The 57092-nt window shown below is 33.3% G+C and overlaps 3 protein-coding genes across 4 annotated transcripts; all 3 read right to left on the bottom strand.

Moving 5' to 3' along the window:
- Nucleotides 1-7991: 7991 nt before the first annotated feature.
- On the bottom strand, nucleotides 7992-14036 carry LOC25493974 (DNA replication licensing factor MCM5). The gene is made up of 18 exons (XM_013602682.3): nucleotides 13677-14036; nucleotides 13439-13582; nucleotides 12937-13116; nucleotides 12728-12826; nucleotides 12507-12643; nucleotides 12286-12391; nucleotides 11820-11954; nucleotides 11646-11723; nucleotides 11211-11315; nucleotides 10980-11071; nucleotides 10764-10896; nucleotides 10573-10668; nucleotides 10221-10318; nucleotides 10046-10136; nucleotides 9726-9835; nucleotides 8877-9006; nucleotides 8695-8796; nucleotides 7992-8307 (listed from the first exon to the last, which is right to left on the bottom strand). The coding sequence occupies exons 1-18, from the start codon at nucleotides 13956-13958 to the stop codon at nucleotides 8224-8226; spliced, it is 2202 nt and encodes a 733-aa protein (XP_013458136.1). The 5' UTR covers nucleotides 13959-14036; the 3' UTR covers nucleotides 7992-8223.
- Nucleotides 14037-16202: 2166 nt separating this feature from the next.
- On the bottom strand, nucleotides 16203-31705 carry LOC25493973 (dicer-like protein 4). Of its 2 annotated transcripts, none has more exons than XM_039833116.1 (25): nucleotides 31333-31705; nucleotides 30875-31052; nucleotides 30460-30570; nucleotides 30092-30232; nucleotides 29894-29966; nucleotides 28537-28601; nucleotides 27992-28120; nucleotides 27779-27907; nucleotides 26926-27064; nucleotides 25156-25252; nucleotides 24829-25021; nucleotides 23628-23788; nucleotides 23315-23521; nucleotides 22931-23193; nucleotides 22143-22414; nucleotides 21634-22064; nucleotides 21300-21403; nucleotides 20101-20306; nucleotides 19777-19986; nucleotides 19135-19596; nucleotides 18730-19002; nucleotides 18201-18530; nucleotides 17243-17555; nucleotides 17044-17137; nucleotides 16203-16663 (listed from the first exon to the last, which is right to left on the bottom strand). In XM_039833116.1, the coding sequence occupies exons 1-25, from the start codon at nucleotides 31461-31463 to the stop codon at nucleotides 16504-16506; spliced, it is 4872 nt and encodes a 1623-aa protein (XP_039689050.1). In that variant the 5' UTR covers nucleotides 31464-31705; the 3' UTR covers nucleotides 16203-16503. The 2 variants fall into 2 exon arrangements, with proteins under 2 accessions (XP_039689050.1, XP_013458135.1); XM_013602681.3 differs by having other exon boundaries at nucleotides 20101-20312; nucleotides 31333-31704.
- Nucleotides 31706-37765: 6060 nt separating this feature from the next.
- LOC25493972 (protein ENHANCED DISEASE RESISTANCE 2) lies at nucleotides 37766-53449 on the bottom strand. Its single transcript, XM_013602680.3, has 23 exons — nucleotides 53445-53449; nucleotides 53068-53134; nucleotides 52416-52490; nucleotides 52165-52218; nucleotides 51008-51073; nucleotides 50716-50774; nucleotides 50194-50270; nucleotides 49777-49893; nucleotides 49062-49096; nucleotides 48208-48308; nucleotides 47751-47846; nucleotides 47264-47328; nucleotides 46119-46190; nucleotides 45759-45929; nucleotides 45026-45225; nucleotides 44823-44889; nucleotides 43184-43359; nucleotides 42721-42822; nucleotides 40397-40444; nucleotides 39650-39793; nucleotides 39468-39563; nucleotides 38345-38446; nucleotides 37766-38017 (listed from the first exon to the last, which is right to left on the bottom strand). The coding sequence occupies exons 1-23, from the start codon at nucleotides 53447-53449 to the stop codon at nucleotides 37925-37927; spliced, it is 2088 nt and encodes a 695-aa protein (XP_013458134.2). The 3' UTR covers nucleotides 37766-37924.
- Nucleotides 53450-57092: the final 3643 nt, after the last annotated feature.

Genomic DNA, 57092 nt, shown 5'->3' with positions numbered 1-57092 from the left:
TTGTTGGTTTAATTGTACTTTCCCCCCTATAATTTGCCAATTGTGCGATTTTGCACCCTATAGTTTTAAACGAGCGATTTTGCCCCCTATAGTTTTTCCCCTTTCTGATTTTATGGTCCCCATGACATTTAATGCTTATGTGTCTGTTTTTTATCAATTAATGTGTGCCACGTGTATAATTTTATTTTTTAAAAAAATAAAAAAATTGTATTTTTCAGATTTTGAGAGAAGGAGGCACGTGACCAACAATAGAATTTAGTGCTGAAAATCTGAAAAATACCATTTTTTTATTTTTTAAAAAATGGAATTACACACGTGGCACACATTAATTGATAAAAAAACAGACACATCATCACTAAATGTCATGGGGACCATAAAGTCAGAAAGGGGGAAAATTATAGGGGGCAAAATCGCTCGTTTAAAACTATGGGGTGCAAAATTGCATAATTGGCAAACTATAGGGGGAAAAGTGCAATTAAGCCTTAATTGTTTTACTCCATAAAGAATTGTTCAAAAAAGTAACATACAATTTTCAAAAATATTTTAATTGATTTATTTCAATTGTATTATCTAATTAATAGTATGTGCACCACTTTCAATTTATTATTTTATACTACTTTGCTTGAAAATACACCAACAATTAATAAAAATAATTTAGTAATATATATATATATATATATGGTTAAATAGAACAGTTCTTCAGTGATGGGGAGAGTAACAAAATTAGGTCATGTTACCTAGTGAGAGAGGGAGAGAGGGATGGTTATGTTTTAGCTTAACAAGATTGATGGTGTGGAATTCATGGGTTTCAATTCAATCCGTAACATAAATAGCATAAAGAGTCCCACATCGGGGAGATTGACCAAAACAGTGATGGAGATGGTTATAAATTCAAAGTATACAAACCCTGTGTTGTAAACACATTAGAACTTAAGTATTGCAATGAAGTTTGGTTCTTTGTTTTGTTTTAGCTTGCTTGGAACAACGAGCTTCAAATATAAAACCACACTTCTATGTGATGTTAAAGCCTAATTTGAAAAGTTAACCAATTTTTTTACTAAAACCCTATATGAGCTAAGAGATGATATAAAAAAGTATGTAATGGATTCTACCATTAAGTGGGTTTCATCATTGTTAATTACTTTTAAACTTCTTTGTATCTTTATTTCTTCAAATGAGAGAAATGAAGAAACTAATAAATAGAGAGGACCTCAACGTTTTCACTAAACAATACTAGTTAACTTTAATTTCGAACATATATATTCGAAATAATCCCAACAAAATCTATTATCTATTATTGATAGAGAACATGGTCAAGGAAACTAACAATAAGACAACCACTGGTGGGGGGTCATTTGCTTCCCCTTGCCCACCCAAGAAAATCCTTAAACAAAAAAAAAAAAACAAGATTAGAAAGAAAAAAAAAAAAAAAAAACTATTTTTAGTTGTATCAAATGTCCCTACATCTAATTTTCACCAATGTGTTTCTACTATATATATGTCCTTATCTTGGGAAGTTATATATCATTATTTTTTTTGCTTCTTTTTGTAATCTTTATCTCTATGTTACTTCTCTTCTTAGCTTATACTATATTAAGGAGAAAATAATGCATCAATTCATGGAAAATTATCCACGGTAAATATTGGAAGACATTTTTCACATATAAAGAAGAAGCTAGTACCAGTATTGATCTTGCAAGATATCTAGTCATGATCAATATAAGATGTATGAGTCATGATACCCAAGTTGACTCAGCCATTTCAATAATAGGATGATCGATGAGAGTTGTGTGGTTAAAATCATAGCATAAAAGTTGAATTGTGCTCATCTTCAAAGTCTCATATTCGATTCTCTATAACCTCAATTTGAGAGGATTAGTTTAACTTCTTCAAACAAATCATAGCATAAAAGTTCTCATATATTTAAGCTAGTATAGAGAGACGGGATGAGTTCCTCTAGGGGCACTCAAGCATGATATTGAATGACAAGGTACCACCACTATTCCCATGGGGTTTATGCGACAAAGTGGATAGGTGTCGGTTACCTAAGTGGATGAAATGTGTGTTTTTAGAGGTGTCACCTAAGAATATAATTGACATGGCGAAAATTATATTACATAACATATAATCGATTGAGTGTTAGCAAAATAGTTTGAGAGTCTAACTTAATAAAATATAATAGTAGTTTTAAAAAATGAAAATAGAGTCCATGAGCTTAGCTCATTTGATAAGAGATAATGTATAATATGTGTAGGTGTCGGGGTTCGAACCCCGGACACCTCACTTATTCATCTTTAAGGTGAATTTCTTTAGCCACTAGGCTACTTGACAAAAAAAAAAAAAAAATAGAAAATATTTTCATAAATAAACTTTGTTATTCTAAAAGTATGGAAATAATAATCTTCCTCCTTTGACAAAGTAAACGTTGGTAAGACCATGTGCAATGGTTACAAATTTTCAATACCCTTCAACATTCACTTTTTCAATTTCCAACACTCCACATCATTTTCTCTCTCATAATTCAACACTCATTCAATTTTTACCTCTCCAATGATTTTTTCCATTCAACACCCTACCCCGCCACCTTTTATTTCTTATTCTTATTTAATTTTATATTTTTGTTTTTATAATTACATAAAATTATCGATTATAATTAAATTAAAATAATACAATTGACTATTTATTTTTTATTATTTTTGGAAAAACAAAATTTTTGGATAAATGGGTAATCAGAAGAATTTTGGATGTTGAATTGATTATTATTGGGATCCATTTTACTAAACAGAGACTAAAACTTCAAAAGAAATACTAATAATAAAATTAAGAGAGTGTAAAATTTGTTTTTTTTTGTGTCCAAATCAAATGATTCAAGTCTCTATTTATAAAGAGAAAAAAAATCACGAATTTTGGTAAAAAAATAAAAAATTATTTGCTATGAAATAATTGAGTCCAAATTATTAAGAAGATAAAAATCCAAGCAGCCAATCGTAACAAGCCACGTGTCACAACTTTATCCACAATTTTTTCTCTCTCCGCATCCCCCTGCCAGCGACGCGCCTTGTCGGCGCGTGTCCCACACGCGCCCAGCTTGGCGAACGGCGTCGCGCCACGTGTCCCCTGCGTCAGACTTTCAACATACTTAATCCTTTCATCACCTCTCTTCTCTTCCCTCATTTTCAATACCCTTCTCCAATCATTTCAACATATTGAAAATTGCTTTCAACAAGCCATTAGAGATGGTCTAACACGTTTATTAGAAAGAATGGCACTTCAATTTTATCTCAAAGTGTAAACTTCAGATCTCATGCTGGTGTATGTTGTGTAAAAATTTGAATGGCTTGTTTTTTGTAAATTACAATGCTGCATGAAGGTGTGGGAATTGGAAAATGGTGTTTGTTGCACGTGACTTGTTTTCCTCCCATGCATGTGTGGAATAGTGTTGTGGTCGAGCTATTATATAAGGAGGAAGGGTGAGATTATTGATATAGGGACTCAATTGTGATGAAGTGTTCTTACAACGTGCTCATCGAATTGTTGTTGAAGATTAACAAGATTGATGGTGTGCTGGTTATGGGATTCATGGATTTAAATTCAATACGTAACATATAGCAATAGCATATATACTACATAGCATAAAGAGTCCTACATTGGGGAGATTGACAGAAACAGAGGAGGAGATGGTTATAAATTGAAAGTAGACATACCTTTTGATTTTAAGGCTTGAAATGAAGGCGGCGTTTACGGTAGGAGAGGGCAATAGGTTCCCTATCGTAGGAGATCATATAAAAGGATTTTTTTTTTTTTTTACAATTAAATTGACATGTGTTTGTTGGTGGTTGGCACAATAGATACTGGTGTTGCATTTTTTATTTTTTTTAGAAATGATGCATCCTCCGGCCACTATTATAAGCAAAAATCTATATTTTAGATTCATTCATTAAATGATGTATGCGGTTTATAATACAGACTACATACATCATTTAATGAATGTATCTAAAACGTTGATTTTTGCTTATAATAGTGACCAGATGGTGTATTTGTACAACCACTTTATGATAACTTTTTGACAACCTTCTCTCTCATACTCACGTTATACTCTTATTCTCACTCTTTCTTTTTCTCTCTCCATTATTTTTACTAATGAAAAGAGAGAGAAAAGAAGTTGTTTGTCTCAAATGGATGTTCAAATATCACTATTTTTTTTTAGGGAGTTACCTGCATGTTAGTTGTATTTAAGTAATGAGAAATAATATTTAAACAATTATTTTTTGATAATTATTGTGACAATTTTCTCTCTCATGTTTACATTAATTTTTTATTTTCTCTCTCTATTGTTTTTGTGTTAATATCTCATTTTCTTTATAAAATTTTGGTTGTCTCAAAAGTTGTCATATAAATGGATGTTCAAATAACACAACTCTTAAATAATTCTAGAGTCAATTTTGTGATTTCCTTCTTAAATAAAATAATATTTTTCCACCTAGAGTATATAGACAATATTTTCCAACTCGTTAAACAATAAGACATTAATATAATGACTTTATATAATGAGTGGTAGTTGAAAATATATTAACGTTTTTACTGTAGATTGAATGTGGGTTTTTTTTTTAAATGATTGAATATTATTAGGTTTTTTAACAATAAATTATATTAGCAATGACAGGGTAATCTCCTTAGCACAAAGTGTATAAAGGAAACCACATATAATTACAAGCTGTCAATCCAGGAATACACAAAAAGGTTAATCGATATCCAAGCATCTAAACGGGTTCAACCACGAGCCATAAACAAAATTGACCTTATTAACTTTAAGCCACAATAACAATAAATACTTTACTTTTTCTAATAACTGTGGAATGATATTTTCTAAATTTGTAAACAATATTTTTTTTCTAATAACAATAAGTATACCATTGTGTTCGTTCCACACAATCCAAATATTATTAGTTGAATGATCAATAGAGAGGAAGGTTGAATAAGTTTTTAGTCCCAATAAATATACCGAATATTGTTTTTGGTTCTTAGAAGAAGAAAAAAAATTGACATGTTGGGTCATATAATTTTTCCAACAATGTCAAAAACACCCTTTATTAAATGTGATTCCAAAATCAATTGAATTTTTTAAATCATTCTATATGTTTAAAAAATAGAATTCTAGTGAATCACATTACCTGAAATCTCAGCCATTCAAAAACTTCATCCTATATTCAATGATTGATATCTATTTAAAAAAATAAAAAAAAAACAAGTCTCCTACGGTAGGAGACCTAAGGAGGTCACCTACCGTAGCCTTGGCCTGAAATGAATTGGTTTCCAAGTTATGTTGAGATGCAGCTTGTTTTTGTGTTGTGATATAGCTTTTCAGATACAAGCTATAAACAAAAAATCACCTGCTTCTTTACAATACTTAAAAGCCTAATGTGGAGGAGATGGTTATAAAAATCAAGGGTTTTGTTAAACCGTATCATCAAAACAATCGTTAAAGAAACTATAAATAAAAAATAAAATAATGATTAAGGAAAACTATAAATAAAAAATTTGTTTTGAAAATATAAATTTTAACATTTAATTAAGTAATAACTACAGCCTGATTCAAAAAAAAATCAATTAATAGCTATAAATAGTAGTATAATATAGAAAATAGCAAAAAGTAATCATTATGCATAATACAAATTTTTGAAGGAAAAACTTGCACTCCAAAAAAAAATGTTCAAAAATAATTGAGTCATTTCACTTTTCAATACAATATTAATTACTTTTTCCTTTTACGACTCTAATTAATATCACTTTCACAACTCTCAATTCAATATATTCTACTTTACATTTATGATAAAGAAGAATACATCAATACTTGATAAAAGCATTAAAAATCATTTTTCTCTCTCTTTCATTTATACATTTTTCTTAATCTGTGTGAAATGAGAAAATGACTCAATTAAACTAGGACGGAGGGAGTATTATGCATAATGATTACTTTTTATTAAATATGCAAGGTTCATTGCTGTAAAAGACGGATTAAAATACTTTGATCAAGCTTGACCAAAAAAAAAAATAATACGTTGATCAAATTCTAGACAAGTGACCTCTCTTATTACACTTAGAAGTGGTGTTTTGATAAAAGTCTACAAAAAATGCATTGATTAATTTCTTGATAAGTGACCTCTTAGGAGGTATGGTACCTAGAAACTCACATCATAATAATTGATTTGATTAAAATAGATGAAACAATATTGTCTTATATTTTACACAGCTTATTTTCTTAATAAAGTGTCATTTAGTCAAACAAACTCTAAAAAAACCAACATATATAAATCACCACTTCGCTTCTAAAACCTCATTTAGTTAACATTAATATACTTTTTTTAGTAAAAGAATACATTAATATACTTTTTTTTTTATGGAATGGTCTATTTATTTCGCTAATATTGACCTATGCTGACCATATTTTACTTTTAACAGGTAGGTCATGTTAGATTCAATGTGATGAGGTTAAAAAGTAAGTTAACTTTTATTTCAAGACTCAACTCATAAATTCGATTGAATTAAGTAAAATCATCATTGTTATTTTTTTTTTATATGTTAAATGGTCAAATAGAACGGTTTATTTTGGGATGGAGAGTTTAAAATATGTGTTCATTTTGATTTGTTGGTAAGGTATAAAACTTTTGAAACGAAACATTGTGATAAAGAAAAGATGAATTTTTTAGGGTTAAAATATGTTTTAATCTTTTTAAATATATTGACTTTCAGTTTTAGCCTCTTTAAAAAGTTTTTCGATATTTGGTCCTATAAATTTTCTGATTTCAATTTTGGTCTCTTCTTTTCTTTTCCTTTTATATAAAAGTTCATGTTTCGTGTTTGAAACGACTTTTTTTATGACATAACATATAAGACTTTAAAATATCATTAGTTAAATAATTTAACCATAATTTCAAATAAAAGATCAAAATGGTAAAACTTGAGGTTACAAGTCGATTCCATCTAGGCAAAATAAGTTGAGGTAAAAACTCAAATTTGATTGCTTGGAGGTAGTCTCCAAGTGTAGCTTGTGTTAGGCAACTTCACAATAAAAGTCAACACATATTTTGCGATTGTTCTTTTGCTCAATTGTAGTAGTCTTGATTAACTTCAAGTCCAAGTATTCATCCTCGTTTAGCCCAATTTTGCCATTTGTGACATGAAATGGTCCTCTCCGGTTAAGGATGTGCTATCTTGTTGATCCTGAGATTGTAAGTGGCATGTAAAGGGATTGGTGATTGGCGTTCCGGTGGCTTTTTACTGTTTGTCACCATATCATGTCTTCGTGTTGCATATATATAGAGATTAAAGGGAATGTTAAGAGCAAAGACAGGCTGATAGTGTTATTTGTTCTTTTTGACTAGGTAATGATATTAGCTGAAGATGAGCCTGGTTCTTCTTTTCCACCTGCTCATAAACGGTCAATTCATGGGTTAGATGCTCCTTCACGTGTGCCAGCCTCACAAGTAGGAAGTTTAATCTGGAAACAAGGAGGAACCATAAAATCTATCCAAGCATCAAATTTGTTGAGTTCTTGCAGCAGGTCCTACTAACCATGTAGTGCATCAGAAGTTATCGTCCAAGAATATCGAGAGCATCTAAACACAACTTCAGATAAATATGTACAAGGGCATTTGTAAAATTTTGGAGAGCTTGTGAGCATTTTCTAACAAAGTTATGTTTAACTTGTGTAATTCAATCTATGTATGCGAGTATTTTTTTTTTTTTTTTGGAATATCTTCAAGTGGTGATTTGATTGAAACATATCTAAATTAAAAACTAACTTAATTTTGTAAATTCTCGCTTAGAGAATTAATGAGAAACGTTAAAATTTATTGAAAAACAATCAGAAAATCAATAGGAATGTAAAATAAAAGATGAAAAACAATGTCCTAAAAAATAAGAATGCTAAAGTTGGTGTAGTTTAAAATAAAATTGTTCTGTAAAAAGAAAATAAAAATTTGAAGCTGATATAACATCAGATTTTACCCCACAATAAGATTGACATTAGATTTTTTTCCATGGTTTTGGAGTACATGGTTGATATACACAGTTCTTGCATATTATAAAAGCAAAAAGCTAACATCGAACCCTACAAAGGAAAAAAACTAAACCTTAAAATAACTCGAAGAACCCAATCGACTGCCCTTAAATGAAACTCAGCATTCTTCTACATGATACCTAATGGGTGGGAAAACAGACAAGTTAGGCTTTCCGAAATACAACACGCCTTTCTCGCTTGTACTCTACTTCGTCTCTCTGGTGCATGATTAGAAGGGCTCTTCTTACCTGAAATGATATTATATATGAATGAATATGACAATAAAAATATATACATGTAAGCTTTTGGTGAGAAGATTGATAACATGCTTGAGTATAATTCAAGAGAAGAAAAAAAGGAACACACAATGGCTTTAAGTTGCAACAGTTATGAACAGTGTTATGGTTCATTCAATCCCCTTTGCAGCTGCAACAATGTGATTTATTGTTCGGTAGTCTAAATATTTTTGGTGTTTGTGTGCTTATGATGGGCAAAACACCAGCTAATTTCTGAATGTCCCAACATAACCCCGTTTAAAATGTGTATCTTTTAAAAGTTTGAACCAAATGGCATCATCAAACTCTGGTTTATAAGCTATGACTTTCTTCTCAGCTAAGTGGCTAAGCAGTACTTACAATAGATTCATTCATCCCCATTCTGCCGAGATCATCAATCAGTCTTCTTTCTGATATGTGGTTCCCAATCCCGATTCTTCTCTTTATCTGAACTTCTGCTTGCTGCTCAGAGCAAACAAACAACTAATCAGCATATGAAACCTATATGGAAAAAAGAGAAATGAACGCATCACACGACAAACCTGTATCTCACGGGCCATTTCAGGTGAGAGATTTATCTGTTGGTTTATTCCCGACTTAGCTGCATCCATTGTAGACACGGTGAAAAGCCTTATGGCTTCTTGCACATTGTCCTCCGTAGCATGATTAGATCTGGTAAGAGTTAATTAACGAGGTGCATTATATCAGAAAAAATTATATGGACCAACAAAAGAACGGAAAAAGGCACTCCAAAAAAGAAAATCAAAACGATGATTAATGTAATAGAATTTAGTGATTTTCGTTAAGCAATGCATATTAAGGATTTTACATGCAATGGTAGAATTATGTAACCCAAAAACATAAGCTTGTAAGGCTTATTTATGTCCACAACTATTGAATTATTGAACCAATTGATATAGATATACAAAAAGACATTTTTTTCGATTGTCTGTTGAACCATGAATATAAGACATTTTTTCAGATTTGTTTGTCCCTTTTTACACGTCATTTTTTAAATTGTCTATTACATTAATATTTTTCTTTACAAAAATATCTTCACACATGAAAAAGATAAAACTTCTTTTCTCTTGTGAAGATTGGTTGACTGAGTACAAAAAGTAAGACATTGAAATTAGGATGACAATAATTACGAGGGCAATCTTGGAAACTAATACAAATTGTTGACAAACAAATTAACCACCTTTGCGGACAAATTTGGATGACCCAATACATTATGAGCCTTATCATATAATGAAACTATTTAACACCATATTAATCAGACTATGTGACATCCTATAATCTATATCAGTACTGTGTTTTGAAATTTTAATGAAAATGCACCAGGAGGTATGGACAAAAGGTACCCAGAAAAGAATAACAGCGATACTTACAGTTTCATCTTTGCAAGTGACTCACTCAACCTAACAATAGCTTCCAGCTGTCTTACAGTAATTGGTATTGCAGCCGCTTCTCCAGTTTCATTTGCTTGCCGCCTCATATCCTACATTTTTTTCATAATAAGAGAAAGTGAATTCTATTTTTAGAAGCATGTTCATGTTATTAGATCAGTATTTAGAGGAGACATATAGTTATAAATGAAATCCAACGGAAAAAAAAGGCTCCGACATCATCATCAACTACTAAAAACCATATTGAGACTACAGGCTAACATTGCATTTCTACATTAATTTGATAGCATATTGATGAATACCTGTCTGATATTCACATAATTATTTTGCAGCCTTGTTGCTGCAGCTTCCGATAGACGAGGGTGGCATTCAGTTCGACAATATTGCAAGTACCTATTTACATAACAGCTCAAAGCTCATTCTCTCAAATAAATGAAATTAATGAAAAGTTTGATCAAGTTGTTAGATATGGCATACCTCTTCAGCCAATTTTCTTCCTTGGAAACGGGAGTCCTATTCTCACCCCTCGTTGCACTAGCTGATGAATGAACCTTTATGATATGACTAGCTATTATCTGTAAACCAAAATAAATCAACCACCGACTTGAGAACTATTGAAAACCATTGAACATGTAAAGTATATTTATGCAAGGTCTGCAAAACTAGTTCTTTAATGCAAGACACACAAATCAAGAGGCAAGCTGCATTTTGCTAAATATTAACCAGATAATTTTTTCAAAAAAGTTACTGCTGCATTCAAAGGAAGCAAAAAAAAAAAAAGAATCACATGCTGAAGGCTGAGAACAGAGTAAAAAACAGTTGAAGTTACCTTATCTTGTTCGTACATTCTGATGTCTTTCACTATGAAGATTAAATCAAACCTAGAAAGAATAGTTGTCTGTAAATCAATATTGTCCTGTGCAGTCTGGAGAAACAATTATGAATCTTGTTAGTCTCTTATAATGATGATATGCTTTTAAAGAAACAAAAAAAGAAGAGGGGGGTTATATAGCAGTTGACCTTAAGGTCATCATAACGCCCAGATGGGGGATTGGCCGCAGCAAGAACAGAAGTCCTTGAATTAAGAACGGTTGTTATTCCTGCTTTGGCTATGGATATAGTTTGCTGTTCCATGGCTTCATGAATGGCAACCCTGCATAACAGATACAGTGAAAAAGTTCAACAAAAACCAACAATGATAAATTACCAAAGAGTAACAACAAATGGTTTACACACCTATCTTCTGGTCTCATCTTATCAAACTCATCAATGCAGACAACACCTCCATCTGCCAAGACCATGGCTCCACCTTCAAGATAAAACTCGCGCTGAAAATGCAAAGAATAACAATCAGAGATTCTCAATCAAGATACGCGAAGGACTAGTGTATGATCATTTCTCAACATTAAGTAGTGATGACAGACATTTAGTATCCAATGCAAACAATGCATTAAGTAAAGGACTTACAGTGCTGCTATCTTGGATTACGGAAGCTGTGAGGCCAGCAGCTGATGATCCTTTTCCAGAAGTATAAACAGCAATAGGAGCAGTCTTTTCAACAAACTTGAGAAACTGTAAAATGTAACTGTCACGTAATGTATGGAAATGCAAACTACGATGCAAATCAAATAATAGTTAAATTATTAAAAACCGCTAAGCTAAATTGTAGAAATAGAAGAAAAAAATGATAGAGCATTTCATGTTAAAATCTTAACATTATTATATATGGTGAAAAAACAATTACATTTTTGGATACCACAAGTGTCACTTGTTTAACTCAACTGTCACACAGTAACTAAAGAACCGTTCTGAAGGAAAAATGCAACAAAAACAAAAAAAAAATCTGCGACTTTGCAGTAGTAACTAAAGAACCAGTCTAAAGGAAAAATGCAAACAAATAACCTGTGACTTTGCTGTAGAAGGATCCCCGAGAAGTAACACATTGATATCACCTCTTAATCTCACCCCATCTGGCAAATGCTGCTTGCAAGGAAATTGACCATATGATCAGCAGCCATGTATGAAAGTTTGGATATTTCCAACAAAATACATGAATATTCAAAGACATCAGTATACCTTTCTTGACCCTCCAAATAAAAGACAAGCCATAGCCTTTTTGACGTCATCATGCCCAAATATAGACGGAGCAATCTTGGAGCATATATTTTTGTATACATCATGATCAGCTGCAAATTTTTTGAACTCTTCAATCTGTGAAAGATACCATATTAGCACCAGTAACATCTACAGATGAGGAATATAACAGCAGGAATGAAAATTCAGCCTAGGTCTAGATTTTTATAAATATAGAAGTAAGATTGTATACAACTCAAAGAACTGAGAAATCATAGATGGTATCTAGTATTGAAAGGAAATGACAAAATTCTTAAGACACTAACCTAATAAAGTTGGTTTAAAAAACTAGTTTCATGGGATCCAAAAACACTGTTAACATTCATTCAGCTACAACGTGATATTAAAGGAAGCAACCAACAAGGTATAAAGCACAGAAGTAGTCAATTAATAGTTGGTGAACACTAACTTCTTCATTTGTAAACGCAGTGGGACCTCGAGACTTGGCTTCATTTCCATCTTCTATTCCTACAACCCTAATATAAGGCTGTCTAACTGCAACTGCTCCTTTGTTGCTGCATAAAACACAAAATTTGAATATATTGACATCAACTGTAGATTGGTCAAAAAAAACTGTAGATTGGTCAAAGAAGAAATCTAAAGATGCTGAAAAAAGATGATTAATCTCACGATGCAGAAGAGTTGGAGGCCTGAAAAATACTATAGATTCCAACGATTGTTAATCTTGAGCCAGGCACTACAGTTTGAACAAGATGTCGATCAACGGATAGAAGCAAGTTTCTAGGAAGCTCTCCAGTTGGAACATCCTTCAAAAGCCAACATAAAGATGTCATATGATTATAATTCAAATTGTCTTTAAACCTTTTATCATATCAAATGTATATTACTACCTCCGGATTTTCTTGCAACTTCAAGGTTTGTTGATCAACATACTTGCTCTTGTCAGGAACAATAAGCCACGGATCAATTGGACAAGGTTCTTCTCCAGGCTACAAAAAAAAAATCACTTTTATCATGTAAGAGACATCCTCAAAAAATGCAAAATAAAGAACGGTGAAGTTTCCACTGCAAAATAAGCAAAAGACAGTACAAACTAAACCTGAGGAACATGATCACATGAACGTGGAACAACTGCTCCACCAAGTCCTGGCCGACACGGAACTTGCTTCCCCTTCTTACAATTCTTACATATCAAGGTCACATATGTTGCTTTTGCCTTAGTCCTCGACGCAGCAATTGTTATCCCAGCGATTTTAACAAGCTTCGAAATGTACTGAGCCTACGAAAATGATAAAAAAATAATCAACTTGATGTAACCTCAAATATACCAAATGCTCAAAATTAAATAAGAATCAACTTGTTTCAAGACAACAAGCAAATATATCTCAATTGAAACCCTAAGCACTTGAATTTCAATAATTTGTGAAAATGACACAATTGAATTGAATCACATGTGTCAGTGTCACACACCTTCTATTAGAAGTGTTGGTGTTACAAGAGCAAATACCTCAATTGGAACCCTAACTCCCTAACCATCTTCAAAAACACAATTAAAAACCATAATAAACAATTAAACACAAAATTAGTTATAATCAACTCACCCCAAGCGATCTCATGGAAACGGAATCCTCCTTAGAAGTAAGAAGAATCTGAACATCACCAGGAGCAGCATCTTCCATATCACCAGTATCTCCAGCAACCTTCGTCTTCAAACTCACCAAAACCTGCGCCGCCGCAGTTTCAAACTACACAAAAACAAATACAAAAAACAAAATCAGCACAAAAACCAACATCAACAAAGTCATCAACCGACGAAGATCGGAGTTTAGAAGAAATTACCAGAGGAAGAATATCGGCGGGAGCAGATCGGAGTTTAGAGGGAAGATCAGGGTCAAAAGAGTCAAGATCTTCCATATCAACGAGAAGATATTTGGGATTATGGAGGAGACTTTCTCTGTAAGGGAAGACATTGTTACCGGTTTCGAAGTTACGGATGAATTCTTTGAATTTTTGAAGAATGGTGTGGTTGGAGATGGCGGCGTCGGTTTCGCCGCCGCGGCCGTCGTCCCATGAGTGTGCTTGGTCGCTATAGTATACGCCTCCTTCGTCCCAACCTGACATTGTTTAGATCTCTGATTTGGGATTAGGGTTTCGGTGTTTGTTTCTTCGGTGGTTTTGGAGAAGAAATGGGAAGATGAAGAATAAGAGGGAGGGTTTTGGCGGGAATATTGTGGCGGGAAAAGTGTAGCGGGTGCGTGAGAGCGTAGGATATCGTGGCGCGTGAAGTAGGCAGAAAATGAATTTGTATAAATTGAATTGATAAAAATGGGGTCCCGACATAAATAATTACAAAGAAAATAAAATCAAATACTGATATTTTTTTTGAGAGGTCAAAAAAAAAACTAGATGTATTTTAGAACACTGTTAATTTATTGTATATGATATCAATAATTTATTTGTAAATTATTTTACTTTACATTGTAAAATAATTTGTTTACTTTAAAATGAACAAATTTTAATGTTTTAGATTATACTACAACTTTACTTTATTCTTGAGTCACGAGATTAATTGAGGCTTAACCTTACTTTTTAAGAATAAAATTATGGTTGCATGTTTTAATTTGGGATCAATTTTAAAATTCATTTCTGATTAAAAAATTCATCGGTAGTATCTTTGTGTTCATTTTTTTTAACTAAAATATATAATTTCTTTTGAAAAAAAAAGAGGATATTGATTTGTTACGGTTTAATAACCACGATTGATTTGTTAGGTGAAGATATAGCTAATGACACAAACATGCACCATGATCTCACACCCTTTTTTTTTTTTAATGCACTTTCTTATTTTTTTTGTAGATAGACGAGACGACAAAATCATAAACTCACACATACAAAATAGAGGTACTGGGGTTCGAACCCCAGTCATGACGTCCAGCCTAACAATTTTGATATTTTTACCAGTTGAGTTAGGATTTATGGAACACACTTTCTTATCTTATATCCGTCAAAAAGGTTAAACGTAAACATAATACTACTAATGACAGTTATGCTATCTTTTTAGATGAGAGCGGTGGAAGTAGAGTTATAATAATTAAGTTTGATCCTTTTAAAAAATAAAATTGAATACATTTTGAATATTAATCTCCACAGTAAAGTTTGATGTATAAGAAATTAGTTTTTTGAACCATTTTTCTAAGTTTCAGCAATCAAAATTTCAAAATTAGTTCTCTAAATCCACGGCACATTTAACTGAACTCCAAAAATATGTTTTTATAATAGGGAAATAAACTTTTTACATCCACAAAACATTACCCTTAATTTTAGGAAGGATCCTTTGGAAAAAAAAATTGAATTTAAATCTTCGATATAATAATTTTTGACAAATTTTTACTTATATTATTGAAGTCTTTTCTCTTTAAAAGCAAAGAGTTGAGACAAAAAAAAAAACTGTTTAGAGAATTTCAACTCTCATTCTCTTCACTTTCCTTTCCATATATATAGATACAAATATTTTTATTCACAAACCAAAGTTTAGGGCAAGTGGTTGGTGTATAATGTGTACATTGTGAACTTGGAATACTTACTCCTACTCGTAAAAAAAATGTTTTAATCTACCATGCTCTATTTCATGAGTAAATGATACATAGACATATTTATGTGGGATACACCCTTGTACCTTCACATAGAAATGCAACATGTGGCTTTTTCTCTTTCTCTCTTATGTGTATTAGGTGTCATGTTTTGGTTGGTTGTGAAAAGAGTGGTACAATGTGTGTATGAAAAAAAGGTGTCTATGTATCTGTTTCCTTTTCTCTACCGGATGAAACTACGGGTAAGTTTTCTAAGGTTGCATCTATGATGACCACAAAACAAGCATTTGATTAGTCTCATCCTCACTTACCTATCATGATCTACAACAATAACAATAAAATTCCTTCTTTTCCCACAATATTGATTTCTCGCGTGCTCTATTTTATCCAGATTATATATAATCTGAACGACATAAACATCCTATGAAAACCTCTAAAATATTTCGAATTTTAGAATCTGAATGGGATGCATGAGAAGCTCGTATGGTGGTGAAAAGCCGATGTGAGGGTGTTCAAAGCCACTGCAGTTTCCACCACGTCAACTAATTTCTTTGCTATCATTATGACGTTCTCAGTGAATATCATATTTTTTTTGTTTGTGAAATAAAATTAAACAAGTTTTATTGGTTGCAGGATAATTGTTGAACAGCTCTTTCTTTGGTTAGAATTAAAGAATAGTCGATATTTAATGAACGACCTATTATGGTGGCTCACCAAAGACACATTTTTTAATCTATCCATCAAAATAACAATTTCATCTAAACATACAGTAGAATTTTTCAGGAGTAAATAAATATTTACATTTCACATGTCATACATTATAAATTGTTCTGCAATATTTTGAGGTACACTATAGATAAAGTGATATAAACAACTTAGATACTACAAAAACATAATAAAACAACATGCTATTAAACTATAACAACAACATGGTTTATCTGTAAAATATATTACAACTTTAGATTTCATGGCCTTCTCTGTAATAAACTATACCAACCGCTATGTCAAAAAATGATTTTCCTACGCCGAATTGTCTCTAGATTTATGTTGCATGATATATACTTGTTAGGAGCCTGTCAGTTAGCATTATGCAGGTAACCTTTCTCTTTCAGGTACCAAAATGCAGCCTCAGCTGCACTATCCGCTGAATCTTTCTTCTTTGGTAGAGGTTCCCCAATAAACTCGATAATCATATTTGAGGCCTCTTCTATCTCCATTGTCACCATGCAAGTGAATCTAAAATGAAGCAAAGGTAGCCAACACATGATCCTTGATATCGTGTTAAGAATAAAAATATACCAAGCGATAAACACTAGAAAGTTTATGTTGCACAACTTCACTATCCATGCATCAACAATACGAGCTATAAAGTTGACATGGTGGTTGAAGTAAAAGAGTTAAGGAGACAATCATATTTAATCTTTCCTTTTCTTGTAAATATAGGAGTTGACTAGTTTCCTTATTTTGATTGTATTCCCTAGGCTATTTATACCCTCGTGTATTTTTGTATCCATGAATGATTAGATTAATACAGAGAATTTCACAAAAAATGGGTACAGGATAAATATTTATATCAAAAAGATTAATTAAAACAAAAAAGATATTGAGGGACTCACAACTTAAGGTGGTCTGGTCCCTCTTCCTTGCAGCAGTCAAATGAAGGAGGTTTCCAGTAATTAGCAGCACATAATTCATACAATCGCGATCTTGCTGTTATTTTGTACCAAATAATGTGAAAAAATAGTTAGAATCAATGGAACAGAGGTGCCGGCTTCGGTATTTGGTACAACAAAACTACTACAGTTTTTATATTACCTGTCCTTGCTAAGTCACTGCCACAATCACGATTTTGAACGGTTTCACTAAGCTTTCCCTTGGAAGAAGATTGAAGCCGTTGAGCGACGACACGTATAACACACGAGGGGGATGCATCTGATACATCTTGAATAGGGCAGATTTCTGCATTAGACTTGTTGCATAGGTCTCCATTAACTATTACTTGTTCGATGATAGTAGTATCTTTTACATCAATGGGAGTTTCATCAAAGCCAATCAGTTTTGGTTCCGTCTTAGACGTTGATTTCAAAACGTCTTCCAAAGTTTTTGTCCTCAGTTTCAAGCCTTGAGCCTGCACATTCACAACCATGGTGACTCAAATCATACAGTAAAATACAGGTAATATAGCTGCTTAAGTAGCTAAAAAAGTTAAAATGCATCTCTCTAAATGATTGATATATAGTAGAAATAACAGCAGAAGCAGTAACAACACCCAGGAATAAGCTTAAATGTTGGAGAAGATATTTTCGCATTAGTTTGTAGTTTCTATCAAATTATTTTTGTGTATAGCAATACTACCGCTTCACTAATTTGCTCCTTCTGCACACATACTTGCATTCCTCTTTCCAATAATTGAAAAGACATGTGTATATGATAGGAACCAAACAGATATTGAATTATAAACTGAACTGAGGGAAATAAATCCTATAACCATAGGTTGTTACAGATAAACTAACAAATGCAAAACTAAATGGAGCAATCCTCCTACTTACAAGATTAAAAATAGAAAGAAAGAAAAAATGCAAAAGATAATCCCAATTCTGAGAGAGAACCAACTTCCCTGCTCAGTCCAGACCTCCCAAAACAATTACTGTTTCTACAGAAATCAACAGCAATATACTCGGATGTTGTGCTACTATGCACCGAGGAAAAATGCACCGTTGGTGTGGAGAAAATGAGGATGGAAATATAAGAAAACTAAGCATACTTATTTTACCTTCAACTTTGAAAATAGTAGTTGTGAAGCAACTTTAGCAGCTTCTTTTTTATTTTGGCTGGTCACAGAAACTTCTTCATATACACCGTCCCCAGTCACTTTAGCTTCAACTGAAAAAGTTTTAGCTAGTTTTGATGTCAGAAGCTCCAATTCCAAATTATGAGATTGGCAAAGTTCTTGCAAATCCCTAACAGGACTAAGCTGTAAACTTGATGAAAATTTCATGATTGGGTCCAAGAACGATGTCATAATCTTCCAAACTTTGTTCAAATCAAATCCTGAATCAAGAAGAACGGCACCAATACAAGATTCCACCAAATCACCTAGGGCCTGAAACAATCCATAATGTCCATTTAAACCCCATATATATTTAATGCAAAGTTACACAGCAATACGAACGCATCAAAACTTTGAAACGGATACAAACATTATACTTAAGGAACGTCGCCTCACAGGCAGATGTATTTGAAATGAATAAGAGTAAATGCATCTTGGAGCTGTAACATTATAAAAAGGTCACAATATCTACCTTAGGACAATTTGGTCCTCCATTTTTGTCACGGTCTGATGCAGGTCTTCTAATATAGTCCGCATACTTTTTTATTGCCCCAGTCAGAGCACTTGAATCGCATAGAAGAAATTCATGAAAACAGCGATCTACTGCCACACAGGCAAATGCCTTATTATTGACAGACAACGATCTCAGATCTGTCAGTTGGCCAGGCTTTAGTTTGGGATAAGCTGAGTATAGATATGACGTAATCAAATAATCCAAGACAGCATCTCCAAGAAACTCCAGTCTCTGCAAAGATTTATCAGGTTTTTAAAACTAAAGATCAAAATGTACCAATAGAATTCCGACCAAGAGCTATAAAGTAGAGATAATAAATCTTATCTAAAGTCAAAAATTGGGAGCCAAAAGAAAAATGATTACCTGATAACAGCCTCCTCCATGCTTATTATACGAAGGATGTACAAATGCCTGAAGAAGTAGGCCCTTATGAACAAAGTGATGCCCTAACTTTCCTTCAAGGGAGGGAATGTCTACTTCACTAGAAAGAGGAAAATAGCCAACACTTCCAGTGCAAATATTAACAACTTGCGAGGCTTCAAAATTTACTTGCATGCCAATCCATGTAAGAAAGGCAATTGCAGCTTTAAATCCACTGTCGACTATGAATGCTCCCACAAGAGCTTCAACCACATCAGAAATTGTTTTCCTATGCAACCAATGGTGATGTTTATTACAACGGATTTGAGTTGCACTCCTTTTCTCCTCACCAGAATTTAAACACAAGTGGATGCTGTCTTCAGTTTCCTTGGTACAAACTCTTGGGCAAGGACGGCCTAATGCATAGAACTGGATGGGATCAAGTGCCTGGTCACGTATATAGACCTGGAAGAGAGAACAAGGATATAAACATTAAACAACTTAACTCTTTTTTTTTTTTTGAAGAAAAAACTTAACTCATTAAATAAAAATATGCATTTTCAAGCTTGAAAGTTGACCTCAAGAAAGAAAGAATGATAATACTTTCTTAGTTATGTAATTAAAAAGCATGAAATATGACTTTACCTGCAAATTGCGCTTAACAGCCAACTTGAGCAAATTGGAATTATTTACAATATTGGAACGCTTGCTGGTAAGGTCTCCTTCATGAAAGCTGTCGTGCAACAGAAAAAAATGGCGTGCGACAGAAAATTTAAGGAAAGCGTCACCGAGCACTTCAAGTCTTTCAAGGGAAAAGCGCTCCTGACACTGCTCGGTGGTGAGAGCCTCTAGAACCTGGTAGTTATTCATAATTTTTAGTAGCTCTAAACTACAACAATAACGTGTACAATATAAGCACTGCAACAGTTTGTTGAAAAGGAATAACACATGCATTTAATAAGGCCTTACCCTATGGGCACTAATTTCAGCTGCCTCTGGGAAGGAGGAAGATAGCTGGTTCCTCAGTTCAATGGCAACCAGCAAGTTTCCAAGACGATGCATAATTGAAGGTAGCAAAGATATGGAACTGCCAATATCCTTTGAAAAGCCTACTATTTTCAGTTCGCATAGCTCAGGAGGAAAATAAACAAAGTGTTCCTCCAGCTCATGTGGTTCTGTGACTGAAAAATTAAAATCTACAATCATTTAGAGAAGAATCTGAAGAATTATCAAAATACAAGATAAATCCAAAATCCAGATGTTTGTCGATGCAAAAACATAAAGAAATACACATGCATCGGTAGATTATCATTGATATTTATGGTAGCATATAATGTATATATGTTAGAAGCAATCTAATTTGGGATTGAATGCTTTTATATCGTTGGAATTAATATTAACACCGATTTTGAGTGTGTGGGCCGATTGTGTGTGAACTGTTTCCTACACCCAAGTCTATCCCTATTGTTGTTCGATTTCTTAAGTTGCCAATGGCATCAGATAGGTTTCGACCTATCCCTACCAAAAACCCATAAATGTGCTGCACCTACTGCGCTACTAATCGGTAAATCCCTGCCACAAATGTTTCTGGCAACCATTCAAGTCCACAGCTGCACACTTCTCCATGGCCTTGCAGTTTGTGTTCTTTCTTTGGAATCCGAATGACTCGTTGCATACAGACCAGCCTTTTAAACATATCCTACAATGTTTTTCTTATTTCTGGTCATCTAACTTTTTGAGCGGTTTCCAATCATTTAAGTTGTAATATAATCGGAATTTCCAAGAAACATTAGTAATTCTAAATAGGAAATTAAGGCCGGAAAGATAGACAAAAAGGCTGAGTTAACGCCAAGGTAAAGGAAAACATCATTGCCATTTAACTACTAGAGCAATGATCTTGGACTCCAAATTGCCAAGGTCCAAACTTACGTCCTTCCCCCCCCACAAGTTAATGCACAAAGAAAGGAGCTTAAACTAGTTGCCAAGCCTTCATAATTTTATTGGTAACTATATGTAAACCTACACCCACACAAACTATTGGACCTGAAATGTGGAAAAAATGACAAAGCAAAGACACTTTACTGGCTCGTAAAAAATAATGTGAAAAAATTTAATTGCCTAGACAAACAAAATTGAACACACAAAAAATAGGTTATTCAACACAGTACCTTCATCATCCGCATTCTTTCGATCGTGTAGTAGGTTGTGCAAATTGAAGAGTTGTTTTGCATGCAGAAGTGGTTGTTCAGGGCGTTTGAGATTAATGGAAAACCTGACATCCAAGCATGCAAGGTTGTTTCGTCAAATATCAGTACAAATATATGATATTCCAAATTACATATACAAAACTTCTGATGTCTGATTCTATCAGTTAATCGGGAAGTTTTAAATATCTCTCATAAATCTAAACGTTTTCATTGATAAAAAAAATATGGAGATGGAAAACCAAAAGTGAAATAACAATGAATCAGTAATAATAATAATTAATATACAGATACCTACTTTTCATTTAAGTGGTCCACGAAGCTTGAAGTTTCTGAATTTTTATGAGGACTGAATCCATTCTTTTCATAGATAATATTTGTGACAAAAAAAAAGAACTTGGTATGTGGAACATACACTAAACTATTCTCAACATCTGTAATACTTTTGTAACCATTGGCAAGTAGCAGGTGATTATCCATAGATGTAACCATTTTATCTGAAGTAACTTCTGGATGCCTGAAAATTGGTGAACAAAGGCATCTCTTCACTGTTTTCCAGTCTACTTTCATCACATCATCGTATTCTTTCAATATGACTGGAAGCAAAAGGTAGAAGGTCGATGCGCTTGTGTGAGATTTAGCACCCAATTCTACAAACTTCGAAACAAATTCTAATCTATCGAGAATAATTTTGAGGAACATTTCTTGAAAATTCTCCGCCATCTTAATCTGCAAGATGGAAAAGCCCAAGCGTTAACTTAAAATTTTCTTTTTCTTTTTTAACTTTTTGTTAAAAGAGTTACTCACCTCATCTTTGTTGAATTCTACAACTCCAAATGGAATAAATTTTGTCATCACGGATCTACCGTGAGCAAGATGAAGATCAAGTTCCAGTTGCTCTGCCTCCATTGGAAGACGAGTCATGATGAATAAACCGAAATTTTTATAGACCCTATCCTCTGGAGTGGGGGAAAATTTAATGTAGTAAGAGTTGAGACGGACAGTTTTCTCATTTTTCCATGACTGTCCAAAGACAGAAGGAACTCGCATCTCATATAATTCTCCTCTTGAAATGTCATCTGCAGATAAAGGAAAATTAATATAGCACCACTCACTGCATAGCCATATTGTTACATCCCTAGAGGCATAGGCTAATAGTAATCAAACATAGTAATAGTACTACAACTGAAAACGGATAAAAAAAATTCCTCAACAAGCTTAGAAGCATGCAAAGATACATAGAAGAGTTTAGTTTTAATCCACTGTGTGTGTAAGCTTTTACCCTATCTTCTTATCATGTGTTACCACATCATCTAAAGCTTTGACTATGATAATAGATAATAACTGCCTAAGAGAAAAAAAATCTTTCAGTGATCTGACAATAAATCAACACTAAACTATCCAGAGAAAAAGGCGACACAGTTTAAAAAGTCTAAATATGATCAGCATGGAGGATTAGTCACCCTCCTTACACTCATAGACAAGTTATCATGCTCAACACTTAATTTCAAAATATAATGTATACAGTACATTTCTGACAGCCTAGTGAAAGATAATGAAAGCAATGACTAATCAAAGTGCAGCTGAAGTTTTACCTGCATATTCATCTGAATCAGAAGAACCCAAAACCTTTTCCGGCTCTGCATCATTTTGCCTTGGCAAAAGACAATCATTCAAAGCACCTAATTTATGCAGTTCTTCAATTGCTTTCAGGCAAGCATCTCTTTTCGCATCTTCCATAGACAATTGTGGTGTACCGACAATTTGGTGTATAGGAGCATTGGAAGGCAAAGTTATTTGGCAGACAGTCCCTCCTAAATCATCAAAGTAAAAGAAATTTGGCCGCGGATCAAAGAACCTGAAAAGATAGATTAGCAACATTTTAAGACAAATAAAATTTGCACTTCATTTCCCTGAAACTCCTTAGTGGAATATATATTTTGGGTCAAACAAAGGTCAAAGCTTAAATAAGCCCATACTCATCATGCGGAAGCTTTGAACAATACTGGTAGAGCAATGAGATACTATATGCCGAACTGACTGAGGCACCAGATGAATCAACTCTGAATGTTTTTTGTACAGGGATGTTGTATGTCTCACTGGATGTTCTGTCAGTAATTTCCGTATTCATTCGGGACTCATCTTTCTCAAAACCATCAATAATGGCTAATTCCTTCTCATTTCCACTGCAAAAATAGGATTCCATAAATAACCAGAAGGACGGATTTGCATAGATTCCTTTTAAAATTTCTAAATTGTAAAGGTATTAAAATTTCTAAATTGTAAAGATACCTGTCAACCAAAAATGCATATTCTGAACGAGGCATGCGTGCACGACCTCTTGACTGTATAAAGCTGGCAACAGTTTCTGGAAGATCGAACCGTATGACAAGGCAACATGTCTGAATATCAAGTCCTTCTTCCCCCACACTGGTGGCAACCAATAAATTCAGCTGTGAACAGTGTAATCCAAAGAAGCATGTTACCACCACTCAACTCTGACAAGCTAGGATAAATATTACATAAATAAGCCAGTAACCAAATTATTTTTATATGTATTTAAGTTTAATTTCCTAACACCAACTATGCTTGGAATACATGCAGAGAAGTAAAAGACAATTTATAATATCTCCAATAGTGTTTGAAGGTTCTAAAAACGGAAATGAAGTGAAAGAAAATGTTGGAAAGCATGAGGGTGCAGACTAGATATATTTATTTTCCTTAAACCCATACTTTTAACCCTTTATGTGCCATAAAATGCCATTTTGCCTTCCCCAAAACAGACACCCTTCTCTCTCAACCCTCTCTGCTCATCTCTTCGCATCTTTCACCCTATCTATCGACCCTCTGTTTGCATCAAATCGCCTGCATCCTTTCCCACGCTTGACTTTCTCTGTTGTGGTTGGTTGGAAGCTATTGCACTACTTGATACAAGCCTATGTTTTACAATCTTGCAAACCCCCTCCCGATCCTAGATGGGGTCTTGACCTTAACAACATTGCTGGCCAGAGGATAATCTTTTGTTGTAAATTCTTGATTTCCTTCCATTCCCGCAATCAATGTTATTCGATTATTTTATATTCATAACGAATGCATATATGTAGTTTATTGGTGCCCTATAAAGAAGAAACTTTTGAATATACTTATGTATTAATGGCTGTAATTAATACTCTGGTGAATATGAACTTGTGCTGAAACAGTGACACAATTACAGCACACCCTTAACTGTGTTTGCCTTCCAAGGTGAACCATAAAAAATGATAGCCATGAGCTATAGAGTGACCATTTCAAGACCAAGAAGCTAATGTGGGGACAAGAAGTACGCCCCTATCATTAGTCATTATAAATAAGCATACATGTGCAGTAGTATGGCTTGACTCTTTACTCATCAAACTGAATAAAAAATTAGCATACAAAATCTTACAAACTATTCAATTCTCACAATAATATATTTCAAAGTTATCGAGTGAAATACAAAAATAATTACTCTTACCTCTCCAGAGCGAAACTTCTCAACAATTGCACTCATGGTCTTCCGTGACATAATCTTTGCTCCAGAATGGACTCCTACAAGAAAACCACTCTTCCATTGCCTTAGAAGCTCGAGCTTCTGTAGTATGTAAGACAGAGATCTTGCAGTCACAATTCTGTTGACAAAAACTATACACTTCATGTTCTGCTGCAACCTGAAATTGGAATATTTTATCAGAATGTATAAATCGATTTCATAATCAAGCCATAATTAGTCAAATTTGGTTATATACATTAGACATATGCTATATAAAAACATGTCTGAAAAAAAATTGTTAAAGAAACCAACCTGAAACTGGTCAGTATCCCAATGAGGCGTAGTAGCTTTGCAGAGAAACAGGGCTCTTTTAATATTTCCAGGGAAGATGGATCAGATAAGCTGTCACCTACAGAATCAAAAAATAAAACAAAAAACATCTAAGTATAATATATACATCCTAAAAGAACTCTGATCTAACAAACAATGCATCAATGAAATAAAGCAGCCCAGTTCCCATCCTAGCTCAAGAAACATCTCTGCCGCCATATCACAGCGAAAACCACTAGCTGCAACCTCCTTATGTGAAATCTCTTTAATTGATTCATCTACTTAACTTAGCACAAAATCGAAATAAAAAAAATACTCCCTCCGTCCCTTAATAAGTGACACAGTTGACCCAATTACGCATACCAATGCGTAATTTTGAGTTTAAATATCTTGAATAATATATTGGAAAAAATTATGAAAATTTGATATTTTGAAAATACTCATCGAGACGAATCTAACGACATCTTATATGATACTCCCTCCGTCCCAAATTGTATGACGTTTTGGGCATTTCACACATATTAAGAAATGTAATTAATATTGTGTGGGAAAGAGATATTATGAGTTGTTTTACAAAATTATCCTTAATAAATGATATGGAAAAAATAAATGAAAGAATTGAAAAAAGAAAGAGTAATAAATAGTTAAGGATATAATAGGAAAAATAACATTAATGTTTCATTGGTATTCTAAAGTGACATACAATTTGGGACAAATATTTTTTCTAAAGTGACATACAATTTGGGACGGAGGGAGTATTATTTATCTTTGTATATTAGTAGAAAAATATGGTCAAAGTAAGTTAGGTCAAAAATGCACATTTTCAAACAGGTCACTTATTGCGGGACGGAGGGAGTAAATTCAGAACTGACCTTTATTAATCAAGGAAATCACACTCGATGTTGAAATAGAAAAAGTGTCACTGAGGAACGACCAAACAAAGGCCATTTGTAGTTAACATGAAATTGAAATCATCACCAACGAATAAAATCAGACCGCAACGAAGCAGCATTGGTTCGATTTGGGTTGATATTTGACGGTGGGAGGAAATAGCGGCGAAAAGTGAAAGGGTTGTAGTTTGTTCGAAACCCTAATGTGAAAGTGATGATGTGCAGCAACGAATTGTACTTGTATGCTTTGTTTGGATGAGAAAAGAGGATTTCACTTGTGTGACATAATGTCACGTGACATTGGCCAATTGAAGTGTGACACGTGGCAATACAATTTTTTTAAACATAAAAATATGTGAAAGGGAGAGAGAGAAAGAGTAGTCGAATTGGCTTATGTGTCACAGCTGGATTGGCCAATGTCATGTGGCATTCCCTCCTCAATGGTACACAAGTGGAGTCCGAGAAAAGAAGGTAGAAAGAAAGAAAGCGGAAAGAATGTTGAAGGAATGAAAGTGAGTAGAAAGTGAGATAATTTTTTGGTTGTTTGGTAGGAGTGAAAGTGAATAAATTGTGAGGAAAGAAAGATGTATATTTAGTAAATGACGTAACTACCCTTATATAAGAAAATGAGATATTAATGTTAATATATTTTTTACATGTATACTAGTATATGTGTATATTTAGTAGTAAAATGTATATAGAGTAAATGACATAACTACCCTTATATAACATCACTCTAAATGGAATCACAATTAACAGTCCATGACTCCATGGATATAGAAAAAATTATCAAAAGCAACAACTCGGAAATTCTGCAACAGTAATGACACAATTAAAAGACCACCAAGCAATATTATAATACCTGTCATAGATTTGGAAGCAAATAGGTCAGCAGCCTTTGCAAGATATTTATCACATACAGACTCATCACTTGAAATTCCTTCTGCCCCAACTAATGCATGCCTCTCAGAATGATCACCGCTCAAAAGAATACGGGTAGCCTTGGAAGGTGAACATGAAAATTAAAGAAGGAAAAAGAACAAAATTTAAACAGCAAGTTCTGAATTAAAACAAATAGAGATAAACAACTGACAAGCTAAAATATTATGTAGAAATCAAACTTAATCTGAAAACTCACCATAAGTATCATTAAATTAAATAACATATACAGTAAGATATAATAGTATACTAATTACATAATACATAATATTTAAGCAATAAATGTTTTCAATATCTTGTTACCTTTGCTTTTTTTATGGTTTTGAATAAGAAAAATTACGTAGTTGTAAGTACAATTATAGATATTATTCCTCATTGCTCCCTAAACTTTCTATACTCGCCCCCAACAATAAATCAGAAATAGATTAAAGCATGGATATAAGCATATTCTCTTAGATATGAGAAGAATAAAAATGGCGTTTACTATTACAAGCTAAACAACAAATGTAGAAGTCACGCCACGAACAAAACAAGAGCCCCAAAACAACTAGTGAAGAAGAGAAGACGTAACAGCATCTAAGGTAGGTTTCTGCTTCACATTTCAAGAGGCAATTTAAAAAAGCCATGCCCAATAACAAAAAAAAGTGCACTCTGTATAATACTAGTACAATAAAAAAAAGTGTACTTGCAGACACCAATAGACACCATGAATGATAATAATAATCTTTTTTTTCAATAGCACATATATGCCTTGTAATCAAATCCATGAGTTTTACCTGCAATGCTCCCCAAATGCCAAGACTTCTAAGAGAAAAGACCACATTCTCATGCACCCGGTTGAGAAGTTTCTTTGTGCTCATCCGCTTCTGGTGATCTTCTATACTCCTACCAAGGGTTTCTATGCACTGCTAACATGAAATAAAGCAGTCATCAGGTAAACCTTGTTCACCTAATCATCTTACGATCCATAACAGACAACAAAAATGTACCTGGCATTTAATCTCCTCAATTTTACAGTACAAGCTAGTTTCCATACTTGCAGTCGAACTATAACGATATATACGAACTGCAGGACTGGTCACAAAAGATTGCAATGCCTCATCGTCAACTGAGTATACCTACAAACAATATCCAAATCATTAAGATAAGCAACAAAGCCCAACATCTAAACAGTACAACTAGGTAATCATTCACAAGAACTCTTGATCAATATATCGGCTTCACCCATTTTATCAATGGAAAGAACATTTGCTTTCTTGCACACAGGACAATAAGGCAAAAGTTTGACACCAGATTTATAAGACAAGCTACGAATGATGCTCTCGAAGTTAAGCTATTTGACATATGAATATTGCTAGCAACACACTAACACACACTTTTCAATTATTAGTTTAAATTTATTTGGGACCCACAAGATTTGGTGGAACCCATATGAGTTTAGACCAATAAAAACGAGAGTGTTGGGAAATGTGTGTAAGAGAGTGGATTGCTTGCTGGCACTCCTCTTTGGCATATAATGCTATGCAAACCTTACCTTAGCATCAAGCATTTGTTCAAGACTATTAATGCTTTTTGGTAGATTTGCTTCAGTAGAAGCTCCTGAAAATGAATACATGTTAAGTTCAGAAACTGGACAAGGAATTCACTTATTTATTAGTAAACTTCAGCACTTCTAGCATTCAGCAAAGGCCCTTTATTTCCAAGAGTACACATAAAACAATAAGCATCAAAATAAAGAATACACTATCAACAATGTAGCAAACTTTGTTTATGGTAACACCCTCGAAGAACTGGTCAGATATAAGAATGACAAAACATTCATATTGTTGAATTTTAGAGATAGGGAGAAAAGAATGAACTTCAGTATACCTATTAAGTATTAAGCAAGCTCCTCTATAAGGGATACAGAGGCCACTATAGCATTTATGGTTATAGTGGATGCAACGGGCACAACAGAAAACAAGTAATTTTAGGAGTTTTCTTTCTTTTTTTTTAGCCATAAAATTTAAAAGTCACAGTATGTGTACTGAACATGACTCATTTTCAGAATAGTCAATCTGAAGAGTCACACTCCATTCACGTATAATCACACTCTTTCGTAGATAAGAGGATTGTGCTCTACATCCGTCCATGTCCACCTCTAACGACTCACGAGTCTCGGGCGAGTCTCATTCTTAGATAACAACAGTCTCCTTGTTCTTCCTTTGTTTTGTTTTTCCACATCATTCACAATTTTTATTCTTGACTTGCTACCGATTTCATTGCCAAACCATTTATTTTATTTTTTATTATCGTTTAGATTTTAACTTTTCAACTACTGTTCTCAACCTCTACCCAGGCATCTCTTCATCTTCCAAATTGTCAATTGAAACTTCACCATCTATAGCCAAACAACAAAGACTATAGACACGGAAAAGGCCACCTTTGACAGATTGTGACAATGTTGCATTTGAATTCTGGAAAAAAATTGTTGTTTTTCTATACTAAAAATAAATGTCTCTCAAACTGTGCAAGAGGCCATCGGGTAAAGGAGAGAAAAAAGTAGATGATGTGGCTAATTAGTATTGGAGTGTGTTAAACGAGTGTCAGAGGGTGTGGCCCTAGGCCTAGCATTTATCATAACTAATTTATTTCAACTGTTGTGACTTTCGCGATTTTCCCACAATGCTATAATGCTATCTTAGGGATTTGATCTTTTTCTTTAATAAAATAGGGTTAATGCTTTGTCTTTGGTAACAAATCACGTCATAGCACACTATATCGCATTATATTCAGAGTCTCTAAACTTTTCCCTCCTTCCCTACCAAAATCCTAAAACATCAAGAATGTCAAAATAATTAAGTAAGGAAAAAATTGTAGCAAGTTTTTGAAGATAAACATTATTACTTTACCTTTTCCTACAACGGGGGAAGCAGTCATGCCAAATATACGGGGAACCTTTGTGGAATTATTTTTGTAGAAGACCTAAAAAATTGCAAAATCAAAACATTGTGATCGTGAAATTAAAAAGAAACTGTGGAAAGGTTTTTTATTCATAAAAATGTGTAACATTCTCCATTATGAATGTATTTGACAAAAGCGAAACATACTTTCATGATTTCTGCATAAGGATGACTGCTTTTGACTTGAGCATGATGGCATTCATCGAAAATCAAAAGTGTGATCATCTCCATCTTGATGAAACAATGAGATAAGTTGTGAAGTAATATTTGTGGGGTCATGACAAGAACCTGAGAGGGGAAAAAACGAGAACACCGTTCAAATTTAGAATTAGCAAACACCGTTGGATGAAAATTTAACTCAACAGATATATAGATCCCAATATATTGATTTGATTGCCTCGATGGGATTAAATAGTTTTTCACCAACTTTCTTTCAACAGATTTTACTTCAAGTTGTCGTAACAGCAACACATAGAAAAATAATACAATCAACATGATTTAACTAGCAATGTCACCTCGTTCTGTTCAATCTCCTCCTCCCAGTGTTGATGAGATTTTGTCCCCTTGGAACTCCCACAGTAAGTTCCAACTTCAAAATCAGTAGAGTCAGATATCACCTTTGCTTGCTATAGATAAATAAAAAAATAATAGGCTTCAGAAGACACACATTGGAATGACCAACAAGCCCAAATTAGTTAAAACAAAAAAATTCAAAGAGATATTGTTAAATACAAGAACAAATCAATTCATCAGATTCGCGCATTAATTGACAACACCGCACAATAATTATTTCACGTAAAAATCACAATTCTATCATCAATGCAATTTTTCACTACAGGATCAAGGAGAATTTAACACCGTCCAAACCAAATCGTGAGAATTTCAATCATATTGCAAAACCCCCCACCCCCCAAATGTGCAACAGCTCACCTGATGAACTAGAGCAACGGTAGGTGCAAGAAAGACGCATACATCCTTGTTCGGCTTCTTAATCAAATGTCTCATCTCATGCATGAGCAACACAGCAATGTGTGTCTTCCCACATCCTGTTCCCAAATAAACAATAGTATTTTCCTCCATAGCTTTTTTGCATAAATCCAATTGATACCTTTAAAAAGATCAAAACATTCATAAGATTCTCTATAATTTCGCAATACAAGCAAAGAATCAAAATCATAAGCACACCCAACAACATCACATCAAATTTCATGCATTTAACATACTTTCATGAATTGAATAATTATCTTTTTAAATAAATCATCTGAAATAATAACTAATACTCAAACCTCCACAACAAAAAGAACCAACAGAAGAAAACCCACATGCCCAGTTGAAAAAAAACGTAGTAGAGTGAAGAAAAACACAAAGGGTATGAAAAAGTGACTTACTTTCTAGCAATTTTGGTGGGATCTTTTTTGACTAGAGAAGACTCAACGTCAAGGGAAGGAGTTTTTCCATGATCGGAGGTCTCCGGCGGAAACTGAACGGAAGCAGCGGTGGAGGATTCACCGTACGGCATTGTAAGGTTTGTGAATGAATATTCTAGAGAGTGAGATTAGAGAGAGAGAGAGAGAGAGAGAGAGAGAGAGAGAGAGTGATTATGATGATGAAAACAAGTACGAGGGTTTTGTCCTGTTTTTGGAACAGAACAAGAATATGAAAAGAGTGATGTTTGGTTCGGTTCACTGACTTGACTTTATAGACAAACTTATGTCAGCACAGCAAGAACAAACAACAATTGAATTGAGTGACCCAACACTGATTCCCTCGCACTTTTTATATACGCATGTTTTTCGCTTAGTTTCTTGGTTTTTTTATTGGATTGGAATATGCAGTGGTGGCCCCCAGAAAAGAAAAAACTAAAAATATAATAAGGCGGTGATCGGAGTAACATTTGCGCTATCTTTGATCATAACGATAAACTAATTTGAGCGGGATAATGTTTGTAATTCATCATATTGAAATCCTTTTGGCGTTTTATATTCGTCAAAACATTTGTATATCTATTTACTTCACGAGTAACGAACTTTTATATTTCATTATAACTTTGGTAGACGTTTAATCCTTTGGATAAGCTTTTATCTATGATACGCCCGCCCTCCATTAGGTAAGCAAATAGTCGCTCCTTGAGAATTAACATGAACTTCAACGTCTTTGTATCTATGCGTCCGAGCTAACTGTTATCTTTCGATGCTCCCATAAGTTTTTAGCACGTGATACTCCCCATCACCCTCCATTAGGAAAGCAAAGAGCCGCTACTTGAGAATCAGCATGAACCTCGACGGCTTTATATCTATGTGTCCAAGCTAATTGTAGTCTTCTAATACTCCTGTGCTAACTGCTTTTTATTTATTTATATTGATGTATTTTCTACGAAAAATGAATTAAATTACTGAATCAAATGAGACTAGATGATGCACCTAAATCTTGGAACAAAATAGTAGTTGGGAAAAACAAGCAACGTCTGAGGAAACTCTTTATACGGAAAGGAATGATCCTTACTAACTAAAATATATCAAGTCATTAGTTGGCTTTGCGTCAAACACGAGATCGAGGTAGTCCATGTAGAAAGTTAGAGTTGAGATTTAACTTCATGGAGAAGAGGGGTGAGATAAGCATTATTTGTAAAACAAGATAAAACCATGTTTATAATAATTTTTTAGTCAAATTTAAATTCCAATGTGTTGAAGGTGAAGATAAAGGGCTAGTTCTATGCCTATATGAATAGTCCAAAGTTCGGTTGAGGAAGCAATGTTAGAATCAAATTTTGTGTAGAAGTTGTACATCCATTTACCATGTCAGTCGCGGATAATTCTACTATGCGGTGTACTCATCAGAGTTAGCAGTAAAATATATTTTCTTTTACGTGTTTGTCTTTTTCGTGAAAGATTAGATGTCTGTTAATTGTACTAGTGCAAGAGATTACTCTAACTGTTGATCATTTATGAAATGAAATTAAAATTTGTTGTTGAATTTAGTGAAAGTATAATGAAACCTAAACACCTAAATAAAATAATACTCGAATTTAATTGATACACTCCTTTATTAAATAATTGATGTATCTGATTTATATTCTAGATTAAGTACATAAATTATTCAATGAACCTCAAAAATCAATTGTTTCTTGTAAATAGGATCAGAAGAAGTACATTATAGCATAGCATACAAAGGTTTACAAATGCATTTAATTATATCTTATCTTGTACTTAATTGGATATGAATGTGTTAAAATGAATACAAATGGGTCAGACTACTAGTTTTTGGACCAAGGTCTGTTTGACCAAGCATTTATTCCTGGCAGTATAAGCTAACTATAAAATTATAAATACAATCCCTAAAAAAAAATTATAAATGCAATTAAAAGCTTTGAAAATAAAGCTAAAAATTGTTGAGTAAATTACACTCCTCTCCTCTCAAAGATGCTTAAATTACAATCCCCTTTCATTTTAAGTTAAAATATACACTCCCCTCCCCTCCCCTCTTATTCAAAATATATTAGAAAATATTTCACCCCCCTCCTCTAAGAGAAGCATGAATTACATTTCCCTCCCCCTTTTTTGTTAAAATCTACACTTTAATTCCTCAATAAAAAAATTTATTTTTCATAATCTAGCAAAAAATTATAATCTAACACACTTTGGAAAGAAAAAAAAACAGTATTACGGGCTATTTTAATATAATCAAAATTTGAATACATATTTTTCGCTATTTTTTATTCACAATTTCATTAACATATAGTTTTAAACCCTAATATAAAATATGAAACAACCCAAAATAAAATAAAAATATGTGAAAATAACTAAATACAATAAAGTATGGTTATTTAAAAGTTAATTTTATACTCTAAAATATAAAATTAATAGCAAAATATTTAAATTTAATTATCATTGATATTTAAATTATAAAGAAATGAATTTACTTTTCTTAAATGTTGGTTCAAAATTATTATATATCATAAAAATATTTATTTAAGTTAAAATAGATTAAAGTGTAGTGCATATTTAATTATTAAGGGAGACGGTTGTAATTCAAACATCTTACATGGGAGGAGAGTATAAGTTTTTCTTTTCAAGGGAGGGGAGTATATATTTTAACATAAGAGGGGAGGCGAATGTAATTCAAACATCTTTGAGGGGAGGAGAGTGTAATTTACTCAAAATTGTTTGGCAATTGTTGAAAAATTTTAACTTTTTTCTCGGTTAAACAAAATACCAAAAAAATAATTTGAGATAAAGACGGAATATCAAATAAAATTCTGGAATAGGAGAATATTTTTCACTCGTAGAGGGAAAATATTGGAGTTATAAACATAAATAACAAAATACCAAATAAAATAAAGAATGAGATAAAGATATATGGGATAAAAAAAATGTGGTATAACCAATGAAAAGAGAGAAAAAAGAAGTTGTCACTAAAAATTGTATGAAATAGTTGTTCAAATATCACTACTCTTAAAAATAAGTTAAAAGTTATTTTGTAATTATTATTATTATTATAAAAATTTAACTTTTTTTGGGGTCCTTGTAGTTTGCACCCATGAAAAGATGGGTCCAACTTTGACCATTTTTCTTCATCTTTACATTAAATTATCCACCAAAATTTATTATGGTCCATCCACATCAAATCTATCATATGTCAACCAAAACACACTCCATTTTCCTTTTTAATGTAGTCAAATATTGTATAATAAACACAATAAGAATAGCGAAAAAATAAATTGACATAGGCTACACAACAACTGTTGGAACAAAATGTGTTTCACAATGAACCTTATTGAGTTTTGATGATAACAAGGTATTAAAAATTGTCAATTGGTTATTACTAATAATTGTTCAAGTGTACAGGACCAAAGGCTACTCAAGTTATTTCAATAGGTCTTGGAAGAACAATGGAAAGAAAAAGAAATTCTGAGCATCTGAAGAAAACTGCTCCTGAAGCTGAAGTGCTTCTGAAGTGATGACGTCATCAGAAGCAGAAGGTCATTAGAAGCAAAGGTTTTCATCAGAAGCAATATCTTCACCAGAAGCTACGTTTGATCCTTTAATCAAACTGAAGATTCAAAGTAGCTGATTCTCAATTCAGTCTTATCCAAGAAGAACGAAGAATTGAAAGGGGGGTATCAACGGATATATGGATAGCACTGAGCACTTGTCTCTCGTTAATAGAGTTGACAAAGTACAAGTGTACAACCACTACCTCCACTACTCTGTTTTCTGTCTACGCTACAAGACAAGACAACAGCCATGCCTGCATAATTTGTACCTTCAAGATGGGAATGAATTTGAAGCTTATTCTTCAAAGGACTACACCCAAATCAGGCAAAGGATTACTGGTGGATGATCAAAGGATTTCAAACGACTCTTTAGACGTGCTGATTATCTCAACGTCTCTTTCACGCCTCTATATAAAGGTGTGAAGACTTGAAGATTGAAGATAGAAATATATAAGTTCAAAAGCGCCAAAACTCTGTCAAATTGATTCTACAAAGCACACTGAATTTCTGCACTGATTTGATACATCTTAGAAATTCAAAGTCCAGAGTCTTTATTGTATTGTATTGTGAACACCACTGATTGTATATCAAGTGTTCAAGTCAAACTCAATTCTCTGTATTTTTGTTTGATCAGAAGTCTCTTGCCTGCGTGCTTGAGCATTAGAAGTCTCTTGCTTAGTGCTTGAGCATTGGAAGACTCTTGCGTGTGTGCTTGAGCATTTTTGTGAAGTCTCATACTTAGAAAGTATTGAGCATTTGTAATCTTTGTGATTATAGTGAAATCTCCTTGGAAGTGCAAGGGGGACTGGACTACTTCCGTGTTGTGGAAGGAACCAGGATAACTGCTTGTGTCTTTGTCTTTCTTTTCTCTGCTCTGTTCTTTTCCGCTGCAATCTGATTCTGATCATTTCATCATAAACACTCAAACTGCTTCTGAAGTTTTATCAGAAGAAGTATTTTTTTTGAGAGAAAAAAAAAACACAATTCAACCCCCCCCCCCCCCCCCCCCCCTTGTGTTTTTCACCTTCAACAACTTCACAACCTCAAGTTTTGGTGGTTTTATTGCTTCACCCAGTTTACCCATAGCTATTACGCTAGTGAAAAATACAGCCCAAAATCACGATAAAGCTTACAACAATTGCTAGATATGACAACACAAAATACACAACTACATAATTGCTAAATTAATGAGTGTTTGAAAGCATTTTAATTCTCATCTATTTAATCTTCAAGAATTAATTCTTTTTGACAAATGCCTAAATTATATCTCATAATCAAATCTAACGTGGACCCTTTCTAAAAGAGAGAATTGGAGAGAGAGGTAGAATCTGGGTCCGATTTGGTGTGGATGGATATAATAAGATTTAGTGAGATGATCTAATCTAAAGGTGGAAAAAAGTTGTCCAAGCTGGACTCATCTTTCTACGAGTCAAACCGTCAAACACTTATCTTTTTTTGATGAAAAGTATACAAAAAACGACAGGATTTGAGATAAATTTTGAATATCAAATAAATGATAAAATAGAAAAAAGAAATCTTTTTACTCAGGATAGGAAAATATTAGAGCTATAAACATAGATAACAAAATACCAAATAAAATATAGAATGAGATAAAGATATAAGGTCAAAAAAATGTAGTAAAAATAACTTCAGTTGTTGGCAAGGTAGGAGCAAAATAAAGAATGAAATGTATGTAAATAATTAGAAATGAAAAAAAAAAAAAAAAAAAAAAAAACATTTTTCACTAGACTCGGTACATTAACAACAAAAATTCTATATTTTTGTAAAGTAACTCACGTATCCTTTACGAAAAGTACCTTCTAATTAATTTTTACGTGTAAATGATAAACTAATTTTTTAATACGACTTTTTTAAATTTGTATTTGGTCCACCTTCTTCTTTTAAGCAGAAGAGAAGGCAAAAAATAAAGTCCGCTAAATCATAGTCGTTTAGTTTATTTGACCAAACTTTTTTCTAGTCTTACAAGCTACTTTAAAATAAAAAATTTAAATAAGAGCTTTGAAAATAAAGCTAAGAGTTACTTGGTAATTTATATAAAAAGAAAAATTATAATTTTTTTTTTTGGAAAAAAATACCCAAAAAATATAAAAATTGAGATAAAGACTGAATGTCAAATAGATGACATAATAAAAATATTTTCACGCATAATCGGAAAATGTTGAAGCTAAAAATATCAAAAAAATTATATAATTTTGATATGAAGATTGAATATCAAATAAACGACTGAATAGAAAGATATTTTTTCACACATTTAGGAAAATGTTGGAACTACAAATATAGAGAACAAAATACTAAATAAAATAAAGAATGAGATAAAAATATATAGACTAAAAAAACGTAGTAATTAAAAACCTTCAAGTGCCTCCCTCAAATAAAAAAAACCTTCAAGTGTCTCCCTCAAATAAAAGAAACCTTCAAGTGTCAACTATGTAAATAAATAAAATAAAAAAAACCATAAAACACGTTCTCTAGATTTAAAACCTCATACACTAAGGCTGTGTCTGGTAACACAAATAAGCTAGTGTATAGCTTGTTGGACTAGCTTATAAGATTGTTTTGATAGAATGTGATGTGTTTGGTAAAAAACTTTTCTTATTAGTTTATAGCGTTTTTTAATAAGCTAATCCAAGTAGCTTTTGAGCTTATAACTTTTTATACTTTCTTCCAATTTTAACCTTTTCTTAATTTTATTTTATTTTTTTATAATAAAAAAAAACTAATTTTCATTCCGTCCAGAAGAGATAAAATAAAGACCTGCGAAACCTTACCACAACTATTAAACTGAACAACAGAGGAACAAACATGAATGAGAGACATGGGAGAAATAAAAATAAAATAAAAAACAGACACCGAAGTATCTGTACAAAAATTCACTCAGATTGTTATTTCTTAATTGAGTCCCTAGTGTAAGTTTGAGTCATAATAATGAAAAGGAATGGGTGATTTAATATTTCTGGCAGAACACCTTAAACCTCCAATGGTATGGCGGATTCAAGTTTCAAACGGTTTAATCGGACAGTTCCAAGAATGTATTCTGGTAGCTCCGCCTCTTCTTTTGCCTGCAAATACATCAGTCCATATCTGAAATATATGAAATACGGTTGATGCATATCTCTAAAATGCAATAGATGTAAACACAGTTGATGCATGAAACGACATGCACCGAGAAGCCGAGGATATAAAAGCTGCAATCCTTTTGCATGCTATTGCTATAATGAAAGGATGTACAACAAATTCAAAAGTTGTGTTGTCTGCTTATTTTTGTTTAGGCTAGATACAGGACTGTAAGAACTAGAATTTCTTTAATTGCGTATTCCGTCAGAGAGGGAAGCCGAGAATTTCTTTAAATCCACAAAAATGATAACCAGAGGCAGAAAGACACAAACCTCTATCAAAATGGCAAGGTCAACGACTAGGCTTGTAACATATCCTAGTACAAGGCCAATGACACCCCTAGCTACAGAGGATGATCCAATATCCACGTCAATCTGCATAATACAAAATATTACCTTGAAAGTGTAATTTTTGACATATGAAAATGTAATTTATTGCACCATAAATTACATGCAAACTAAAGCTCGGTTCAACAAACAACTGGCATGTTATTGCACACAATTTCAACAAAGTTGAATTGGGAATTTCCAACGAGTAGCAAAATTCAAATTAAGAAAACAAAATGAATGCCAAATTTTTTATAAGCAACAGCATGGAGCATGCAATTTACACAAGATACCTAAAATTAAGCTGATATTTATCTATTTGATAGGAACCCGAATTAAAGAGAAACAGAATAAATAGTATTATAGATTGAATAGAAAATATTACAGAAGATTATCCCTCTGTAATCCCAGAGCAAAAGCTCCTCAGAGAAGAGACATCACTCTCTCTCTCTGCCCAAAACCAATAAGGTTCCTAATTGAATAATTCTGAAATCCTCCCCTACTGTTGTGGTCAAATGGCTTTATTTATACAACTAAGAGCATAAACTGCCTGTAACCGCTCCTAATCAATACAAATTACTACATAAACTGCCTAACTGCTCCTAATCAACACAAATACTGCATATTACACAAAATGCTAACTGCTCCTAAATAACTATATATTAAAATAACTGACTATATATTAAAATAACTGACTGCATCAGCAGTCACCCTATCAATACCACCGGATACCTAACAATTTTATACCAGCAATCCCAATCTATTCTATAATACACGGTCCCTATATGGTCATAACAAAACCTCAGACTTGGTATGTAAGATGTTATGTATTGTTGCAACTTGAGTTCACTCTTTGTAAAGGTGATCCTTCATTGATCAATGTTCATAGTATTGCTCATTGTGTACTAGTCTTACTCCTAGTAAGTGTAACAATTTATAAATCTAAGTCTTCAGAATAACCAATATGAGATTCTCAAGTTCTCTCTTCAGTTTTATTTCTCTTTCTATCATTTTCTCACATCTACTCCAGCCAAAGTACAACAGAGAAGAAAGGCCTAGGTAATATTACCTCCAAAAAGTTATCTTGTCTGAAATATTTACAAGTTACAGCTTTCCCTAACAGGCAAGCTTTGGTTCCAACTGCTCTCTTAACCATCCAATATCCCTATATCCAATGAAAAATATTAGCTACTCAAAGCCATAAGGCATCAAACAGGGCACATATATAACTTTTCATCGAGAATCACATACCTCAACTATACTTGGAATAAGTTTGAATCTTGAGTCCCGGAATACATCACTTCCATCAACAAACTTAGCCAACAGAGATTTTTTATTTATCGGTCTATCAGCTGCATAGTATAGAACCAAACTGTAGTTTGGTTTAGCAGGAACCTGATAATTGAATATATGAAGAGAAAAAACATTAGAAAATTTCGCCCTGGTTTATACACATAAACTGTAATTTTCAGAGAGGAAATCATACTTGCTCTTATTCCTATGGAGTCATACAATGCTAGAATATAAAGGCCGAGTTGGTTATGAAATACCAACCAATCTACTCCATTTTGGGAGATTACAGAGGGAGAAAATAAGGGATAAAAACTGGGACTTATTCCAATACTAACAATCTTCCGAACAAACTTTTACACCCTCCCAAAAAAAAAATGACAATCAATCTCTATGTGTTTTGTCAGTAGATGAAAAGTTGGATTGGATGCAATAAGTAAGATTTCCTAATTATCACAATGAGACTCTTTGATAATCAAGGATCTAAGAAAGAAAATCAATCTCTATGTATTTTGTCCGTACATGAAAAGTCGGATTGGATGCAATATGTAAGATCGGTTAACTATGCTTTGATACCATTTCAAAAAACTATATAATCAAGGACCTAAGAAGAATAGTTTTTTCAACTCAAAAGTCTTACATATTTAACAACCTTTTGCAATGATGTGTAAGTGTGTGTGTCAACAACAACAATAATGACATCCATACCTGCAGATTAACGACAAGGATAAATGGAAGCTTTTTGCCTACTTCTGACTGAAATTCAGATGGAAAAGATTAGACAGTGCAATAATATAAAAATTAACAATCTCAAAATCTCCAGTTTATGGTTTCGGAAATCAAGATGAAATACACAAACAATCCCAGCCTCACAAATTTTTAGCATGCACTGTATTAAAAGGCTTAAAGAGAAATAAAACAACATTATTTAGGCATTTGCAGAAAAGATACAACTGAGAACGAGTGTTTGCTCGCCGGAGAAGACGAGTCAACACGCAGAAGCGGCGTAGGAAGCTCCATTTGACCAGAGGCCTCCAAAACAAAGGGAGATTCTACTGATACCAAGTTAAGAATCCAAGAATCTCAAAGATTCTGCGAGAGAGTTGAGAGAGATTCAAAGTGAATCTGTGTGTTGTTTTTGTATTTCTCAAAACTCAATTGATTACTTACAACAGTTAGGGTCTATTTATAGATCATCACATCACTTGCTGACCTAAATAACTTTCAGTTAGTTTGTCCCTATCCCTAGGTTCTAGGGGATGGTTCCTAGGTTGTAGGGATTAGTTACAAGGGAAAACATAGCGTAGAGTTGGTGTACAGTGGGATTTAAGCTTAATATGAGGCATTTCAACTAACTGAAGGTTAGTTTCCTTAAAAAAAAAAACTAACTGAAGGTTAGTTGAAGCTATCCTCTAATACAGCTTTGTGAAAAATGCAACAAAAAAAAAGGACGTAGAAGGTGAAAAGTAGAAGATTTTCCATGATTGAAGAAATCTAAGGGTTAAGAGAATTTAGAGAGATCAAAAGAGATATCTTTGAAGATCCGATTTCTGAAATTTGATATTCTGATTCTTTGAATTAGAAAGCTTAACATCAAGCCTAGATTTTGATAAAAATGCGCAAGGCACTGACAGAACAATCCAGAGATCTATACCAACTAACTGAATAACTGCTATTGAAAGCTATTCAACTAATACTTAACGAACTTAACACTCTTGGGAAATAGATGCAAAGCTATGAGCTACAAGGAATACAAAAATATAACAGTATGTTGGGAAATCAATTCAAATTTCCATATAAATGCAAGTGAGTAGAAATTTAAGAGGTATGTTCTAAGAGATGGCCGAATGTTTCTCTGACTCTTGAAAAACTCTACCATCTTAAAAAGATGTTACTTGGAGAAATGAGACGATTAATATCTACTAAGTTACATTCACGAAAGGGAGTCACGTTCATCTCCTACAATAAGAGGACTTTCAAGAGTTGAAATATCCCCAAACATGTACACGAGAGGAGGATTATGTGAGCGATCACTTGTAGTGTGAGATGCGTGTTTATCATTCCCTGTAGCTCAGGAGTGGGGTACTCGAGATTTAGGTGAGTTACAATCCTTATAACCTTATTTGAGATAATGAATACATTTTGTTGGAACGTTTCCATGAATGCAGGTAAGAGGTTCCGAATCACATGATTTTTTGTGTTCTCCATTATTATCTTTGCAGTGTGCTTATGCATGTTCACTTGTAAGATCCTTCTGTGGGTAAATTTAATGGTGTGCACTGATTTCCTAACACAGCACAATATACCATGATAATTGCTCATACAGAACTAAGTACTCTATCTTCGCTCTACAAACTCAGGGTGTTTCCTACTGAGAACTAGGAAGAACCCTGAGTTTGTCTTGAATATCACAAAAATATGAGTTTGAAGAGGGCCCAGGTCTGCATATCTGGAAGCTTGCCTTGAGCTGGAATGTGAGTCACAAACAGTAAATATTGAGACTAATGCAGGAACTGGGAATTGTGTTATTTCAGTAAAAGAGTACTCCTTTTACAGGAGAAGGTACACTGTCAACTCCTCAAATAAAATAATCTGTACTAAAATAAAATAAAACTGATACCAATAATAAATTGAAGGATATTCTAATATTCTTCGACGGTAAAAAATCTAACACCTTTAGGCACAACGAGAATGTCCAGCTCCATGTATTTTGTTTAAGTGTCAAGCCATGGATATCAAAGAAGCACAACCACACAGGAAATATATGATATGCCATGTAATTGCTAAAAACAGTGAAACTATTTCTTGGAATAAGGACTTAATGAAGGCTAGAATAAACACACCAATTTTTACATTAAATTATTATTTATGCAGCAGTAGGAACATGAGAACTTCAATCCTTGGGTTAATCGATGGCTTAGCAAAATCACTTAATAATATTTCTGAGGCAAACCGAGCAGCTTTCCCCAACTATACTTTACAATTGTATGCTTAAATATTAAAGATGTAAAATTTTGAAAATTTAATGTTACCTGAACCAAACACCTAGGATGCAGGGCAATTCTATCTACAGATTTGTTGACTGTAAACCAATCTACTGCTATGAGCTTAAGAAGAGGATCTCCGCCAACTACCTGCATGACAATTTTTGTAAATGACAACGGAAAGTAAATTGCAAGAATGTAACAAATATTCAACCAGGACAAAAGAAAGCAACATATGGACAAAAACTATTCAAAAGTAGATAAAGATCTTAGTTTAAAAAAATGTAGTTCTAAAATTAAGAGAGATTGATATATGAATTTGCAAGATAAAGGGAAGAGTTTAAATGACCAATGAACCTAATAACCGTACATTACAAAGAATATAGTTAAGGGTAAATTTGAAGGAGATTGAAGCACATGCAGACTATTAAAACATTGCTTATCATCCCTTTTTTTAAAAAGTTTTGTTGTCCTTTTCCCTATAGCTGAATAACTTAAAGGGTTAACTCACCTTAGAATTATCTTTAAGATAGTTCTTTCCTCTAATCATAAATCCTTTTCCACTAGGAGAAGTCCAACAATTTGTGTCATTGTCATCCATTCCTTTGCGCAAAGAACCATGTATGTCGTTTGGATGGATTGTGATAGGAGTGACCCGAGGATCCAATTCTTCGCTTAGATCAGGAGCTGCTTGCAACGACCAGGCATATAAGACTTAAATACTGAATGAAATCGTGAAATTAAGTAGCAGCATGAAACTCTAACCAGTTACTTACAAATGATAGAATGCTTTAATTATTTTCACTATTTAGGTGGATTGATCAAAGGTATCATCATAAACCAACTATCCCAAAAGCTTAAGTTGCAAGGTGAAACACGTGGATAATTTAATATTTAACAACACTTCTGACAGAATAGCCCCTTGGCCAAGAGACATGGATAATGTACAAGTCTAACCTACCTTGTGCTGAAATTTAAGGTCCACTTACTTTCTAACAACATTTTCAATTTTCACTTTATAGGTGGGTGGCTGGAATGATGGATATGGACTTTCCTCTTTAATTGTGATAGAGAGAAGATGGAAGCTAACTAGAGAGAATGCATTTCTGAAAACAATGAAAATATTTAGGATTTTTAAAATTATTAAATTTATTTTTAAAATGCATTTCAAAAAATTTCACAATGCCTTCTCTAATATTTATTTTTAAGTTGAAATGGAAACTTAACTTCTGTTAAGAAGAATGGGGGTAAAAAGGACCAGACTCTAGACTACATGGTCTAAAAAGTATAACTTCATAATATTTGTATAAAAGGTGAGAGTGCAGTCATTCGAGATACTTGACAGAGCTCTAAACTGAAGATTAAGAATCCTTAGATAACAAGATCAGAAAGAAAAAAGGAACATAAGTGCAAAAGAAAGTACATCAAATCAAAGTATAAGAGTATTGTTTACTGAAAAACTTACTGTATGCAATTGCTGATTGTTCTAGAATTTTCTAGAGCTGCAACTAACTGAGATTTGTTCAGTTAGTTACAGCAGTTATGTTACATACAGTTATTTTGGAAGGTACAGCTAGAACAGTTCTATATGAACAGCTTAGGTGGAATCATTTGTAACAGATTAACATTAACATATCTCAGTCTCACTCATATAACAAATATAATATATTATTATGTTACTGTGCACCCAAAGTGTAGTCATAAAATGTGTTTTTATCTTTATGTTGTTCTAGTATTTGAAAAAATATAGGTATGAACAAGCTTAATCATGAGCATGGATATGAGTAATTGGTAAAAAGATTGTGTTTTGTCCACCTTAACTATCCTTTGTTTTCATGGTATCTCTCCCTAAATAACAACTATTTCAAAACATGGTATTACATAGATATCAATATTTGGTCTGCTTTTATTTTTCCTAAATCAGAAACAGATATGTTCATAATTGGTTGGGTTTTTGGTAGCCGATCGGTTTTCCTTGACCTTCTAAAGGTATTTTTAAGTGTGTTTGACACATCATCAAAGTTCATTCGGAAAAAGCAAATATGTTCATTGGATAGTCTAACTACATAGAACCAACTATGTATAGAAAGTTACAATAGCTTTGGTCCTTGAACCCTAGCAAATACCAAGCAAACAAAGGAAAAGCTGACCTGCAGTCCGCTTCAAAGCTAAGGTTGCAATTGCCCATGAAACATTCTTTAGTTTGACTCTTGACTCCTGATAAATTGGATAGGATATTAAACTATAGAACTTAACTAAACAAATACCTTTTCTTCATTTCAGATCAGTCACACACAGACAACATTATTTTCTATTGTAAACTTCTATAGTTGATAAGCAGAATTGACCAAACCTTTTGATCATGCTTCTCATCATCGCCACTTTCTTCATCCGATGACGATGATTCAGCAGCGATTGCATCATAAAACTCATCTTGTACTTCATCCTCATATTCAGAACTGGAAATGGAAGCATCAGATATTTTGGAGTGAACTATCGTGGTGGCATTTTCTTGGTGGAGAGCTGGATTGGCTGCGATGTATTCCTTTAGACCTGAACCATTATTTCACATCATCTATTTAATGCCTCTTTAATAGTAGTCACATACAAATTGTTCAACATTAATCAGGGATTTTAAATCCTTGTATTTACTCCCTCCTGTCCTATTTATAAGAAACATTTGACTTTTTTGATTCATTGCATAAATGATGTATTTGGTCTATATTCTAGACAAAATACATCAATTACTCAATGAATCTAAAAAGTCAAATTTTTCTTATAAATAGGACCGGAGGGAGTATTATTGTATATGTAATATTCTGCGTTGTTTAATTTGAAACACGCAAATTCACTCAAATGGTAGCTCGTTTTTACTCAGGACGACTGTAAACATCGAAACATAAATTACTTCACTTCAAACTCAATTTTACAAAATCAAATTCATTCATTATTACTTTTAGCAAACACTCACCCAAACACACTACAAGCAATTAGTTTGGGCCACATACTTTTTTGATAACCAGAATTGCAAGCACTAGACACTTCAGAGAGATGTAAGATGAAAAGTGAAAGCTCAAATACTTAACCTGCCACTAGGCACAGTAATGTGTAAGGAATGCTGCTCTCAAATTTTGAGCACCGTTTGTTCTTCCATCGATTCCAGGATTCAGAATGTATCTCCAAAGTGTGGGTCACTAGACATTTTGGGCTATTTGATCCCATAGGTGCGTTCAAATTTCTGATCTCCCATGTAGATGCTACAGCCAGAATACAAAACATGCAAAGATAAAATTAGTCAATGATCAATGCCCAAAATACAGACGTCAGTGGTTATATTTTCTTTCTTCTAATCAGTTTCTAGATAGTTCTTAGACTAAAAAAGGTCAAGAGACATTTTCTACCATAAGCAAACAACCAAACTATTCAACCAAAAAGTGTCATCTTACGATTAATTTTTGCACGTCGATAACCAGATCTTTGAGGCTTTTTCTTATGTATAGCTGGAAATTGCAAGATTGCTGCATGAATAAAATACAGAGTACTTCAGTAAAAATTGAACACATACCCAATAATCACTAGTAAATTGGTAAAGACTCATACATAAATGTTTCAACAGCCGCCATAGCAATACCAGACTTTTGTACTTAAAAACCGATGACATGTTTGCAACATGGGTACATTGCACGCATGATACATGAAATTCACTTTTTAGTACTATTGCAGTTTGATGAGTATTTTTGTAAATAATAGAAATAGGTGGATGTACAATATCATATAAATATAGTAAATAAGGTAACGTTAGTCATCCTTTTATTATGATTTATCGTATACAATGAATCACAGACACATACATACATACACGCGGCTTCACTCATATGCTCTCTCATTTTCCATTTCATCATCCTATTATCAGAACCTGATAAGAAACCCTAATTCGTTAATACCCAGTGGGCCACTCCTTTGGAGATTTTTTTTAAAAATAAAAATCTGTTTCTTCTCTTGTTTCCTATCTCCACATCCTTTTCGAATGTGCTTCTCTTTTTGACATGTCTCCAATAATATTCCCTTCATCTCGCAGCTGCTATATACCTTAGACATCTTCGATCCCCACAGTTTCCAACCAACAGCCAATTGGTCCACGCTGCAACCCCTTCCCCTCCCCCCAATCCCATCCCACGATATGGGGTCTCAACACACCCCTCGCACTCAGATATCTTAACAGAAAGCTTAGAGTTGGGGAGGTTTCATAGGTGACACATTTGTGATAACCAAGTTGCACTGCATATTGTGTCAATTCCAATATTTTGGTAGAGGACTGAACACATTGAGATAGTTCATCATTTCATTAGAGAGAAGATTTTATATACCGACATCGTAAATAGCTTTGTCAGTTCAAATGATCAATTGGAATATAAAATCTTTGATGTTCTCATTATCTATTTTTATTATGGTTTAATACAAACAAACACAGCTTTGATGTTCTCATTTTATTCTTTCTCAACAAGTATTATGTAAGAGTCTCGGTTTCTTGAAAATTCAACAGGAAAATGAAGGACATACGAGCAAAGAAAGTAAATGAGCATATTCTTACTGTATGCTCCGTCTTGTCCACGAAACCATTGACGAGAGAAGACAAAATCCTGCTTTGGATGCCACCTGGGTTAAGTTTAAAAGGTAATTCATGAATAATATTCAAAAAAGTAAAAGATGCAAAAACAAATTAATAACACAATAGGAGGGAAGACAAAGAAGTGAGAAAATAGTAGCTATTTTGTAACCAAAATTTCATCACAACTATAGCAAAGACCGAACCTAAAACTCAAATACACAGCCAATAAGTAAGCAGAAGGCCAATATGAAGAATTCTACAGAACAGATGTCAAAGCTAATAGGAAAAATCAAATTAGCCTTAGCTACTCTATGCAAATTTCCATCAATGAAAAATCAATGTTTTGTATATACAGATGAGAAATGATAGAAATTTTAAATGTTACAGAACAGAACATCCTATCAAAGAAATCCAGTCGCAATTATGTTATGATTTGTGAAATTTGAGAAGGTTAACATCAATTGATTACCGGGATAGATACTTAGGATCATATGTCCCGTAAACAACATCATAGTGTCCATCATAAGAATCTACAAGCTCTAAGTCACAAACTAACATATCCCACCTGCAAAAAATACAAATTTTGAAGAGATTAAAAGCTCATCTAGTTCTCTGTTTGTATTGTATGTATTCAGTGAAAATTGTAAAAACAAATTTTGTTTTCAGTTTTTTCCTGTTTTCAAATATTGTATAGGAAATGGTAAAAACAAATCTTGTTTTCAGTTTTTTCCTATTTTCAAATATTGTATAGGAAATGGTGAAAACAAATCTATGAAAATTGGAAAAAGTAAAACAAAACGACAATTTTGGTAATTATTAGTGAAAATGAGAAATGGAAACAGTAAACATTTTTTCCAAACCAAGCAGACCATAATTTTCCCAATAAATTACCGAAAATTCTCAAGAAATTTTTAGAGGTTACGTACTCATATCTTTTCTGTCGTTCAGTGCTGAGAAGTACTTCAAAAACAGTATCTGCAGTTGCATCAATAACACCGACAGACTTTGCAAGGACACCCTTACCATTCTGCAAAGAACAAAAAAGTAACACGGCAGAAATTAGTTATATCATAATGAATCAAACCACTAATCTTTATTGCTTTAAATGTGACAGAAACATATCAAGGCATTTACACGATACTCTCCTATTAACATTGTGGAAAAATAAAAGCCACTTCATTCTCCACTTAAAGGACAACAATATACACAAAGGTGTACTTTTACAGTATAACTATGAACAAATACCGCTTTTTGAAAATTTTCAATGGTCAACACAATTCCACAAGTTCATAGTAGGATAAAAGGAAAACAATTTTAGAGTTAACCTTTCAGGAGACGCAAAAATGGATTGAGGGAATTTCAGAATAGCCAAAAATAAAAATCAAGTTTAATCAGAAAGGACTTCATTAGCAACAAGAAGGAATGCAAAAGTTTCTAAAACCAACTACAGTAGAAATTACTATCTGAAGGGGAATAGCTGACCACACGATTAGTCATCTATGTTATAACTATGAATGATTGTTGTGGATACATACACTGATGCACCAGAATAAATCTTTGTTAAGCAATTTATGCTGTTCAGGTTTCACAAACAAAATATCGACAGAGTAAAACAAGTTGTGGGTAATAAAATAATCAGCAACAAGACAAACATTAACTCTTACATCTCCTGTTAGAATGACAGACATGAGTGGAAAGCTTGCTAATTTTCAAGATATGTTTAATGATATGTATCACCCAGGAGCCTCCCCCGCCCAAATAAGTAAATTTTTATACATACCTTGTGATCAGAAACATCCTCGAAAATTCTAATTCCTGAAACCACAAACAAAATGCATCTGGAAGGGTAAGGACATATCCAACTATTTTTTTTTTTTTCTATCAAAACTAATATGAACAAGAGCTACAGGTAGGAAAAATCATAAGCAAAACCATTAGTGTGTGTGTTAAAAGAGTCTAACAACCAAATCGTGCAGCAAAAAGACAAACCATACACAACTACTCATGCTTCCATATCCCAAATAAATAATGATTTTCTTCCTTTGTAGGGTTTTTTTACTTTTTTTTTCTTTCTCTTTCCAGATAAATGGATTTTTTTTAATGGGAGAATAAAGTAAGAGAGCAAAAGAGGTGGGAAAGGACCCTCCAAAAAATTCCCCTTGAACTGATTGATTACCCCTAGAGTCCTATTATTAGTTTAGAGTACTGGCCTTCACATCATCCTCTATTCAGACCCAGCAGTTGAAATAATCGTGAAAAATTAAAGGTATTTAATTACATATTTACATTCTAACAAAAACAAGGGCCTTTGTAATTACATATCTACATTCTTACAAAAACAAGAGCCTTTATAACAGTTTATATAGACCCTTATATTAAAATATTTTATCAACATTAAGAGATCACTAAAAAGAAAAAAGGGGTATTAGAGCAAGAAACCACCACTGTCTAGTAATAGGCTACAAAATAGTGTATGTTTATGACAAGAAAAATACCAGCCATAGTATGAACACATTTCCATTGATGTGCTTCAACTGTGTCTCCACTATCCCCTTCAAACCTGTCTGGCCTACCAGCCAACTTTGATGATTGCCGTAACAATGTCTCCGGGCCTTTCAAAAAGATAGAACAAGAGTAAGTTAAGAGAAGCACATACAAGAGTAAAAAATTAATGCAGCAACCCCAGAATATAGCACAATCAGAAAAGAAACTTGTGATTCCTTCCATAAATATAAATAACACAGAATCAGAACCACACACTTTCACAACCACACTACATAATTTCAGAACCACATTGGCTAAGATGTGCAGCGGAATATGTTATCCAATGTACAAATTATAAAAACAACTCAGCATGCTAATGCAACAAAAGCAGTCCATGATGAATATCATTGATCAAACCATATTTTTACCTTGGCCAATTTTTATTAGCTTCCTTAGTCCATGGGCATACCGCCTCACTCTAGGCCGATGTCCTTCAAGATTGATCCTTCCAAAACATAAAGAGCGATGATATGTCAATTTATGATAAATCATCTATTAAAAGGACAACCTAAAAGGCAGAACACCTAATAATGAGTCCAACAACAACTATCCAGGTCTTTTGTTAAGCATAACTCAAAAGTCATAAATATATTAACTTGAACAAAAATATTTAATTGTAAGCAATATTCCTTAAAACTATCACTGATCTTGTACTTTACAAGTATAAAAAGGAGGAAAGAAAGAAGAAATGGAAAGACAATAGAAGGTGCCAAAAGCATTGCAATTCCCTGCTAACATGTATGATATAAAAACCATTATTTATTTTTTTGAAAATATAAAAACCATTATTAATCATTTACCAATCCACATTGTTAATAAGACCATTTAACTAATGCTATTATATCAGATATGAGGATGACTGCATTTAAGTTTGGGGAAATAAAGCATACTCGGCCTCCATGTTTAGTCTGTCTCTGGCACTACCACCACTTGACAATTCATACTCGGCCTGCAAAGAACATATATCCGGTAAATAAAATTGTACGTAGATTAGAGTAAATACCTTATAGTTTCATTCATGACACGACAATTTTTTCAACCTATGGAAAAGCTATAGAAAATTTTGTAATGGGAACTCCAAATCAAACCCCCTTCCCCCAGAAATAGACTTCCAATCTCAATCAGGCTAAGGGTGTAACAAGTGCAGCATAAGCCTGCCTTCCTCTAGTTATTTTCTCATACCTGTTGCTTGGCATGATCAAATGCTTCCATCCATCCCCGGGCTTCCCCAGCTGTAGCACAAGCAATCTTGATGAAAATGAACAAGAAAAATGATTAATTCTATGCTGAAAAAGATGGAAAGAACAATAACACCCATGGCATTGGGGGTTCATTAAATTCTAAAATTAGATGCCAATACAGACACAAAGATGCAGATACATTTGCGTGCTAGTACGGTTGTTGAGTCGAGAAACTGTATCAAACCTTTAAACTGGAAAATTCAAGGGCAAGTTTTATATTATAAATTTCAAATCCAGGAACCTAGTTAATCATCTTGATGGCACTCCTCGCAACAAGTGTGGTAATAAATTTGAGGGGAAGTCTATGTTATCGGTTTTAATCCCTATGATAGCATCAAAGGATTGTTCAAAGTACGGAACACTAGTTGTAAGTTTTTTTTACTAGGAAGGAAAATAACAACTTGGAGTGGTTGTTCAGCAAAGTTGTATGTTGGACTTAAATTGACTTAAGGAAACACTCTTGGGCGGCTATTGTTTCTTCACAAGAACTAATTTTATCGACATTTCTTGCTTTGGAACTGCCCATTAATTTGATATTGTGCTGTGGAATTTGACGCATCTTTATAGCAAGACCCTGAGGTAAGAAACCCTCACACAAGCATTGACTTGGCCTTGCCACAGGGTGTTTTCAATGAGTTCCAAATCCTGCAACTTTGGGTAAAGTTCGCATAGATGGATCTCAATTCTCAGTCTACAAGATGAGACACTCATTGTGGTTTTTGCACTTAGTGTGTGCTGAGATGTTAACGAATTAAAAAATTAGCATTTAACCTGAAAAATGCAATGGGATTAAAGTAATGTAAACCACTCTTAGTTAAAAATTGTATTGTGCACATAGTGCTTTAGAAGGGTGCGGGGTTTTTTCTTAACAAAAGTTGATTGTGCTTTTTTAAAATGATTATCAACACATAGCAGCAAATTTTACAATAGAACCTTATGCTTCTGTTTTATATTTAGTAGAGTGTAAGAAGTGACAAGTTGATCAATCTTGAATTCTTCATAAGCTGTATTAGCCGTTAAAAAACATGCTGCATGGCAATGAACTTTCAATCACTATAAAAAGTTTATTAGACTAAGGAATTCATAACTATAACTTACTTCTCCCTTTCTGGCCTCATCTAATCGATTGTAAAACCGTAAAACGTAAAGATCCTGGGGAAGAATACAAAAAAAAAATATACTTAGCTTCCATCAAATTCAGAAGTTAAATGAAACAAGTACACTCAAAATTCAAATCAACAGATATTGTTAGAGTTTAACCTCAAACAGAATATTCCATTTCCATTAAAACCAACATACAATCAGTTTAATTTAGTAAACACAATGAGATAAGTTTGCAAGAATTTTACCCCGTCGTTGACCTTTCTGCGACCTAGCTCCTCCACCATTAGTGTGGGGCCTACAATTCCCTTCCTGATTGGTTTCTGCAAAGAGAAATTTTTTAACAATAAGCATTCCACTGGTATTAAAAAAAAAAAAAAAAACTAAAGAGATACTTTAATTTTTGACTAGAAAAAGTAAAGATATTTAGAAGAAAAAAAAAACAAAAACAGTTAACTAAAGAGGGATTTACAATTACTACAAATTTACAAGCCACATTTGAAAAAATAAATAAATAAACTATGCAATTTTGAAAAGATAACATGATTGAAACAGACAAGCATGTATATTCAGTTAATATAGTAATTAGGAATTAACATTTGAAGTAAAAAATTAACTGAAACGCTCCATAACTAAGTACAACTCATATGGTAAAAGATCGCATAGATATTGAATATGGCGAGACACAGATTCAAACTCGCAAATCTCCTGTTCTAGTATGGTGAGTTTCGTGGCTAACTCTTTAGAATTAAAAAAATAACCGAAACAGACAAGCGTTTTGATGATAAAATAGTGCAATTAAGAAGTAAAGCAGAAATGAAAACATTAATAGGTGCAGTAATTAGAGTTTAGAGTGAATGAGTGTAATTAAATAGTAGGCAATGAATTAGTAGAACATACAATGGCAGGGTTTTCATGAGGATCGCGCTTGTACATGGAAACATACTTTCCTCTGATAAACGAAATACTTGTACATACCGGCTATTTCCGATCCTTTGCTACCCGATTTGCTCAACTCCGACGACGATGAACCTGCAGTTGCGTCCATCGCACGCACTCGTCGCACACTTAATCACTTTCTTCTGCTTAATGCAAAATATTCAAATGTGAATTACGACGAGTATCATCAATTATTTGGCTGTATTTTTCTTGTGGGACCCACTTTTGGTGAAGATAGTGAAGTCCGACCTGGTTGAGGTTGAGCTGACCGTCAAAGAGGTAGTTTAATTGTCATTAGTCAATACACGATGCATGCCACCACGTTAGATCCCACTTACGTCATCCACTTGGAGATTGCCACCTGTACAAGCTTTTTCTTCTTTTATTTTGTCTGCATGTATTTATTTTGGGTTTTGTAATGTCATCTTCAATCAACTTCAATAATGTTTAATGCAGTTCCCTTAAAAAAAAATATAATGTTTAATGCGGTTAAAAATTATTTAATGCACCACAAAAGCTAAAATTATTCTTACTTGTTCTTATTTAACTTAAGGACCAAGTATTGTTGTAATGTAGTAACTCTCAATCAATTACTAATACCACCTTAATGACGAAGAAAACAACATAATGACATATAGTAAGATAAAGACTACAAACAATAGTTCATGAATCGTTTAAAAAACAATTTTGATCTAACCAAGTTATTTGAGCTTTAGTGGCAAAGAGCTCATTTCAAGGACGTATCTGAGAAATACCGGATACGACTCCTAGATAGAACAACGTTTGGCCAGTGCACATGCCTCCTCACACGAGCCGGATTAGTCGTCCATCTTTGATGAGTCGGAGACCAGTGCGAAAACAAAAAAAACAAAACAACTTTGATCTTGTTGTAAATTATTTCTCCATTCTTTAAAGTTTTTAAGTTAGTTTGCTGGATCATATTCTAAAGTTTAGTATATCAATAAATTATCTTTAGGATTGGCCTGGTCTTTGTCATGATAATGGGTTACGTAAAAAGTGATCACTATGTCAATTCGTTCATGACTTCATCTTTTAAAAATGAGAGAGAGAGAGAGAGAGAGAGAGAGAGAGAGAGAGAGAGAGAGAGAGAGAGAGAGAGAGAGAGAGAGAGAGAGAAGAGAGAGAGAGAGAGAGAGAGAGAGAGAGAGAGAGAGAGAGAGAGAGAGAGAGAGAGAGAGAGAGAGAGAGAGAGAGAGAGAGAGAGAGAGAGAGAGAGAGAGAGAGAGAGAGAGAGAGAGAGAGAGAGAGGTAAATGAATGGCTTAGATTATGGCATAACCAACAACGTGAGAGGGGACTGCACAAAAAAGGTAGGAATAATAGCCATTTTTGACAGAAATAATAGCCATTTTTGTATGAATTTAGATCGTCTCCTACCTTTTTTGTGCAGTCCCCTCTTCTTTTATAATCTAATGGTTGATTGGCTCGAAAATAAACAAAAAAAAAAGGCGAGAGAGAGAGAGAGAGAGAGTGGTAAATGAATGGCTTAGATTATGGCATAACCAACAACGTGAGAGAAATGGTTCGAAAGGATTCAAATCCAACTTGTATATTGGGTGATGTAGTTTCAAACAAAAAAAAAAAACTTTGTCGTCATGATTGCTCCTAATGACTCAATGATAACTTTTATATTTTGACATACAACACTAACATGTAATTTAGTGAATAATAGTTAATATGAATTACGACCCTAATTTTTTCGTGAGAGCAACTCCAACTTCTCTTTCAGTTCTCTTTCTTTTCACTCATCAAGGAGGGGTAGTTTTAGGTCGTTTTTTTAACCCTAGAATCACCCATCTGCATTTTTCCCCTTTCGTTCAATCCAAATAAGTGATTTCCATGCATCAAGTTTTTTCTTGTGTTTTTTTCGTGATTCGTCGTCTGAGTGCGATGTTGTGTTGTTTATCGTCTTGTGGGCTTGTTTGATTTCGCGTCTTGTCACGGTGTTCGTTTGGTTTATATTGAAAGATCAGCTTCAGTCAATCACATATTCAACCTATGATTTGGACGTCCGCGTTGCAGATCTGGAAGCATGAGTATTACGGTGATTTAGATTGTATCATGTTATTTGTATGCATTTTGTCGTTGTATCTTGGATGTTGTGAGTTTGTTCAAAGATTCATCCTTTACGTTATTAGCGATGTTGATCATGTCATTGTATCTGATGTATTCTATCAATTTGAATTTATGAATGTCGTTTTGTTTCTGTCAAAAAAATAGTTAATATGAATTGTGAGATTCGTAACCATTGTTTAAGTTGATCTTCTAAAGTATAAAACCAAATATAAAAAATACAATGTACCAAGACATATGTAATGTTTTTTTATAGAATTTATTAAGTTATAGTCCAATTAATGCTTTTATTTAAATGTTTATTTTGTATAGGTTCAATTTAAACATTGTTTATTGTTAAAGGAGGCCGATAAATATTTAAAATTTATTCTCACTATATCAAGTGTGAGAGAGAGAGGGGGCATATTATATATAAGCGGTAGATTTGTGCAGTATGAGGTTTATGCTGGATGGTTGAGTGTCTCCATGAGGCTTTTTTTTTTGTCATGAAAGTATGAAAACGGTTGGGGTTAGTCAGCTAGTTCGACATACATGATTCAATCATCTGCTTTGGACATGGAGATAGCACGACATGAGGAGGAGGTCTAACTTTTTGGCAACGTTTGGAAATGTTCGGTCGTTTGTAGGTGGTTAGGTTCAGAGTTAGTTAGGCGGAGAATAAAGACAGAGACAATGACATGTTACTTGACAAAGATATGGAGCAGAATGTAACCCTCGCTCCCGTTCAATTCAATTGATATCTCAACGATGAAGTACAGAAAAATACAAGTATGTCATTTAGAAGAGTGTGTATGTTTATGTGTATCTAAAATTGGGGAACGATATGAATAAATGGTAGTTCTCATATTAAAAGGAACGATTGCGATTAAAACATGACTTAAGTGAGACATGTGGAAATCATGTGTCAATTCAGAGAATGAAAGGAATGTTGAGCAATTGCAATTTGAAACGCTACTAAAAGGGAAAAATTATTCGGAACTCAAAATGAGTATTTTCAGGAAGGGGCAAAATTGAGAAATTACATGGAACTTTTGAAGAAATCAAGGAAAAAATATTTGATCTTAAAATTGTACTAAGGGAGAAATATCTAACAAAAAATATTAATTTAATGAAAATTAAAAAAGAAAATTTATAAAACAGATATGAATCAAATTATCTTTCTTTATAGGCAAGTAAGAGTGAAAAGACTTTAAACATTCTAGAACATTTGATGTGTGAGAAGAGGAAAGAGAGATAATTTAATTGTTATACACATATCCTATTTCATAATAAAATTACTATATTCAAGTCCACAATTATACTTGACCATGTCTATAAGTTTTTTTTTATTTTTTTTTATTTTTATAAAACATTTGATTTAATTTTAAACTAAAATAGATTAAATCCCTAAAAAAAAAAATTAAAATAGATTAGATAATTTTTTTTATCCAAATTAATATTAGAATTGAATTCAATTGGGTTAGGTAAAATAAAAACAATATCTTTCTTAAGACCAAAAAAAAAAATTATTTCTTTTTCAAATCATGTAGAGTTTTTCTAATTACACCTTGTTTAATCCTGGTTGTACTCTAAAATGATAAAATTACCTTTTTATAAAATTTAATTTTCAAAAAGACTCTTCCTTTTTTCTTGGTTACACCCTAAAATCCCTTTTCAGTTTAAGTAGGTCATGTAAACTTAGTTTCAGTAGGTCATGTAAACTGAGTTTAAGTGTACATACTTAAACTTAGTTTAAGTAGGTCATGTAAACCGAATTTAAGTGTACATTTAAAAGTTCAACATTGTTCAATGATTCTACGTAATCTCAGTTTAAGTATGTACATGTAAACTTAGTTTAAGAAGGTCATGTAAACTAAGTTTAAGTGTACATACTTAAACTCAGTTTAAGTAGAT

The sequence above is a fragment of the Medicago truncatula genome, chromosome 4 (assembly GCF_003473485.1).
Source record: "Medicago truncatula cultivar Jemalong A17 chromosome 4, MtrunA17r5.0-ANR, whole genome shotgun sequence".
Lineage (NCBI taxonomy): Eukaryota > Viridiplantae > Streptophyta > Magnoliopsida > Fabales > Fabaceae > Medicago > Medicago truncatula.
This window is presented reverse-complemented; position numbering and strand designations above follow the sequence as displayed.

Excerpts from the sequence above, each read along its gene's own strand:
- LOC25493974 (XM_013602682.3), bottom strand. The coding sequence starts at position 13,958 with ATGTCAGGTTGGGACGAAGGAGGCGTATACTATAGCGACCAAGCACAC. Across the intron at positions 10,319-10,572 it reads GAATGTACGAACAAGATAAG|ATAATAGCTAGTCATATCAT; the intron begins GTAACTTCAACT and ends TTTGGTTTACAG. Across the intron at positions 8,797-8,876 it reads AAATGGCCCGTGAGATACAG|CAAGCAGAAGTTCAGATAAA; the intron begins GTTTGTCGTGTG and ends TGCTCTGAGCAG.
- LOC25493973 (XM_013602681.3), bottom strand. The coding sequence starts at position 31,463 with ATGCCGTACGGTGAATCCTCCACCGCTGCTTCCGTTCAGTTTCCGCCG. Across the intron at positions 23,789-24,828 it reads AGAAGTTTCGCTCTGGAGAG|CTGAATTTATTGGTTGCCAC; the intron begins GTAAGAGTAATT and ends CACTGTTCACAG. Across the intron at positions 19,597-19,776 it reads CTGTTAAGCGCAATTTGCAG|GTCTATATACGTGACCAGGC; the intron begins GTAAAGTCATAT and ends TCTCTCTTCCAG.
- LOC25493972 (XM_013602680.3), bottom strand. Across the intron at positions 49,894-50,193 it reads GCTAATAAAAATTGGCCAAG|GCCCGGAGACATTGTTACGG; the intron begins GTAAAAATATGG and ends TCTTTTTGAAAG. Across the intron at positions 47,329-47,750 it reads GATCCTAAGTATCTATCCCG|GTGGCATCCAAAGCAGGATT; the intron begins GTAATCAATTGA and ends AACTTAACCCAG.